General features: G+C 45.1%; 2 protein-coding genes and 4 long non-coding RNA genes across 16 annotated transcripts in view; 1 reads left to right on the forward strand and 5 right to left on the reverse strand.

The window, feature by feature from the left end:
• The window catches only part of LOC123060918 (uncharacterized), a 4,484-nt gene extending 1,707 nt beyond the window's left edge, over window positions 1-2,777 (reverse strand). For 2 of the 5 annotated variants that reach the window (XR_006428264.1, XR_006428261.1), the window contains exons 1-4: window positions 2,660-2,776; window positions 2,357-2,484; window positions 1,747-1,859; window positions 1-346 (exon numbers count right to left, since the gene is read on the reverse strand). The exon at window positions 1-346 is cut by the window's left edge. This is a non-coding gene — a long non-coding RNA (uncharacterized lncRNA). Of the gene's footprint in view, window positions 347-1,746; window positions 1,860-2,154; window positions 2,485-2,659 lie in introns of all 5 variants that reach the window. The other 3 variants (XR_006428266.1, XR_006428263.1, XR_006428265.1) reach the window with 3 other exon arrangements.
• Window positions 2,778-12,225: 9,448 nt separating this feature from the next.
• LOC123060919 (uncharacterized) lies at window positions 12,226-16,001 on the reverse strand. Of its 5 annotated transcripts, none has more exons than XR_006428270.1 (3): window positions 15,360-16,001; window positions 15,071-15,259; window positions 12,226-14,991 (listed from the first exon to the last, which is right to left on the reverse strand). It is a non-coding gene; the product is annotated as an uncharacterized lncRNA (long non-coding RNA). The 5 variants fall into 5 exon arrangements; XR_006428271.1 differs by having other exon boundaries at window positions 12,226-13,560; window positions 13,732-15,259; XR_006428269.1 differs by having other exon boundaries at window positions 12,226-13,560; window positions 13,692-15,259.
• Window positions 16,002-16,566: 565 nt separating this feature from the next.
• LOC123060921 (uncharacterized) lies at window positions 16,567-19,887 on the reverse strand. Its single transcript, XR_006428272.1, has 3 exons — window positions 18,968-19,887; window positions 18,773-18,871; window positions 16,567-18,234 (listed from the first exon to the last, which is right to left on the reverse strand). It is a non-coding gene; the product is annotated as an uncharacterized lncRNA (long non-coding RNA).
• Window positions 19,888-21,984: 2,097 nt separating this feature from the next.
• On the reverse strand, window positions 21,985-25,306 carry LOC123060922 (uncharacterized). Of its 2 annotated transcripts, XR_006428274.1 has the most exons (5): window positions 24,679-25,306; window positions 23,973-24,092; window positions 23,706-23,800; window positions 23,288-23,529; window positions 21,985-23,163 (listed from the first exon to the last, which is right to left on the reverse strand). It is a non-coding gene; the product is annotated as an uncharacterized lncRNA (long non-coding RNA). The 2 variants fall into 2 exon arrangements; XR_006428273.1 differs by lacking the exon at window positions 24,679-25,306 and having other exon boundaries at window positions 23,973-24,672.
• A 249-nt stretch (window positions 25,307-25,555) lies between these two features.
• On the forward strand, window positions 25,556-26,865 carry LOC123060924 (ERI1 exoribonuclease 2). Its single transcript, XM_044483788.1, has one exon. The coding sequence runs from the start codon at window positions 25,679-25,681 to the stop codon at window positions 26,705-26,707; it is 1,029 nt and encodes a 342-aa protein (XP_044339723.1). The 5' UTR covers window positions 25,556-25,678; the 3' UTR covers window positions 26,708-26,865.
• A 4,993-nt stretch (window positions 26,866-31,858) lies between these two features.
• Window positions 31,859-40,126, reverse strand: LOC123060923 (kinesin-like protein KIN-14A). 2 transcript variants are annotated; one of them, XM_044483785.1, is made up of 20 exons: window positions 39,914-40,126; window positions 38,843-39,129; window positions 38,504-38,759; window positions 38,199-38,281; window positions 38,066-38,119; window positions 37,028-37,099; window positions 36,369-36,431; window positions 36,081-36,162; window positions 35,880-35,975; window positions 35,641-35,811; window positions 35,427-35,533; window positions 35,148-35,326; window positions 34,892-35,053; window positions 34,559-34,809; window positions 34,124-34,287; window positions 33,529-33,822; window positions 33,139-33,446; window positions 32,857-33,035; window positions 32,632-32,727; window positions 31,859-32,199 (listed from the first exon to the last, which is right to left on the reverse strand). In XM_044483785.1, exons 1-20 carry the CDS (start codon window positions 39,978-39,980, stop codon window positions 32,129-32,131), a joined length of 3,042 nt encoding a protein of 1,013 aa, XP_044339720.1. In that variant the 5' UTR covers window positions 39,981-40,126; the 3' UTR covers window positions 31,859-32,128. The 2 variants fall into 2 exon arrangements, with proteins under 2 accessions (XP_044339720.1, XP_044339721.1); XM_044483786.1 differs by lacking the exon at window positions 32,632-32,727 and having other exon boundaries at window positions 39,914-40,125.
• Between the last annotated feature and the right edge of the window lie 31,146 nt (window positions 40,127-71,272).

Here is a 71,272-nt window from a genome sequence, read left to right on the forward strand (position 1 = left end):
ATGCACATATCCTGATATGCACCCTAAATCCTAACAAGTTTCAGAAATATCAAACTTACAAAACCAAATAACTGAATTTGCTGGCCCCGTACATCATTTTAAAGATTAAAAGAAACTCAAATCCAAGATCAATTGTTTTCATAGTTGTTGTCCCCAGATCAAATACTGTTCCAAATTTTCCAAGAGATCCACCACGAAAATTGTTTCTTATTTTTATTTCTTCCATTGTAGCAAAGCAAGATAAACAATTAAATAAAGACATGCTTGTGTTTAAGGGTTGTATACCAGGAATAGCAACTCAGCGAGCAAGATCAGATGTTGCGGATTTGAGGTTCGCCTCTCCACCCTAGGAAACCACACAAAATTATAGCAAAGAATAAGCAAATCAGTGTAAGAAATAACACAGAAAGCATAGAATTTCTATGCAACCAACATCACTATAAAAGTAATTGTAATGTTCATTCATTGTATAAGTATACAAAAATTATCTATATGAGAGCTATTAATTGTACTGTCCATTCATTTCTATACAACCTCTTATTATAATTTACAATGAAAGTATGAGAGCTATTAAAATTGACCAGTACAAAAATTAGAAGACACTACCAAGTATTGCCACATTTTTATCTCCTCATCATGTGGCCATAACGAAATTCAGCACAGGAGTGCCACATCTTTTATCTCCTCGGATGGATATAACAAACTTCAACACAGTATTGCCACATTTTCCATCTAAGTGCAGAGCACCAATGACTCACAGCTTTAACAAGCACACTATTCCTCCCAAGGACAGAGCAGAAGCTCCCCTGAACTTCCCCCAAACAGTGGAATTCTTTGCAGCACCACTACCATGCAATGTCAGAGGAACTACTACTATTTAAAACTATAATAAAAAGATATTACAAAGTTCAGTGTCTTAGAGTCAAACTACCTAACTGACCAAATGTTAGGCACTACTAATAAAGGCTGTAGGCTAATTACATGAACACCAGTGAGAAATTGCACAAGAATGAATTAACATAGTGGAAATTCAGGTAGCCAACTCAAATGAAAAAACAGAAGGACATGGATAAGCAATGTCGTGACCCTTCTAGTCACTGAATTGTTAAACTCCCAGAGCATATACTAAAGAACATACAGAACTAATAAGTACTCCCTCTGTAAAGAAATGCAAAATACTTGATCAAGACTGTTGCAACTCCTGTACCATTTTTTTATGAACCTCTTCAAGCTGTTACAATGTGAAGACTTACTATATATATTTTCAGAGCCAACCAATTATGTATACCTTAAGCCAATTAACTACAGAGATGTAGAGTGGAACCATATAGCATTGGTCTGAACCACTAATGCAAACCTTCAGCCAATTAAGTACAGAGATTTAGAGTGGAACCATGTAGCACTGATATGAAAACTTTGTCATACAACAGCTGTTCTTCCTAGATAAAAATTTCGCTAGCTTTATCACCTTTTATTGCTACTTCCAAAATAGTCAATTAAATAATTACCTCTCTGCCATCACCATGATATTACTTTACCTTTTCTTATATTTTTATGTCATACAATAGATGTTCCTCCTAGATACAAATTTAGCTAGATTTATCACATTTTATCGCTACTTCTAATTATTGTTTTTCCTCAGGACCATCTTGTAATGAGGACAGGGGGGTGTTTTAGGCATTGACTTGTTCAGAGCTTATGTAGTAGTTGATGACAGATGCAAATTGATTACACCGTAGTATGTACCTCAGGTCAGACGAAGTTCCGGCAGGCGGTGAAGTATGTGCAGACGGATTTCTGGCGAAGTCCACAGTGTACAGCGACGTCAGAAACTTGCGACACGACGATGAGCCAAATAACTGCAGATTATCGCAGAGTTAGAACACACAAGATTATTTAACCTTGCAATTAGAATACAAAGGGTTCAGTGATGTATTTTTTCCTTGATGACAGATGCAAATCATCTGGATACGAATTGGGTAGTATTTATTGTCAGGTTTATATACATTGATTGATGGGACTGTAGCAATAACGAAAACTTTCAGTAGCAAGCTAGATCTCTGTTCTCTATCTAAATGTGCATCAATCAGTAGCATCATACATCATACATCAGCATCTATGTAAATGTGAAGCAATCAACGCTTCTCTCTATACCTTCTCTATCTCTCTGCTCTCTCTCTCTCTTGTTCACCTGTCTCTTTTTTTATCCACAAGAGCAAATCAGTAGGCGTTGGACCCTATCTCTCATCTCTGTTCTCTCTCTCTTTCTAGCAGCAGCGGCCAGTAGCAGTTCCATCAATCCTTCTATCTAAATGTGCAGCAATCATCATCTCTCTCTCCTCTCTCTCATCCTCACCTGTCTCACCAACAACAGTGTCCAGCATGCCCTCTGCTCTCTCCCTAGAGCAAGAACTCCTCGTCTGCAAGGGCGTATGCCTTACCAGCTCCCAGCTCACCAGCCCCACCGCGGAAGCGACCTATCCCCTACACAGCATCGAGGGGAGGGGCGGATTGAGATCAATCACAGAGAGAGAGATGAGGGGGAGGAGATCCCATAGGGACGTGAGAAGTGCGACGGGAAACACTGAGGCGGGCTTCTGCTCCAAGTTCTGGGAGGAAGACGGAGGCGAGGGGGGCCAAGAAGGAAGGAGGAACGAACCTGGGGCCGCCGGAGACGAGCCGGCGAAGCCTTGCCCGGAACCCTAGCCACGGGGGTGGGGTTGCAAGCGGGCGATAAAAATGATAGAACCTGCTTGATGGGTCATTTTTCGCCATTTTTAATATCTAATTCTAATAAATGTTGAACATGGAAATTTCTTTTTTTAATAAATTCATTAAAATGTAAACTCTATAAAATAAATTTTTTTGAAAAGAATGTATTTTTGTAGTAAAGAAGTGATTTTTTGGGCGATTTTTTAAGTGTTTTTAAAAATTACAAACATATTTTTTTGAAATATTTTTAAACTGTTTTTTGTGTTAACTTTTTGGGTATTTTTGTTTGGTAATTTTTACAGATAGTTGGTAGCTTGGTTGGGAATTTTTTTTTTTTACTATCTGGGCTTGGCCCAAACAAAATAGTTAAGGTGCATGGAAGGACCCACGAACTTATCTTCGTACCGCTGCGACCCCTAAAAGAAGATCTTCTTACTATTGGGCCGTGAGGGCCCAACAATGTGTAATTGACCCTTTCTTTTGCTACATATCTAAAACTACCATCAGGGATGCAATTAAACTAATTGATAATTGAAGAAAGAGCAGAATATATGAAACTTCAAGAATTATTCCAGCATCATGTCCAAGAATAATAACCAAGTTCAAGCCACCATGTTCAGGTATATATGTAGCCATCAACATGAAATTCTTTGGTTCAATCCAAATGTCATGTGTACATGAGCTAAATATACTTATACCAGTCTAGCACAGAAAGAAGTACATGATCGGCAATGGCAAAACCCGATACAGTATAGACTTGTATACCAAGGGAAACTGGAACAAAATGGTTTACAAAATGTACAAGCTTTACTCTCCAGACTCTGCAGGCTATAAAAACAGAACACACTCAGGTGCCGGTTCTTCAAAATATAAAGTCGTAGCTGCATTTGTTCAGAACAAAGAATGAAGCATTCATAGCTTAGCCGCCCTCTGCTTCAGTTAAATAATACGTGCTAGCTTGCTTATGGATGTGCCCAGAAAATTCAGTGTGAACAACTCTGAACCTGACTCTGGCTAAAAGAACAAAATCATTGGCTTGATTTAACTTATTATGTGTTCTGCATTATGGACACCGTGACATCAATACACCAAAAGATAGGGAGTTTTGTGTAAAAACAAAATGTTTTCCTGGTTAACCACTTAAAATAGGACCGCGGGTTGATTTCGAAGAAACGCGGGGACGCTTTTGCAAAACTGCCACAACGGACGACCAGAAATGTGCCCGTGCGTTGCAACGGGAAAATAAGTATCCATGAACCTGTTAAAGAAATGTGCCACCAACTGAGACCTTCCCTGCTGACACTGAGAAACTGAAATTCTTTTTGTGCATACATTCAGCAAAGCAATTAAATCAAAATGTAACATTCCAAAGCTAATAAAAGGATTTTCTTTCTTACACCATGGGGAAAGTTCATAAAATCTAGCAATCAAGCAAAAAAGGAATTTACCTATAGTTACCAACAAATAAAGCATTATAACTCTTAAAAAGATTTAAATCAGTGCTGAAGATTGACTAAAAATGAGTAGATAAATTCAAGTGTCACACTTCGAGACGACTAATTTACATGTCATGAAGTTGCAGTGAAGAGATAATTTGGTCCCATTAGGAAAATGATTACAAATGAAATATTTTGATGCCAGCAAAACTTTTCAGTGAAAATAAAAATTGAATGCTGGAGGCATATCTGAATGAATGATCTGTTTGGTTGATGAAATACCACCAAAAAAGCATCAACACCTCTAAATGAATGATCCGTTAGACTGACGAGATACCATCACAAGAGGATCAGCTTCACCTTCTTGTGGACCACCTTCAGATTACAGTCTAATCTACGGATGGCTGCTATGACAGTCTTGTATAATTACCTAGCCTTATCTCTGAGTGTTCTGCACCTGAAGTTCTATGCTATCTGAAAAACGGGAGCAAGCATTCAGAGAATCCATCCAAAACATTAATTTGGTCATGTTTACATTCTGCGACTTTGTGCAACATATCATGGAAAAATTCACAAATAAAATCCATAAAGTACAGTGCACACACTTGGTGAAGAGCCCTTATACATAGTCACAAATTCTATAGCCTTACTCCATTCTCTCATGATCATACATTTCTCTATTGTTGGCATGTATTAGAATTGGCTCCCATGGTCAAGATAACAATGCAGGTAAATGTGTGTGCACACCTCATGGTCGTGTCTGCCACCCTTCGTAAATAAATCCATGCTGCCTCCCATGCTTGAGTATCTAGAAGCAAACATTTCAATCTGTAGCAATAAATAGACAATAAGTAATTATGTTAAGCTCTAAACCCATAACTCCCTCTACTTACTTACGAAGCCTTTTATCCCAAACAAGTTGGGGTAGGCTAGATATGAAACCCTTTCACGAGGACTTCCCAGGAGGTCACCCATCCTATTACTACTCTCGCCCAAATGGGTTACATACCCAAAAGACTGGCTAGTTTTTACGTTGGCTCGCCAAGCCTATCACAACCCTTAGATATGAAACCCTTTCACGAGGACTTCCTAGGAGGTCACCCATCCTAGTACTATTCTCGCTCAAATGGGTTTCATACCCATAACTCCCTCTAGCCGATAACAAATTCCACTACATACAGAAATTGCATTATGTACTTTGACCAAGTTCATTGTGAAGAGAATACCGTCCTTTTTCTGAAACCTTAAAGCCTTCTGAATGATTTTGATGCATAGCAGTAATGTCATACACTTTGCGCCATTCGAAAAATGTTACCAAAAAAAAAACCTTGCATCCACTAAACAACTGTTGTTGAATCTCAAAGTTGGATTAGGTATTGCAGAAAAGTGTAAGCAGGGTGGAGACCAAAAGGTAGAAATTGGTCCATAAATTGATATGAACGGAATTGCGACCTCTCTGTTTTGAAGGTTGCCGAAAAAATAGAACTCTAAACCAAAATGCTCAGAAACTACTATGCACGCTCCAATTGACACAGTGAGCCCAGCATCATGGCCAATTAGAAACGAAGCTCGCATCTGCAGAAAAGACAGGATTTTTTTGGCACCAGAAATTACTTCTGCCTTGCAGTGATGAAACAAACAAAAGGCTAATTTAAGTGACTAAGGTAACTGCCTCTCTGGGAACTGGAAATTGCAAGTTCCTGCTGAGTTCCAAACTGCTGTTGAGCTAGTAGAATTCAGACATGCTCTTCGCTGGTTGAAGTTTGCTTGAAAATTAAATCAAGCTAAAGCCAAGCGTATGATCAAATGCAGTTTAGGGCATAATTCTGATGGATGGCTGCATACTGATAGCGTTTATAGAACTACATTATCTCACAATTTGAATACAAAGACATCATGAACTGGGAGAAATAAATGAGTAGAGCCTGAGCTTTCTGAACACCATTTAGACAATTATAGGAGATACTATTATACCTCCTGTCTAGAGGATCCAATCAAGTGAAAAGTCCCAAGGTCCCAAAAAATAATTGTCTTATCAGCTGAACCTGGATAATTTTTTGGAAAAAACAGAAAACAAAAGTTACAACTAACCAAGTCTAGATTATATAAATAGTTTTAGAGGAAAGATGTTATTCGGGAACAAATCTCATGTTCTTGTACAGGTTTTACAATATATTATCATCCAAAATACCTATGTCTATCAAGTAAGAATATGATCTTTCAGCCTCTCAAAATATGAATCTTTCAGACTTGAATCAAACACGGAGCAAATAGGAACTTCTTCATGAACTTATTAGTTCATGGATTTGAATCAAAAGGGAGCAGCAGTAAAAAAATAGGGAGCAACAGTACCTTTCTTGTGAAGGGGGTATGGAATAGGCAGTAGTACCTTTCTTGCGAAGGGGTCATGGTCAGGAGGGTGTCGGAGATGCTGCTGCAAGTTTTCGCTCCTCTACAGCGGTTGTAGGAGACCGTATTGATATATCGACGTCCAGTAGTCCACCGGCAACAGGGCTTACTTCTTCCTATTGTGAGACAATTATTACTTCTTATATTATCATAGATATGTGTCAACTAACTTTCCAAGTGCCAGGTTCAAGAAGCGAATACTAAATACATCTCCAGCGGTGCACCATGTTAGCACACAACATTCATTTAATCCGACCCCGATAATATTCATGGTTCACTCCCAGAATTAGCTTTCCTAGAATTTCTATAGCAACCAATAATCACCTCTGAATGGGGCTTCAACTTGTAAAAGTGACAACAACAATGCACATTCCAACAATCCATCACTTTGTGAAAGTATCTGACTTTATTGCCATCTCAGAAAACAATGATTCAGTTACAACATTAGTGCAGTACACTGATCGGTTATTCAAGAAAGGAAACAGTAAGAGCAAACAAATAGTAGCAAGTAGCAACATTAATTAAAAAGAAGAAACCTGGAACTGGCTACCAAATAATGTGAACATCTAGTGAAAAAAGTGCACTATCATTTGCGTAACATGTGGTGAGAAAATACAACGCAAATTCAAAACTGTACATCTCTGTTATTATGTTCTCTCTTTCTAACATCCTGATAGCAATATGCCCATATCCAAAAGAAAAATTAATACTTTGTGATTCTAGCAGTGAGGCAGCTTCTAATCCCCTTCAAGAGCAATAAAATCATATGGAAAATTAGCCACATAATAAATTCATATTACTGAACTCCTGAGCTCTGAATGAGAAACAAAAAGGCTGACCGATGGGGAGCGGCAGCGGGGCGGGACTGTTTTCCTGGATTTAGCGCTCGATGTGGGTCGTCGAGATGTGTAAGAGCCAATACAAAGTATATTGTAAATTCCATCAGAATTTGATTCCACCCAAGAAAAAACTCACAGCTATGTTCATTTCAGAAGAAAGAAAATTAAGAATATCCAAATGTCCATTTAAATTTTGGGAAGATGACAGTTGCTGGCAACGGATCAGCCAGGAGGAGGCATGTGAGGACGTGGTCATACTGGTCGCCGAGGCACAGGACGGTGGCCAGGATCTCCTCTTGCAGGATACACTCATCTTCATGTTGGTTCAATAGTTCAGTATCGTGCTGAAGACAACATCTCCTCTTTCTCTCCATTCTCTACGCTAATATATAATGAATCAAAATGTACAGAACATGAGTAGTATATGAACGAACACTTTCACATTACTGTTGGATGGAACACCGAAGGAACAAAAAAGCAGAAAATTACCTCCTGTCTGTTGGGTCAATTGACCGAACAGTTGGCGTGCAGCCGTGTAGATGGCCGCTGGATATAGACAAGGCGATGGACTTCGCGCCTGCAAGTTGCAATGGCATGGAGGGCAGGTATTGTGTACGTCCTGCAGCACCGGCCAGAGGTCCAGGAGAGGCCGAAAGTCGGAGAGGAGGGTTCTCCATGACAGAAGTCGGAGAGGAGGGCGGGCTGTGCCGGGCGTTGGGAAGGAAATAGGAGGTCAAGCTGGTGGTGCGGGGGTTGGGTCTGGTCCGGGAGGAGCGCTGCCGGAGGTAGGGCCGCCTCGCCATCACGGCCTCCGCTCCGCGCGGCAGCGCAAGACGGCGGCGGCGGCGGCGCCGTACCCGTACGCGAGGAGGAGAGCTCGTGCTTGTGCAGGTGTGTGCGTTTTTCTCTGTTTTGCACTTAAAGTAACGTGGACGCCTCGCCCTCCTCCGGCTCAGCTCGTCGTCGTCCTCCTGTCGCTCGCCGACGAGATCGCCATGATGCCGCTCGCTCTCCTCCCAGCTCCTCCTCCTGGCCGACCTCGCGTGTGCTCTGCCCGCCGCTTCACACACCGGGGCCGCCACCTTGCCGACGTCCCAGCGAGCCTCCCGACAGCCGTCGGCGGCATCTCCACTCTCCCCCGCGCTTGGCTGCCCTCCGCCTCGCCCCGTCTCGCCCCGCCTGGAGCCCGGGCGTTTTCTCAGTTAAAAAGGAGCGCGAGTGGAATTCTAATAAATCTAAGGGTCAATTTGTAAAATCAAAACGTTTTTCCAGATACACTTAAATCGGGACCGCGGGTTGATTTCCCGGAAACTGTGGGGCTTTTCTGCAAAACGTGCAACGACGGACGACCAGAAGCAATCGGTGGTTTATTAGTACTAGTACTAGTAAATAGTAAATATGTCCGTGCGTTGCACCGGGAGAAAGAACTTAACATGTCATTCATCATGTTAGAAGCTACCGGGTCGAGCAAAGTAGGATTTTTAGGGAGGGAAGCGCAAGACGTATATGATTAACCTAAGGCTGCGAAACATGTAATCAATGGACCCTGTGCCATGTGAAGATGTATCATACGAAGGGCAACCACATTTCCTCATACAAAAACAATAAATCCACGTCGGCTCGTTGATAAAGCCGTACAGGGAGCCGACGAGAAAAATAGAGGGGGCCAAGATGTCGTCGACCTGCTCAACACGAGCCGCCGTCCTACTACACATGTGCAAATCCAATGCCAATCATTGTCATCCGCAACCGTACATTGTCACTCTTATGCGCGTCGTTCCAAAGAAAGAGATCGAGAAAGAGAGGAAAGGGTACAACCCCCCTCAAAAACGTATAAAAGAGCATAAGAGTTTCCTACACTCCTACATCCATCCCTCGTCAGAATTTCCTATTTGCTTGCATCGGCAGCAGTCAGTGAATGATATGTGTTGTCTATGCTGAGTTGCGTTATTGTGTCTATCACACCACACACAGCCGCTACCAACCACGTTGTTGGCACCAGTCATCGCGATGCAACCACACATGCTGCCATGACCGAACAACCGACAACCGAGCACACGCGCTGCCTTAGATCGAGCCTGAATGTAGTCGGTGCTAGGACACATAGCATCCAGCCAAGGTTTTGTGTTTCGTTTGTAAATTTGCCGCCCTTGAATGAAATGGGTGAACTTTGAAATTTTGGATTTTTTTTAGAAATCTCGGACAAAAAGGACAATCCAAAATTTAATTTATTTGGACGAAACATGAACAAAAAATGACTGAAATTGCACAGTTTTTTTGAATCCTCCAGCAATGGAATAAAGCAGAGTCAAACTGAACAACACCGATCCCTTGATTGATATACACCCATGAATAGCTAAGAACAATTCGATTTAGCGGACTACCATAAATCCCATAATTCAATCAGCAAGATTACCATAGTACTTAGTACTCATCTTTGTATGATTAGTACTGCATCAATCATGCTGCCAAGCACACGCATCTGCACCGGTCCCTTTCGAGTCACCCGGCACGTCTGAATCCAGCAGCTTTCAGTCGGTACAGTTGATTAAAAAAAGCAACATGCATCGCCCACTGCGTATCCCTTATCCACAACAACACATCGCCATTCCCCATCACAGACACTCCGCCTCCATCTTCCTCCTCGTCCTACCTCACCCACCCAACGCTGCTCATCCTCCTCTTCTCCATCCATCTCACCACCCAAGCGTTGCTCACCTCTTCGTGCTGTCTCCCTGTCTCCTCCACCCGCACCTAGAGTGGAGCTCCTCTCTGCCACGAGCCACCCCAGCTGCCGCCGCCCCTCTCCTCCTCTCTCTCAGCTTTTTCCTTATCCTCTCGAGGGAAGGGAGTCGCCAAAGAACAACCCGCAGCAGTCCGGCTACCTTGGAGATCGCCCCGCCGCCGGGCCGGCCACCTCTTCGTCGGCCTCGTGCTCCTCCGCGTCGATCCGAACAACCAGGCAGCACCCCCGCTGCCATGAGCTCTGACCGCCTCCGGCTAGCCACCTCTCGGTCGGCCTCGTGCTCCTCCGCCTCGATCTGTCCGCCCCGTCGCCGGATCCACGCCGGAGCAGCCGGATCTGCCGCCCCGTGCATGTCCTGCCGTCGGGAGGAGGACGCTCGAGAGGAGCGCCCATTCGTCCGGGACATGGGCCACGCAGCTTGCTCCACCCCTGCCGCAGGTCTTCAAACAACCTCGCTCTCTTTCTATCAACTCTCTCATCCTCCATGCTGTAGACAACTCAAATCCATGTCGGGCACTCCATTGCTTGGCGGCGGACAGGTCACAATCCGGCAGCGAGCTCGCGGAGGCATGGAGGTCCGACGGCCATGGCTTCCTGCGAAGGAGAGAGAGGGAGGTAACAGAAAGAACCGGAGTGAGGGGAGGGAACAAGAAGAGGAGTACGGCGGCGCTGCTCCGGTGGCCGGCCGGCGCGGGGCAGCGGGGAGGCACAAGCGTGAGGCCGCGCGTTGAGGCGCTGCGTGAGGTCGGCTGCGGTGGCACTGGACACCGGCGTGAGGAGCAGGCCGAGGTGCTTGGGACCTGCTGGTCCGGATCGAGCGAGGGGGCTCGGGGAGGAGCAGAGCACGGGGCGGCAGCGTACGGGCCAGATCGGGAGGCAGTTTTTTTTCTTTTCTCTCGCTCATATCGGTTCGGTTGACTTAAGTTGAGGACTGCGGGTTGAATACACATACATGGAGGGACTTTTTTGCAAAATCACCGACGACGTACGGGCAGAAGCATTAGCTGCTTTATTAGTAGGTAAAGACTAGGACATAAGGCCCGTGCGTTGCAACGGGAGAAAAAAAATCGTAATCTCTAAAGGCCATGACCATACTTTGCTGCTTCACCAATAATATTTTGGTGAACATTTGTTCAATTTACTTAACATTTTTAATACAGGAACTTTTTGAAAACTCGTGAACATTTTTTGATTTCTCAAACATTTTTTTTCAGAATTGGGAACATTTTTTGAATCCACAAAGATTTTATGATTTATTTAACTTAGTCTAAAAGTCATATTGTTTGGAAATTTTTAGCTCAATCAGAAAATATTTGAGGGGATATTATTCTTTTCTCTTCCTTTTTCTTTATTTGAAAAATGAGAATCTGTTCGGCAATGCTCAGTGGGCTGGCCCAGTGAGCGCAACAACAGCAATAATAGTGCAGCCGGTCCCAAGGCCTAACTGGCCAAACCGTGCCAACAACTTCAAAAATAGTATTAGCAACATAGATGTGATGCCCCAAAGGCACCGAGATATTCGCTTCGGTGCTTGCAGTGCGGTTGTTATTGGCCACCGGAAGGTAGCTTTGCAGAATGAGATTCTATAGTAGCTTTCGTGTGGTTTCAGGCTGCATGTTTAGCTTGCTGTCATTTGTTAATTAGAAAACTTGCTATTCTAAACATCGTGGCACATAGATTTCTGTGTAATTGTCAAACTAATTCATCCAAATAGATAAACTGCTTCCATGCATCAAATGAAAAATGGAAATAAAACAAAATTCATGGCATATCAGCAGACCAAATGTAGCACTGATAACAACAAATTCTTGAAGTACGGGCATATATATTGATCATTACAAAGTGGGGAGGCTTACCACAAGCAACAAAACAATATTAATTATAATTGATAAAAATATTCATACAAATAACCTGAATTAGCAGTCTTTATCAAGATAACCAGATCACTACTCATCAAGGAGAAAGTTGCATGTCACTAAAAAGAACTCTTTTGGAAGTAATAGTAAAGGGCTAAAAAGAGATAATAGTATTTTCATAAAGATAACAAAAAAAAAGTAAGGTTTTCCATTTTCCACAAACTATATGGATGTTTACAAATAGAGGTCTATATTATCTTCCGCCATATACATAGAAAAATCCATTCATAAGGAGGAACCGAAATAGCTAAATAATGACCCGTAAATCTGTAGCAGAAAATGCATTTGTACAGTAACTCTACACGTTAGCAACAAAAGAAACCTGTTATCATGTTTCTTCTACAACTATTCATATGCAAAACGTTGTGGGACTACTATAGTGTATTAATGTCGCTTACAGATAAACACTTTCTAAACACCAAATAACAACATGGAAATGTTCTAGTTTGGTGCCTGTGTCCACATGAAGCAGAGAGGCGCAAGTACCGCACATCAACGTGAGGCTGGCGACAACACCTCCTCCCTGCAAAGCCGCGATTTGGTAAACAATTGTATATCTAGAAAGAAGGTAAAGGTCACAGCGGTGCAGAATTTACTCCATATCTTTACAGGGCCTAATAATAAAGCACACTGCTACCAAAGTATACACAGGGAAAGTTATAATGGGAAGTAGTATGATATGAACAGATTGATTATCTTCTGAAATAATTAGAGATCGTATATATGAGAAGTCAAACCAGTGTTGACATCATCAGCAACATTACAGTGGAATCTAAAACTGAAAAGTAGTAACTAATGGAAATTATTATTTAGTCAGAGAGACCTCTCTTTATCATTTATAAGGCACCAAGAACTGTAGCTAGTCCACAGAATAGGTAAAATTCCCATCCTAATATTCTTCACTGGTTACACATATCTTCGTCAACTATGGGAAGGCCTCGCTTCTAAGCAACCTACATAAGCTGGTAATCAACAAAAGCATCATACAGATGAAGCACACGACCAGCTGAAAAATCAGTGGCACGGCCATGTTTTCTAGCACATCACCTATACTTCTCTACAGATATGTTTCCTGCCTTATGACACGCTTGAAGTTTCCAGGCTCAAAACCATCTTGATGTTATTCACACAAGAAATACGAATGGCAGGAAAATAAAGCAATTCACAATTGCCACAAACTTAACGTGCAAATGCAAGAATCTCTACCCAATATTGCCCTCCCCACATTAATGTGACACGACTGCCTTTTCCCGTCTTTGTATATATTCTTTGAATAATCCAGCTTGCAAAACAGGTGCAAGGAATAGACTGCTTTTGCGCAATAATATTTGCAAACTTTAACCATGGTGCACATATATAAAAATGTGATGAGCATTAAAAAGGAAAGACAAAGAAGGTAAATTTCATGGATTAGTTGGCTGGCCGAACCAGCTATATGTGGCTTCCTTTCTTCTAGTCAGTGTTGAGACATTATCCGGTTCTGCAAATTTTCCCAATAGAAACTGAAAGTGAAGCAAACAACATTATATGGTCCACAACTCATGGTCTCTGCTCCGATTGAGTTCTTAATTCAATTTTCCTTTATCTACATATATTATGCAGCAGATATCAATGTCCAAAGGAACCACTTCACCTGAGTGAAGCTTCAATTCTGAAAACCGAAGTTAACTCACTAGTATTCTGCTCCTAGTAACTCCTCCTTTCCATGGTCTTCATCTACTCCTTCCGTGATGGATCCATGTCTTCTGAATATATTGACACTAAAACAATCAAGTACATGCCCTCTATTGTATAACTTCAGTTCAAACATTGATAAGAAGAACCACGTAAGGTTGATGTTACAATGAAAACAGAAAACAAAATACAGTTCATTGATCGGAATTTGTCAAACTATGCAAATGCACATCATGTCTTTTTTTAAAGTGCATGCCTTTCAGAGCAAAAACCGTAGGGTTGTAGTCAAATCAAACACCAATTTATTCTTTCTGGAAAAGCAAAAAAAACTAAATTAGGAAGAGTGCAGATAGTATGTTAAATATGATATATGCATCTCTTGTTAGCCTTAACATCACAAATTGGAATGTTGGGCATTCTGTTTGCTCAGTAAGAAAACAGCTCATAATTTAGGAAGGATTTGTTTATTAAAACCTACTTGGCAGAACCGAAGTCACGTCCTGGTGCTTGTTGAGAATGGGGAGGTGGGTGGAGGTCAGTCACACATATGACTTGTTGAAGAAAGCACATAAAGGCATATTTGGTACTACCTCGTGAAAAAATGTCTTATATAATGAGACAGATGGAGTATTATATATGAGACAATTCTAATCTCTAGCACTGATTTTCTGTACAAAACATTTACTCATTAACACAAAACGTAGCAAAAGATCAGTGTTAGCTTTTTCAAGCAGAACAAATAAGAAAATTGCAGAAAAAGGTTCAGTACAGCAGACCATATAATTAACATGCAATGAAACTTGCTTGGCTATTTCAATTCTTTTTTATCTAGTTTATTTATCTTCAAAAGAGCTCGTATTCCTCGTCTACCATATTTGAGATAGCATATTGCCATACATCAAAAAGAGCATCTCAAATATTTTCAATCAGTGAAACCTGTCTACCCAAATATGAATCTTTCAGACTTGAATTGAACATGGAGTAAACATGAATGTCTTCATGAACAAATATAGCAGACCAGTCAGAATAACATCTGCTAAAAGTGCATTCATATGAAAGGAAGTGACTGTTTTAGAAGGATTATAAAACTCATGTGGCTGAGAACAAACCATGCTAGAAAAGATTGTAGTAGTATTCATTGTTCTTCTTGTGGAAAGAACACATATCTATACCTTCCCACTCCAATCTGAAGCCAATACCCCAAAAATGCAATTGGTTCTGCTAGACTACTTGGTCCACCTTTCCTCGCCTAGCAAAAGCTTAAAAGATACACAGATAACTCAAAGAAAAGAAATGAAGGACCATTTTTTTTAAAAAAGGCAATTTGCATTATTATACCAACAGGAGGGCTAGATGCCAAAGGACAAATTGACTGCACCTTCTGAATACTCATCCAATGTATCAACTACTCTAATGTGGCTAATTCCTCAAAAAAATGATAGATTGCAGGGAGTGTTTTTATTTGTACAGGGATTGATTTTATTTGCTCCTGATATTTGCCTTCTCCCGGATAGCATTCATGTAAACCTGCCACAAAACCAATTATCAATCCCTCAATTCAATTGATGTAAGATGCAATGCAGAGATGTCTTGCTTATCTGAATACTATAACAGAGTATCTGCGTACTATATCAAGAGGAGCTTGGCGCAGCAGCATGGTTGGCTTGTCCTAGATCCAAACTGATCCCGAACGAGAGGCCGATTCTAAAGCCATGAAGGCCCTGAAATCGCCAGATCCAGGTGCATCTCAAGATGGCAGAGGAGCGGAGGAGCTGTGGGCCGACCCGTTTGTAGGGTGCCTGTTGGCTTGGAAGGGTGAGGCGGCGTCCGTGGTGGAGGAGAAAAGGAGCTGCAGATCCATGGCGTCCTTCACATCTTCGTGAAGAAGCCCTTGACGGCGACAACCATGGTGGATGGGGAACTCCCATGGCGTCGAAGGTGAGGTGTAGGGGTGGTGGATCCCGACCAGGTAGGAAGAGGGACGAACCCGGGGCCGCCAGAGACGCGGCGGCGAAGCCCTGCCCCAAACCCAGCCACAAGGGTGGCGTTGCGACCGGGCGGTAGAGGTCGGGAGCGCAGAATCTGGCCGGAGGGGAGGGAGACGCGGACCGTGGGGAGCTCTGGGGTGTGTTGTGCGGCGACGGAGCTCGCCGGAGATTGCCACAGCGTGGGTGGTGGTGGCGGCGGCAGCGACGAGGACTTGGGCGAGAGGGAGAGGAGGCGAGCCCGTGCTCCTCCTATGGTCTTTTTTTCTCTTTACAAAATCAGCTCGGACCACGGGTTGAATAATCCAAACAATATGGTGTTTTGTGCAAAAATGAAGCGTTTTTCCAGGTCCACTTAAACAGGGACTGCGGGTTGAATTCTCAAAAGTAGAGGGGCTTTTTTGCAAAATCACCGACGACGTACGGGCAGAAGCATTAGCTGCTTTATTAGTAGGTAAAGACTAGTACAAATGCCCGTGCGTTGCACCGGGCGATAAAAATGATAGAACCTGCTTGATGGGTCATTTTTCGCCATTTTTAATATCTAATTCTAATAAATGTTGAACATGGAAATTTCTTTTTTTAATAAATTCATTAAAATGTAAACTCTATAAAATAATTTTTTTTGAAAAGAATGTATTTTTGTAGTAAAGAAGTGATTTTTTGGGCGAATTTTTAAGTGTTTTTAAAAATTACGAACATATTTTTTTGAAATATTTTTAAACTGTTTTTTGTGTTAACTTTTTGGGTATTTTTGTTTGGTAATCTTTACAGATAGTTGGTAGCTTGGTTGGGAAATTTATTTTTTTACTATCTGGGCTTGGCCCAAACAAAATAGTTAAGGTGCATGGAAGGACCCACGAACTTATCTTCGTACCGCTGCGACCCCTAAAAGAAGATCTTCTTACTATTGGGCCGTGAGGGCCCAACAATGTGTAATTGACCCTTTCTTTTGCTACATATCTAAAACTACCATCAGGGATGCAATTAAACTAATTGATAATTGAAGAAAGAGCAGAATATATGAAACTTCAAGAATTATTCCAGCATCATGTCCAAGAATAATAACCAAGTTCAAGCCACCATGTTCAGGTATATATGTAGTCATCAACATGAAATTCTTTGGTTCAATCCAAATGCCATGTGTACATGAGCTAAATATACTTATACCGGTCTAGCACAGAAAGAAGTACATGATCGGCAATGGCAAAACCCGATACAGTATAGACTTGTATACCAAGGGAAACTGGAACAAAATGGTTTACAAAATGTACAAGCTTTACTCTCCAGACTCTGCAGGCTATAAAAACAGAACACACTCAGGTGCCGGTTCTTCAAAATATAAAGTCGTAGCTGCATTTGTTCAGAACAAAGAATGAAGCATTCATAGCTTAGCCGCCCTCTGCTTCAGTTAAATAATACGTGCTAGCTTGCTTATGGATGTGCCCAGAAAATTCAGTGTGAACAACTCTGAACCTGACTCTGGCTAAAAGAACAAAATCATTGGCTTGATTTAACTTATTATGTGTTCTGCATTATGGACACCGTGACATCAGTAGCAACTTAGTGACATGTTTCAATTGGTAAATATAAGAAACTTAGTGACGACGCGTGTTATTTGAGGATGACAATTGTTCTCTCCCATACCCTTAATCAACTCATACACTCTGATATGTAAATTCAGGCCATATACATTCAGCTTCTACCACACAAAAAATGAACCTAGAAAACCTAGCAAGTACTATTACTTTTCAAGGACCAAAAACTTGAAAGAGGAATAACATAGAAGAAACGAAGAACAAACCTCTAGTGGAAGCATTACATGCATTTGTGAGTCCAAGCATAATATCTGCAAGAAATTCAGAAAATACAACATGCCTCCAAAATTCAGAGATCTCATGACAGGTGGACTGATGCCCAATATATCTTTAGATAAAGAGGGGGGGTGAGATAAAGAATGTGCATGTTTCCCTAGGTAGTCTGATGATCCGAAGCAAATTATCCACAAGGAATAGAAAAAAAAATCAGTAGAACATCCAAGGACCAAATGGGCAAACAATAATATAATCTTGAAAAGAAATACCAACATTAGTAAATTTTACCACGAAACAATGGCAGTTCTCTGGCACTTCTTTCCTTGTACCCAAAATAATTCCAAAAATAACAAACAACAAATTACAAAACCAGAGAAGGTAATCTGGTGTACTTTAGTCGTCGTATAGTGCTTCTACTTAGCCTAATAGGGGTAGCGCCACTCAAAAAACCAGCAAATCAAATCAATCTTGCAAGCTTTTTCTTCACTGTAACTATTCCGCAAGACTGCTCAAATATAAGCTATTTAGTGGAGCACAACTATAGTACTGTGCGATATTTAGAAATCAGCTTGTGCGCTCAAGTGCAACTCAATTGCATACCAGTTTGGTGATGGCAACTAAATCTGAAATCCAAAAGCTTAAGTAACGTCAAAGTTGAGATATCGCTTCCTTGCAGCTATGTTTCCACTGACAAATCGACTTCCTGCTAATGGAGCAACCCAATGATTAGTGGTAACATAATTAAAATACTGCAGTGATACTTTCTTATTGGTAAGAAACTTAATTTCAGTGCTAGAGATAAATTATTTGTTTCAGCATGCTAGAAATAAATTCTTTGTTTCGCCAAAATGACAGTATTTTTCTGTTCGGGAAACTTGATGTTTCGGCAAGATCCTAAAAACAGCAGCAACAAATATTTGCAGTAGAATTATCACATATCTCGGCCTCACCATCTCAAAGCGACACATAAGACAAACAAAAAGGAAATCCAAATCGCACTTGTTCCTACTATATATCTGCAGATCACAGACCATGGCTTCACAAGCTTCCGCCACTCTAGCACATATGCCCGTCCGAGGTTCAACTATCATTATTCTCTTGTGTACAATCAGGACAGAAGCAGCATAATTTTTCTGACACTTGAATTCAAAACAACTACTAAAACCAAATTCATGTTGCTATTTGGACGCACAAATACTCTGTATCAACTAATGCATTGTGCATGGAAAACGGGAAATTACCTCTTGTTACAACCAGGAGCTTCAGGATTTACTTTGCTTGTTAATTCCACCGACTACATTGGTGTAGCTCTCTTCCTTGCCGGGTCTATTCCTCAGCTGCTGCACAAGAATAAACAACAGTAAGCGATTTAGCCAATGTGAAGTCATCGTTTTACTTGCACCTATCTTAAATCGGAAGTGAAAAAGAAACTCAACTGTGCACATTAGCAGAAATCATCGTCAACAAAGCCATAATGTACTGCCATGGGAAACAACACCAAATAAAGCATCATCAGTTCATATATGTAAGAAAAAAAATATGCTAGCAAGCAACAGTGCTGCTCCCGAAACTGTAACCGTCGAGTCCCGCGAGATACATAACCATCGACCATTGTTTCGTCGCTTTGCTGCACATCAGACATACACGCCTTTGCCCAAACATCAGGGAAAGGTTTGGGCGCTGTCATCCTTGAATCTAGGGACAACCAAAAATAACAGATCAATCTCCATGCCCAACATAATTTGCAAAATCAAGTGAGTATTTCCTCTCTCGATCTCCTGGCTCTGCTCAACTACGGGAGCCGGCAGAGCCAGACAGGGGAACTTGTGTGCGCAAACGTCAATTCCATAGCAGGTCATGAGCCGGCGAGCAGCGCCCCGAGGAAGTGGAGATGGATGTACCAGGGAGAGGCAGCAGTATCTTTGCGCACAGCAGCATGAGGCAGTGACGGAGATCCTGGGGGAGGCACGGAGGTGGCGAGGTCAGTCCTCGGCGGGTTCACGCACAATTGGGTGTCCACCGGCGGGCAGCGCGCTCCGCGCGCCGCCGGACCTTCACCATTGACCACGCCTCCGGCCATCTCTCCTTCCTCTCCCTTCACTCTCTCTTTACTCCTGTCTCTCTCTCTTTCTCAAAATCTCCCTCCTCTTCTCCCACAGGTAGCAACCACTATGGATGGTGCTGCCCGAAGCTTTGCTAGCCTCCCATGGCGTGCCCCCACCTCCACTCCGGACTCTCCTCGCCAGATCCGCCCCGCCGCACCCATTACCGTGCCCCTCGAGCTCCGGCCTCCTCCCATGGCGTGGCCCGCCTCGACTCCGGCCTCCTCCTCGCCGGATCCGCCCCCAGCCGCTCGAGCCACCGCGTTGACCCGATCCAAAAGCTGGGCTTGAGCGGCGGCGCGACGGCGGGTCGAGTTCCGGCGGATTCCGGCGGAGCGACGACGGGGCGGAGTTCGGCGGCGCGCGGCGGCGTTGCAAGGCGTGGCGGCGCTGGAGGTGGATGAGATTGGGGTTCATGGGTCGTTCGTGTGGCTAGGTTTTTTTTTCTTTCCAGGTGGACCGCGGGTTGAATTCTCAAAACGGCAGGGTTCTTTTTGTAATAACGAAACGTTTTCTGAGATAGCAACTTAAAAAGGGACTGCGGGTTGAATTCTTGAAAATAGAGGGGCTTTTTTGCAAAAGTGACGACGATGTACGGGCAGAAGCATTAGCTGCTTTATTAGTAGGGAAAGACTAGCAAAAGGGCCCGTGCGTTGCAACGGGAGAAAAAAATTCATAATTTCAAATGGTCATGATCACATTTCGTTGCATCACCGAGATACAATATCTCTCTCAATTTCTCGAAATCATGAACATTTTGAAATTATGAACAATTTGTTAAACTCATGCACATATTTGAAATCGCAAACAACATACTATTACAAATTTCTGAACATTTTCTACAATCAAGAACATTTTTTCAATTTATGAATATTTTTTGCTATTTACAAACATTTTTTAGAAATTGTGAACATTTTTAAGCAATTTTCCTGAACTGGCAAACATTCTATAATCGATGAAAATATTTAGAAATTGGGTGGAATAGTTATTGAATTTGACGAACTTTTTTTGATTTAGCGAACATTTTTGGAAATGCCCGTGCCTTGCAACGGAAAAAAACTATCAAGTTATACATGTGTGGTAGATATAAAAAAGTATGAATCAAATTCACAAAGTATATACAGATCATGTCATGATGCGATAAGACACTTTTAAAATGTAATTTCAAAAACGAACAATATAATGCTCATCAAGACTTGATTTTTTAAGGCGTCACAACAAAATATTTTGTGGCTGAGCAAACTGCATTGACGGACCCTGCCTGAGCTATACTGATAAATAAAGTGTCTCGTCTGGACTTAGCGTAGCGGTGTTTACCATAACCACTATTGTGATATGAAAATAAGCATAACTGTGTATGGAAGCAAAATAGACATTTAGTCATTTTAATATAGCTTACAAAAACAAACCCTTAGAAAGTTATGTCAATTTTGTTGGGTTCAGCGTTGTACAAAACACGGAAACCCTTTTTTACCCAACGCGAAGGACTAAATAAAATCATAAAACAAGCTATATAGATCTCCTAATAAAACCTTTATGGAACCTACAATTAGTTTTGTTCATTATTTACGGATGTGTTTTAATTTTTGTGAACATTTTCTAAAAGTTGATGGACATGATTTTTAAATTCCTGAATATGCTTTGAATATTGGCTCATTTAAAAAAATCATGAACATTTTTTATTTCATGAAATCAGTAGAAATCGTGATTTGTTTATAATTTGTGAGCAATTTTTTAAGTCATGAACATTTTTTGATTTTTAGAATATTTTTTAAATTCACAAACAGTTTACCATTTTCCTACTTTTTTTCAGAACTCGCAATTGTTTGATATTTTGGAAATCCGAAATTAATTTTGAGATAAAAAACCAAAACAGAAATAAAAAAGTAAAAAGAAATAAAAAATAGGGGGCGCCATCAATCCGAAATTTATTTTTAGGGAAAAAACAAAATAGAAATAAAAAAAAGATATAGAAAACCGGGGGCGCCACGACCCGCACATGGGCTGGCCCATTACTGCGCTTGGTAAAAAGAAAGAGAAAAAGCGTGAGAACCAGGGATCGAACCCTGGTCTCCTGTGTGGAGCATCGTTGCCTCAGCCATCGCGCTGCTCATGCATTGGTGCTATTATATCGTATCCACCTTTAATAACAGAACCCTGGAGCGATATTAGAAATTAAAAACGAATCATTTTTGCCACTTACGGGTGGCATTGGTGGGTAATTATTGCCAACTTCAAGGGAATTTTTAATGACGGACGGGCAGAAGCACTATTTGCTTTATTAGTAGGTAAAGACTAGCACAAATGCCCGTGCGTTGCAACGGGAGAAAAAAGATAATATCACACGTCTTTTCTTATTTATTACAACTCGTATTACAGTGATAAGTAGAATTATTTTTTGCCTCCATAAGTAAACTTGCTGAAATGTCTCTTATGTTTCTCTTTCTCCTAATTTTTTGCACAAAGCTCTTCCATGAATCTGCACATTCCTGGTAGCTAGCACACTGTTTATAATAGGTTTTGTGGGAAGTAGTACCGCCGTGCCCCGTGCATGGAGCTCCTTGTTGCAGCTGATATGGTTGCACACCTAGAAAGAACACAATGAAATAATATTCAAGGGATATTGCTCGACGCCAGCTCAGGTGCTTCACACTAAGGGAAGACCTTGGGCTTGGACATGTCATGCACTGTTCCAGAATCTTCATCATGCTAATGCTACAACGGCCAATAGAACCTGACTGAGGAAGCGTCGTTTTCCTTCTCAGTCCTCTGGTGATGTTTGGTGGGGCAACCTATTGTTGTTGTAGGTACATTATGTAAAGCATGTACTCTTTTTTCTTTCATTATTGTTCAGCTGCAGTTGCAAATCATCAAATGGGTAGGATGTATTTTTTTTGCCATGCCGAAAAAGGATGTAGTTATTTACCATCCTACTATCATCGGGTTACACGGCGACAAGTAAAATATCCCCTTTGGTGAAAAACAAAACATTTAGAAGTAGTAGTCCGGCTTGGACCATATTTTCTTATTGATAATCTAATATTTCTTGAAATGTAAAGCTTCTCTACTTTCACGTCCAAATATTGGGAAGCACCAAACAATATTATGTCTGTACTGGAGAAAGAAGTAGAAAACCTAAAAGGATTAAGTTATTGATGCTTGAAGGTCGTCCAGGTAATATAAGGTAAGAATAGTAGGAACAGAATTGCATCAAGTGTTACCATCTGGAAAGTTCTGGCATGCATGCCTTAAGATATTCAATTAACTAAAGTCCTAGAACTTACAAAGAGGAAATCTAACAAGATAAGAAATGTTCAACTTTCATAAGTAAAATTGAACCTGACGATATAATTATCTATGTTGTGTGAAACTAAATCAATCAATTTTGGTTATTACAGGCAAAGCAATATGATAAAATGCTCATCTCATCTCCAACTTGTCTGGCCTTTATAGCAGCTAAAGTAGCACTAATTACCTCAACCTCTGCAGCAGATGCTTCAACCAAATAATTAGCACATTTGCACTATCTTCTGCACACACACACAAAATAAGTTCGAAACACATCTCAGTACGCGGTAGCTCACATTTAATATGAACAGAAGACCATCCATAGAAAGATGGTCTGCACAAGTCTAGGACAGAAATAATGCAAACCTCGGTGTCACTGGACCACAACATTCTCAGGGCTGATATCCGCATACACATCCCCATTAACAGGAGGAGCAACTGGGTTTCCAAGAACCACAGCTCCATCAGCTGTTGTTTCTGCAGTCATTTGCATGTTTGTTCATCATCGTAGCAAATATGCCCGGTGCTCATCCAGCTTGCATGTTAGCAGGAGCTGCAGTTACAAGCATTTGTTGTTTCAGCAGCAAGAAGGTCATCTAGCAGCACACCTGCGGTTACAACTACATATTAATTTTTGCGTCAACAAAAAGTAAACTAATGAACCTACAAAGGACGGTGGATATCATATTCAGAGTCCATGGGAGAAAGGGAGAAAGCAAACTGCATGCATTATGGATTATATTACTACAATATAGTGCAAGCAAGGCCATCCTTAGGCCCATACCTCTTAGGAACGTCCAATGGCATGGTCCCCTGCAGATAGCTTGGCCTCGTTAAGTAGGAGGTTGTCAGGTGCAACATTGTAGTTGGGAGGGTTATCTGTAGTTGACATATTTATAGTATAGTATTATTTACTCTTCATTCTCTTGAATCCATTAGACTTGTATGTAATACATATCTTAAGAAAATAAAATGAAACAACATCAGATACATGTAAACATGAAGGAAACACATTTGTCTAACTAAAATAAGACAAAGAAGAGATCCTTACTGTAATTGCATTCTCAACCAAGTGAAATACTAAGCCTTGCATGCCTATGAGCTCATCAAAAGGGACATCCTCGGCACCATCCATGTCATCCAGACCATCTAACATATGCTCAACTTGGGCCTATTAGAGTGATTTGGATGTTTGTCAGAAAGCTTCTTCACCCAGCTGGCAAGTCTTCAAACCGAGCATGCAAATGTAGATTCGCTTCCTTTAAAACGTTTCATGCATGATCAATAATCTATAGTCCGATGATTCTTGCCAAAAATCAAATATCAAAATTAATCGCAGGTTAATTAAGCAGTGTAGAAGTAAAGCAACAGACTATCAGTTACACAAATCATTTCAGGTTTTCAGCCACAACAATGTACAAAAAACATCAGATCTCCAGACAAATTGCCATTGGTAAGTAGCTCTGTCTAACATATGTTTAACACTAACTACTTCTTTTTGCGCCAAAAAAAAACAGTAAATGCAATTCTGACTTTCAAAGCAAATATACTAATCCAAAATTACAAATAGATATTTGATCTACAGGAACACAAACACTACATTATCTAACCATGTATAAGACACCACTTCAGAGTTCAGACCATCAGTTCAAGAAAGTAAATTATGCAAAACTATTAAAAAGCAGATGAGATGCGAGTTTGGCTTCAACAATCATTAAGATATATCAGGAAATTACAAAGTTTGCTTCAGTGAATACCTAAGTGCAGAACCAACAGATGGAGTTCCGACGAAGTGTGGAGCAAGGGTGAACGGCGGGTGGTGTGCCGGCAGCTCGATCCCCACCTCATTCCCTCGTGTGCCGCACCAGGAGAGGAGCCATGCGCCCCTCGCGCGCCTGCGCGTCCCGCCTGGCAGTGGCTTTGACGCCGACGAAGTCCTCGCTCCCGGACGCCTCCATTCTCGGGTCCTTCGTCTCCGTGCGCACCTCCCGCTTCGCTGTCGCCGCCTGATGCGGACCCCGAGCGTAGCCTCCCCGCCTCTCCATTTTTCTCCTCCTTCGTCTCCGCGCGCCCATCTCCGTGCTCCCCTCCCACCTCGCCACCGCCACCTGATGCGGCGCCCGAGCGCAACGCGACCCCCTCCCAGGTCAGATCAGGCTGCAGTGAAGCTTCACATCGGGATCCATGGCGCTGTCGTTCCTGACAGAGACAAGATTTGAGAGAGAGAAAAGAAAGGGAGAAGAAGAGAGATAGAGTGTGGGGGAGAGGGTAATGGACAACGACTGGAGGTCGGCGGCAGTGGCGCGGGACGCCGGCGTGAGGAGCAGGCCGAGGCGCTCGGGACCTGCTGGTCCAGATCGAGCGAGGGGCCTCGGGGAGGAGCAGAGCACGAGGCGGCGGCGTACGAGCTAGATCGGGAGGCTGTTTTTTTTCTTTCTCGTCATACCGGTTCGATTGACTTTATTATATGGACTGCGGGTTTATTATTCTAAATCACAAGGACTTTTTCGTAAAAACAGCGACGACGTACCACCAGAAGCACTAATTGCTTTATTAGTAGGTAAAGATAAAGATATATATATATATATATATATATATATATATATATATATATATATATAGGTAAAGAGGTAAAGATAAAGATAAAGATAAAGAAGGGGACGACGCACCGACAGGTTCGCAACCCTAGTTTTTCGATCTGATCTTTCCCCTATCTTCGCCGCCCAACTTCCCCCCATCTCGCGCACTCCGTCGAACATGGCGGCGCGCGGGCAGGGGCAGGTGCAAGATTTCGACTTCTTCGTGGTGGTCGACTTCGAGGCGACGTGCGTGAAAGACGGGAGGATCTTCCCGCAGGAAATCATCAAGTTCCCCGCCGTGCTCGTCGACGGCGCCACCGGCCGCATCGAGTCGGCGTTTCGCAGGTACGTTCGTCCAAAACATCACCCTGTGCTGACTCAATTTTGCAGGGAACTCACCGGCATCCGGCAGGAGGACGTCGACAGCGGCGTGGATCTCGGCGAGGCGCTCTGGCTGCACGAGGCTTGGCTGAAGGCGGCGACGGCGGGGGCAGGGAGCTTGGCCGTCGTGACCTGGGGAGATTGGGATTGCCGCACCATGCTCGAGTCAGAGTGCCGCTTCAAGGGGATCGAGAAGCCGTCCTACTTCGATCGCTGGATCAACCTGAGGGTCCCCTTCCAGGCGGCGCTCGGCGGCGGAGGGCGGGTCACCCTTCAGGAGGCGGTCCGGGCGGCGGGACTGGACTGGGAGGGCCGCCTGCACTGCGGGTTGGATGACGCGCGCAACACGGCGCGGCTTCTTGTTGAGCTCATGTTGCGTGGGGTCAAGATGACCATCACGGGCTCGCTGGCGCCATCGCCGCCGATCCAGCAGCAGCCGCAGCAGCTTCTCACAAGCCCTTGCGGTGGCTCATCTGCGCTGGCGCCGCCGCCGCCGATCCAGCAGAAGCAGCAGTCGCCGCAGCTTCGCACAAGCCCTTGCGGTGGCTCATCGGCGCTGGCGCCGCCGCTGATCCAGCAGCAGCAGCAGCCGCCGCAGCCTCACATGATAAGCCCCTGCGATGGCTTGCCTGGGACGTGCTTCTGCTACTGCAGGGTACCGACCAGAGGAGGCGTGGTGTCCGTGCCAGGGCCGATGCAGGGGAAGTGCTTCTTCGGGTGTGGCAACTGGACGCCGGCCATGGGACCCGTCTGCCCCTACTTACTTCGTATGGACCAACTGAATGAACCACCCATGGCACCAGGTTCAGTGTATCTCAGCTGTTAGTGTAAATCGTGCTAACCATCAGAATCAGAGCTTAGCTCGGCTGATTCTAGCCAGTCTAGATGTGAATTTGGTCTCTGGAACCAAACGTGGCCAATGGGGCTACTCTTGATGTAATTGGTGTCTGAATTAGTATTATCAATAGAAATTCTTTTTAGTTATGTTCCTTGTCCGCGAATTTCTTCAGCATCGATCACGAATCTCGATCATATAAACCTTATATCAAGAATGAAACAAAAAACAGCCAACCTAGATTCACTGTGAAATGATAGTTTCTTGATCTGTAACAAGATTCTCAAACTCTCTCATAGATTCAACAAGACTCTTTTTTCAATAGATTCAACAAGACTTGTCATGCGTTCTTATCTTCAGTCCATGTCACTCTCAGGGGTAGTTGTATCTGCATGTGTCGGTCTGCTGCGTCTGCGGCTGTTGTATCTGCATCCTATTTGTATTTGCATCTCTTGTCTCTATTCAAATGAATTTCCAGTCTTACATTCAGAGTACCTCCTTGGTCCTTGCTGTCCTCTGTCTTTGTTCTTCCTTGTTTTTTGTGTGTCCCCCACATCTAATATGAGGATTCTAAACTGGAACATATGCGGTCTTGGTGACACTGATAAATGCTCTTTAATCAAGGATGCGACTCACTCTAGCCGTGCTGACGTTGCGTGCTTGCAGGAAACAAAACTTCAGAGCTTGAATCTTCCCTTTCAGTCAAATTCCAATGGAAATGCCGCCACACTGACCACTGTATATGCCCCATGTGATAGTTCAGAAAGGGAAGATTTTTTTCAGCACCTCAACCAAGCTGCTGCTCTTGTGGGTAGATCGTGGATACTGCTGGGTGACTTCAACATGTACAGGTCTGCCCATGAGAAATCTAGAGGACGCATAAACTGGTCAGTCATGGAGCACTTTAACAGCTGGATTAGAGAACATGGCTTGGATGATATTCATATTGCAAATCGCAAATATACTTGGTCCAATAAGAGAAGGGAACCAATGCTTGTTAAGCTGGATAGGGTGCTCGTCAACGCCGAGTGGAATTTGGGTTTCTTCCAAACTGTGGCCACTGCCATAATGGCCGCAACTTCTGATCATGCTCTGTTCATCGTGGAATTCAGTAAAGACACCACCAGAAGCAATTTTTTCAGGTTCGAGAATTTTTGGCTGGATATTGAAGAGGTCAGGGGGATTATCTCAGAAGGTTGGACTAGAGGCACCAGGGCCTTTGCTGCGACTACATCTCTTATCAGCATTAAGATGAGAAGAATTCGAGCTGCCATCCGCAAGTGGGGTAGAAGCAGGGGAAGTGTTCAGCTGCTCATGGAAAATAACAAGCATGTTGTGGACTTTTTGAATGCGGTTGAGGAGTACAGGACACTCTCTAACTTGGAGTTTTGTCTTAGAGATCATGCCAATAAGAAAGTCCAGCAGTTAATCCTTTGGCAAACTAGCATTTGGAGGAGAAAAGGGCAAAAATCTGTCAATGCACTTTGGGGGATGAAAACACCCGTTTTTTCCATGCTGCTGCAAATAGTCATTCAAGAAGGAACAAAATCAGAGTTCTTGTCAAGGATGGTATCGAATTCTTTGATGATGAGGACAAGCTCAGGATAGCAACTGAGTATTTCAACACCTTGTTCGGACAGGCCTCTCCTTCGGTACCGGTCGTAGATATCTCAGCGCTCTATGATCCGATCGACCTAAGCTCGCTAGAAGAGCAGTTTTCATGGGCTGAAATCGTCTCTGCAATCAAACGTTCCCCGAACAACCGTAGTCCTGGGCCGGACGGTTTCACAAATGAGTTCTACAAATGCTTCAAGGAAACTCTGAAACCTGATCTGCTGATTTTTTTCAGTGACTTTCATGCAAATAATGCCGATCTCTCAGGCGTCAATTCTGCATCCATTGTCTTGCTGCCTAAAAAAGAAATTTCAATGGAGATTAAAGACTTCCGGCCTATATCCTTGGTGCATAGCCTCCCCAAGCTAGCCACAAAATTCCTAACTACCAGGCTGCAGCTGTGGATACCTAAACTAGTGCACCCACTACAATCTGGTTTCCTTGCTGGCAGATGCATTGTTGAAAAAATTTCCCTCGCTGCAGAGCTTGTACAATATGCAAAAAGGAAGAAGATACCAATTGTACTGAAGCTAGACTTCAAGAAAGCTTTTGATAGTGTTAGCTGGGACGCACTGTTTGCTGTTTTGGCCGCCAGGGGTTTTGGACAAAGGTGGATCTTCTGGATCAAGAACCTTCTCTACACAAGTTGGCAAGGGTTACTTTGAATGGAAAACTGGGGGAGCCGACCCTCGCAAAGTGTGGTCTCCGGCAGGGGGATTCATTATCACCCTACCTGTTTATTTTAGTGGCAGATGTGCTGCAGCAGATGTGTTGTGAGGAGTTCAGGAGAGGCAATCTGCTACATCCGTTGGAGATGGATTCCTTTTTCCCGGTGCTGCAGTACGCTGACGACACCCTGATGCTGATCAAAGGGACTGTGGAGCAAGACGCAATCGTCAAGAGGATGCTTAAGCGTTTCTCTGACTTCACTGATCTGCAGATCAACTCCAATAAAAGCACCTTTGTGCCCATCAACATGGAGCAATCTACTAGGCAGCAAGTTTCTGAGCTGTTAGAGTGTCCGGTCTCAACCTTTCCTTGTAACTACTTGGGCTTGCCGTTGTCAACAAACAAGATCACCCATGCGATGTTGATGCCAGTCATACACCGAGTGGACAAAAGACTCTCTGGCTGGTTGGCAACCTTCTTGTCTTGGGGAGGGAGGCTTACTATGATAAACTCTGTACTTGCAGCTATACCAAATTATTATATGGCCTGTTTTCTATGGCCGAAGGAGTCCCTGGGTAAGCTTGAGCAAATTCTCAGGGGTTTTTTGTGGCAAGGAAAGAAATCTGCCCTTGGAGGGCAATGCTTGTGGCCTGGGATGTTGTTACCCTCCCCAGGGGCACTGGGGGACTCATAATCCGGGATTTACGTGCGCATAATTTGGCTATGATCTGCTGCTTCACCATGAAGGTGTTGCAAGATAGTGAAGTGCCCTGCTTTAGTTGGTTTGCACGACGATACTGTGAACGCACCATTCCAATGGTAGCAAGCAATGGAGATACACCTATGTGGAGATGCCTCAAAAACTCGATGCCTCTGGTCATCAACGCTACAAAGTGTTCGTTAGGAGACGGCTCCAGGATTTCCTTATGGCTAGATGATTAGTCAGGCAATGGCCGGTTAAGGGACTCTTTTCCCGCGCTTTTCACTTTTGCCAGGAACAAATTATGCACTGTGGCCTCTCAGTACAGTGGGCAATGGAACATTCAATTACATCCCAACCTGTCTATGACCGCTGCACGGCAACTGGATGACCTGCTGGCGAAGCTTTGCAACATACAGCCGGATCTAACACACGGTGATAAAAGGGTTTCTTCTATTCACAAGGGCGAAGCAACCATGGCGTACTTTTATAATTTGTTAACTTTCAGAGGTATGAATTGGCCGCAGGCTGCTTTCATATGGAACAGCATCATCCCCATGTGCCACCGAGTTTTTCTCTGGCTGGCCTTGCATGGTAGGCTGAACACTCAAGATAACATGGTTAAAAAGAATTGGAAAGCTATTGCATCACATGACGGATGTGATGTTTGCCCTGCCACTGAATCAATTACTCACTTGGTGCTCAGATGCAAAGCTGCGGATGTCCTTTGGAAGAAAATTGGGGTGCTAGACCTGGCTGTGCAGGCAAACAGCCTTCTGGAGTTTGTCTCATCACCTCTGGCATCATACAGAATTGGCAAACTATGGCATGTGCTTTTTGCTGTGTGTGCGGTCACTTTATGGAGCGCTCGAAATGCCTGAGTTTTTGACAATAACAGATGGCCTGATGCTCTCTTACTAAGTGAAGCAGCCAACATGATTCACCTATGGCATCATTGGGCGAAGAACTCTGCAGACCAGCAGATCATGCTTCGGTGGATGGAGATTTTTTGATAGGCTCTCGTATTCCCCATCCTGTAGCTCCTTTTGTATCTCTTTTCCCATCCCTTTTCTTCTGTTCCTAGCTCAACATGGCTTGGCAATGGCCAGCTGCATTTTTCGTGCAGCGCTAACATTGCCTTCATGCAATTGACCTCGGTCACTCAGGTTTCATACCTGTTTTGAAATGCATAAGGCAGAAATTGTTCTGCCTTTTCTTTCAAAAAAAAAAAAGAAAACTCTGTTTCCTTATAAATGGTTGATGTGAATATGTTCTCCTTTTCTTCAGTGATGTTACATAAATATTGATTTTGTTTCTCCACCTCCTTTAGAGAGTCTACCATTTCTAAATCTGTCAAGTAACTCACTCAAATTGACCTCATTTTGACGTACTGCATGCTGCACAGCTCGCTCCAGCCTGCCCGGCAATCATACCAAACTCCTTGTTTTTTTCAGATATACTATACAGGAGTCTTGCTTGTCCACTTTGTTTGTAAGTAAATCAAGTTGATTGAGTAATAAATCCATATGACCCTTCATTGCTCCCAATTCAATCTGACATGCCTCTTTTTCCCTCACTACTTTACTGAAAGAGTCAACAGCTCGCTTCAGATTCTGACTTAGTGCCAGTGTGTTTTTTGTGTATGTGTTGATGTTGGTTGTGTGTATCCTATAACCATGCAAAGGCCGGTGTGTGCCCACTGGGTTTGTATCCCTGATGCTCAATTTTAAGCTAAGGAAATCCACCCTTTGTCAAAAACCAAATTGCATCCCGACAGGTGATTAAACTAAACTAAAAGAGTCCCTGCAAAAAAGAAACTAAACTGAAAGAGGACCAGTCATGTTGTCAAATCTAATATTTCTTGCCACCACAAAAGTGTGCCCCATGGTCTCTCAAAACAATACGAGCCTCCAAGTATCTGGTTGTCTGAAACTGATGGATCAGCATAAGTGAAGACTCTAAAGCGTAAGCATCCTGACCATGCAAAGGCTATTTAGCTCATGTGAAATAAAGAAAAAGGAAAACCGAGGCCAAACGAGCAGTTACAAAAATGTTCCAGAAGTAGCCATGAAATTACATATGCCAAATCTGACACTTGGCTGCTAGGTTAATCTGAATCATTTTTGCATTGCTTTCTCGACTCATTCAGAGATTCAGAATACAACAAACACAAAACAAGCATTCTTTACTTGCTTCCATTTCCACACTCCATCCACATGTTATGTAACCTCTCAAGAAGTTTCAGTTGTTACAAGGAATGTAACCTAGCCTGAACCTGTGGGGGGCTCTCTCAACATCGCGAACCCTCGCCTGGTGTTCCTTCTTCAGCAGTATCATGGTTTGACAGAAGCTGATGACTCTAACTCGGCAGCTATCGCGGATTCATGCTCAGCTTGAGATGGAAATCTCTGACGATTTTCACTGAGGATTCACAGCCATCTCTTTGCCTTCGCAGCTGAATTCATCGGAGGTGGCGTTTTGGCTTTTCTGTCACTTGAACCTGCCAATGGAAGTTGAAGCTCTTTCAGTAAAAAACTTAGGATCATCACAACACAACGTCCTTTAAAACTATATACAGCACCAGGATTTATAGTAAAATTATATCTGATTGGGCATTTTCTCCTGCAGAGCTCTGTTTCCCACTTGCTGCATTCTTAAAGTTGCAGTGGGGAACAAGTAAAATTCAGTTCCAAGCATCAACTAGCAGCTCACTCGGAAAATTTTAAAAACTAGGAACAATATACTGACAGGAAGGGACCTATAGGCTCAGAAAGCAATGGCAAGAATCCTTGATGATTTCTTTGATTGCATATGTATCAAAACCAATGATTACTGAAGCCATGAGGAAATAGAATGCAAGCAGCTAAAAGAGGGTTATAGTGGTTTTGGCCTGGGAAGCAAAGGATTGGTTAAGAAAGAATGGAGAATTCACATTGATGTTGTTCAGGCCATCGAACCCAGGAGAATGGCAGTGGCTTGTAATTTCTGGCGCTGGCAGCACATGCAATGATTTGGCTATTTTGTACACCTTTCATCAAACGGTACAACATTAGTAACAATTTAGTTGATTACTCCTCTGCACAAGGCAGCCTCCATCATTACATATTAAGTATATGAAGTAGGAGTAAAACAACATTTTCTTTATCCAGATACTTACTCGAATCCGACTTTCCTCCTAGAGATGATCTGCGTGACATGGTCGTCGATGGAGGTGGGAGACCTGTTAGTGACTGTCTTCTTTTTAACCTCGCGTTGGTAGTAATTGGAGATGCGCCGTCATTATTTGCATTAGTTGTGATTTTGGCAGGAGTTGCTTGGGCTGAATGTGGAGTATTCCTGCAACGTGTGTCAACGGCAGAGAAAGCTTAGTGCACATGCAGAATTACAATCTATAATCGTTTGCAAGTGCATACTAATATGCTGTTCTGAATGGACCTACCTTCTTTCAGAGCCATGAATCAACTTCCCTATGCTGCTCTGAATGGATCTTCTTAAATGTGACCCTCTCTTCGCCACGCTGCTTGTGGTTGTTTTATCCAATTTGGCATCAGAAGGTTCTTCCGTCTGACTCACTTGCACACCCATGTACCTTGATCTGCATGGTGTTCTCTGGAGAGTATCCAAACCTGACTGCTTGTATTGATTATAACCATCAGGGGGTAGTTGATAAAAGGTAACCGTATCATCTGTTGTAACTATCGTCTCACTCTCATGTCCGACTGGCACTTCAGATAATGTTGGGGACATCTTTTATCACAATGAGGAAGAAGGATAAAAGGTCAGTCGTTACATCACCAAACATTATGAAGTTATTCAGAGCAAGATATACCTGTATTACAGATCTGTGGATCTTTGTGTGGTTGAAGACATCAATACTGCACTCCTTGTCACGAGCTGTCCCGTGATCTCTGTTGAACGTCATCGCTGAAACAGGTGATTTTGGAGGCTTTCCTGGTATGCTACCCTTTTCACTACTAGTAGTCTCTAGGCTTAACCTACGCGGCCTTGGTGGGGTACGCTGCGGGAGTTGCTTTGTTCTCTCACTCGTTACTGTATTTTCCTTCAGTTTAAGTGACGATCTTTCAAATTCTTTGGTTGCCAATGCCTTTTTGAGAGTTTCTACCTGAAAATATGTTGAATCTTACATACTTATCTTCTGTTTGTAAAGCAAATGAAATACATATCAAATGTAAGCATTTGGAGCAATAAAAATTCAATGTACACTAGCAACACAGAGATAAATGCAAAATTCTGTAAGGACAAAGTCTTCCATTCTTCAGTCCAATGTTTCACACAAAGATAAAGTGATGAAATAATAAATTTAAGTGTAAATGCAACATTGTAAAGGTGGTCAAATTATATTGTTGATTTAGGAAACTAGCAACAACTCTTGAATATGCAATTGGAAGCAACAGGAAAATTACCTGTTCTTTAAGCTCTCTTATATCATTGCTTTCTTTGTTTGCATGAGCAGTTCCAAGTTCAACAGTAGAAGCCCTTTGGGCAAATTTCAGTGTGCTAAGAGTTTCTACATAAGATTCCCCCTCCGGACTTATGTGGGCTAACATCAATGTCTTTGCATTTCCCCCTGTCATCGGCAATGCAAAAACAATATTATAAGATATTACAGTGGGAATATAACGTCAATGTATAACAAGGTAGGATGGAGCCAATGAAAGCACTGCTTCATTATCAGTGATTTTGCATGCACTTAAACTATGATGCTGATTATGTAGAAGATACTTAAAGAAAAGACATATAACATCAAAAGTGACCAACCACTTGGTTGATCAGTAGTATTAATATCAATAGCTAGACCAGTGAATGTGGTGAGCATGTTCCAAGATGTAGCCATATACCTAATGAACTCTGTAGCAATTGGGTAAGTTTGCTATTTCTGTAGGGAATGTGAGAATTCTTCTGAGCTAAGGCAGTGATGACATCCCCTAGGCAAGACAGTGACTTGTTAATATGCTGAGCCTCCTTCAATCTGTCCCCCGTGGCTTCTGACCTGTCAACCCTTTCACTTCCTGCAAGATCTACCAAATGCAGGCAGCTACAGCTGACATTGCCAGAAATGTCCTTCCCATTTACATGGACAGTCAAGATACTGCAAACATAAAAAATCAGTTGCAGCAAATATTGAAAGAGCACACAAAAAGGTTACTGGGGCAGATAGTGCGAACTCAAACCTGTGAGACCTACTGCTTCTATTGTTCATTGCTGTTGGACCAGAAGCACGGTGCTTTTCCCCCAGCAGCATCAAAGTCATAACATCAGAAGGGGACTGAACTGGGCACATCTTTGCATCTGGAAGGTTGAACAGACCATTGCTTGAAGACCTTATATCTAATGTGAAATTAATGTCAGGAACCAACACAGTTATGAAAATGGATTCCACTGGGACAAAAATATAACAAGAGTGGCACATCAGATATGAAAGGATATTTCGTGCTTGAAGTATCTTCACTTAGGAGATCACGAACTTGCTCATTGTATATTTCAACCATCTGCACTCGTATATCATACTTTACATCTTCTCTAGAAGTTGATATAGTGAAGAGATCGTTCAGTGCCATGTAATTGATTCCAAGATCGTTAGACGATAACCCACCAGACGGGCCGCACTAATCACCATCATGCACAGACAAAGAACAATTACATGTGATTCAATATGGTCCAGTAAAAATAAGGAGTTACTGTAGAAAATATGATTTGTCTCTATACCATTGTATGGGTTTTGCCAGAACCTGTCTGCCCATAAGCCAATATGCACACATTATAACCATCCATGACAGATCTAATCAATGATTGCGTCTCCCTGTAAATCTCATCTGGGGATATTTGAGCATGAAGATGTAAAAATTAGATAAAGACATGGGCATACAACTTCAAGTACAGTTTAGACCAATATTTTGAGGAAAAGTTTAGACCATATTACCTTGAGTGGTTGTTGGCCCAAAAATTTGGTTGAACTGAAAGATCTTGCGTGTAGTTTGTGGCTTATATGGATCACAAACCATTATCGAACCATCATTTCCAACATGTTCAATTGAAGAAATAGACTTTGAGTTCATAAGTGGTCTTATCCGGCAGAAGACTCGGATATTCCCTATAAAAAAAACTCTTAGAAGTCATCAAAACAGTAACATCCATGACAACACTGAACTATACTGATACCTCGCACTTCTTGAAGCATGTTATACAGGTTTCTGTTTTCTTTCACAGCTTGGTTATAGCCAAGAGCAGCTTTGGATATCCCTTGAATGTTATGGCCTGTAAAGTAAGTCTCAGTGTTACACCAGACCGCTAAAGCTTGTAAATGGAGCTTACTTCGAATACCTGGAACTGTGTGCTCTGGCGAAGGTTTAAGCAACATACCTAATTCTGTGATATCATCTTGGAATTGGGTCTGCAAAGACCTGAAATCAACTTTAACCTCTTGAAACATTGTCTTGAGCTCCTGTAAAATAAGTCATGTCATTACAAAGTACAAACTGAGTGCTGAGCAAACTGTTGTTGAACCCACAAAGAGGTAAAACTTGCCATGTAAGGAACATATAAGATCATTGCAGTATCTCAAAAACACGTTTATTTTAAGAAAACCTTAAATGGATGATGCTGACTATCAAACTTCAATACACTTTAGTTAGCAGCATGAGATCTCACCAAAAGTTCAGATTCCTGTGCTTCCAAGAGACGCAGTCTATTCTCATTCTGCGAGTTTGAGCACTGAAAGAAAATAATGGTATAATGCATCACAATGATGTACAAAATTTGAGCTAAGTGTCATAATTCGTCACTGAAGTGTTGCGGAAATAAATGTCTTGGGGGAATTCCTCAGAAGCTAGAGTTATTTGACCTTATCTCTACCCTATAACAACATTTTTAAACAGAGTAAGAGTGTATTCTGGTATTGTGTTCTTCAGGCTTCAGCACCGGCATTTATTACGCATCCCAGATGTGAAGTACATAGTCAAATCAGCAAAGATATATGTAGCCTTTTACCATAACTATGAGGAAAAACTGATAGAATGTCAGGTTATGAACCTGTATCACAGCCAAATACTAAAATGGCTATTCTCTAGTTGCACATTTTAAAAGTTTATTCATGAGATTAAAGGCGATGCATGAAATCTTTAGCTGCCAATATGGCATAGCAGCTACATATTGCTTAGGTGTCTTTAGGCTTGTCAACCAATGCTTTTCATTCTATTATTCTATAAACACAAAGCTTTTGCTTCTCTCTTGAGAAAAATATTGTCCAAGTCATTTCCGCTAACTTCTGCAGATAAATGGAAAAGGACATTGCAATATTTAAACATTACCTCGATTTGTTGATTTGGTTCATTTTTCGTAGCAGCCCCTTCTGGAGAAATAAGTTGAAGGAGTGGTTTGAACTGCATAAAAGGCATTGGTGTCAGCTGTAATTAGCCTTGATAAAATATTAAGAGGCGCTAAAAAGGAAAATTTCCAATTGGAAAAATCCTGATAGATCGGCGAACAGAAATGTAGACCAACTATACCAGCCTGCAAGGCCATATAATTCATTGCACAAAATGCACAAGTCTGACAACACAAACAAAAGGAACTTGGTAAGTTGGTATAACCACAGTTTAGAATTCAGAACTGAGAAATATGAAAGATCGAAGATCTTAGTGTCTGCTTGTATCACATGGTATTTTCTAAAAGCTGTGCTTCAGAGTAATAAAACAAATACAAACTCCATCGGTTTCATTCGTTAGGAGGAACCCAACCGCCAAGAGTAGGAAATAAAGTTAAGATTCCTCATAGTTCTACATTTCTACGGTATCAGTATTCTTACTTTTATACAGAACTTGTTCTTTGTTTTACGTAGAAAGATGTAGTTCTAACATCTCTCCCAGTATTACAGTGTGGTAACAGTAATATACTTAAGTTATGATGTAATAATCACTAATATATGGAAGGAAGTTCACATTATCACACATATTGGTGTGCACTAAATTGAGCAAGAATATAAGTGTGCATGAAAAGAATAAGACAACACAATTTAGTTGAGATGATGATAAGAAACGGAAAATATTTGGTGCAACAACGCTTTGAGTAGACATCAACTTATGATATGCAAAAATATACTGAGACGTCATCTGAATAATAACAGTGCAACTAATGGCGAAGGAATCACATATTTATGTGGATTCTCAACCATTTGACACAGGCATTTTTCAGAAAAGATGTCTTATACCGAATATGGAAAGACGCAGGTACTTACTGTTGCGGCCTGCCTATAAAACAAAAGTAAGCCTGAGTGCGACTAAATTGGTGAGGCTAGCGTCAACAAATACATATGGCATTTGAGAGGAAGAATTCAATAGATAAGTCACCTGTTCTTTTTCCAGTTGATTTGATAAAATAGTGCCAACTAGTGTTACTGGATCCTGGAAAATAAGTTTAGCCATATCAGAAAACTGATACATGGTTCTGTACATTCAACCAAAAAAATTGTTGACTAAGGACCTTTTTAAGAGCGTCCTGGTTCAGATTTTCCTTGCAGCTTATCATGCAATCAAGAATAATCCTCTGAAGTTTTCCAATTGCCTCTGCAAATGCACAATACATAGATGGTCGAATTATTCATCAGATACTATGTTTAACCAAGTCGCTGAAATTAGTTAACGCATGGAGCAAAACATAAATAGCACAATTAATTGAGAAATCAACTAAAGAAGCAGCATCCATACGGCGACAGAGGTTACTTACCAGCTAGAAACATTTAAGCACTATAAGTGTAAAAAACTTGCAAAGTAAAGTGCATCACAAACCTTCCATGTTAGGACCCACGTTTTGAGAAGATTGTCCCTCGGCATCAATCTCTGTCAAGTCTAGACACTTTTGAGGGGTAGAAGATCCTAAAGTGACATTTTCAGACTGAACATGAATTGCAGAGCGTGGTGCAAGAGGTGATTTCATATACTTGACTGGCCCATAGGTTCCGCTGCATTTCTTTCGCTCCTGGTAGGACTTCAGAGAATTGACACAATCAGCTATCTTGCCCACTGACCCAGCATCAAGATTGTCCTGCACAAACAACCAAATTAGCGTCGTGGATAATGGGCATCGATCCATCATCAAGATTAACACAGTAAGGATAGCTAGCAAACCTTTTCCAAATCAGAGGCCTCAAAGCTCGGCAACTTTAGCGCCTGAACAGCAACCAAGAAATTGCGGATGTTCTCAAAATATTGAAAAGCCGTCGATGGCTGGCTATCGCAGGGGGCGTTTGCAACAACCTTTGGCACAACACCTGGCTGTATTTTGTTGATGGCCTTGCATAGGACAATGCCGTTTCTTAGAGCAGCAACAAATTCTTGTTCCGATGGGCAATGGGTAAGGCCGAAGGGCCCAACCATGCTCTCTAGCCACGCTGCAGCCTGGTGCCGTCTCCATGCTTGCACAAACCAAAGCAAGAAGTACAGTGAGCCAATGAGATTTACACAAGCACAACTCCATGTGTTGGAAATTGTGGCATGTTAAACTAAACATGGTAGTATTGGCTACATATGCAAGGAAATGCAGTAATGCGGCGTTCTAGCTGCAAGAATGGCACTCTTGCATTAAAAGTATAATTAGAACTGGCCAACTGCACAATCTGGTTTAGGATTTTCCTCCGCAACTAACATTGTTTTTCTTACAGAAATGAAAGCATGCATAATAATAATAATAACCGGAATAAAAGCTGCACTTTCACTGCTTTGCACGGGTTCTTGGAGCAAAGATAGCAGCGACAGATTCAGGAATCACCGAAACATATCGCAGAACTAGGGTTGAATGCACAGCAGCGCGTCTGAGTCTGACGAACACCGATTTCTACAACGAACTTCCGCCAACAAGCGCGTCGATTTGACCAATATAGAAGCAGGAAAAAAAGAATCGTTGCACATCAGATGGCACAATATCCGCAGGATCCCGTGATTCAATAAGGGTATATCCAGAAATGGAACCGCGCGATTCCCGCGAGCCCTCCGCCAAAGTTACTAAAACAAACGCGCCCGAAAATGGCCACGCGCTCGCTTCAGCGCAAACCCGCCCAGAACCCAACCAAAACGAGGCGCAGCAAGAAAGAAGAAGAAGACGGGCCGCAGGAATCTCGAAGGAGACACCGCGCTGCAGCCTACAGGGATGAACCGATCAAGCAAGAAGCCATGGATGGGGGCGACGAGAGATCTGCGTACCAGCCTCCTCCGTCTTCCGCGACGCGAAGCGGCCGTTGCGGAACGACACCCTCCGCGCCTCCGCCATGCGCCTCCCTCCGCCCCTCACCCCGCTCGGGTCCCGGCGCGCCTCCGCGTAGGCTTCTGGAAGCTTCGATTCGGGAGCAGCGCGCCGCGTGGGGAGGGAGGGGAGAGAGAGAGGGGGGAGGGGTTTGAATTCGAAACTGTGGGGTGCGGCGGTGGGGCCTGCCCGAGGCGGTTAAAGGTGTCCGGGATCTCGACACCGCCCACCGAAGATCGGACGGACAGGGAGCGCTCTGCTGGCTCGGGGCCTGTGCGTGTGCGGCGCCGGCCTCCTGGTACTGTGCTGTGCTGGTGGGGAAACCCGTCGTCGTGGGGGCAACTTGCCAGTCAATGGCCGTGGCCAGACAGTCGGACGCAAGTTCAGGTGGTGCTCCTCCATGGGTGCACCGACCATGCCGACGCTCCTAGTACTATCGGCGGTGTCGTGTGGATGTAAACAAGATGCGCTATATTTACTAATGCAATCTGAGCTATCATTTCGCTCGATTCCAATCTGACCATATCCCGATCGTACCAATTCAAGTGGCCAAAGGTGTTTTTATGTTCCAATCTGAGCGTATCGATATCATAATTAAAGCAACTTCATTGGGGCCGCCGCCGCCGCCGTTCATTTCGTCCGTTCGGCCCCCAGGGCGCTAAAAAATAGCGGTACAGGGGTGAACCGGCGCTAGTTTGGCCCCTGGGGCGACCTAGCTTTCAGTCATGCCCCCAGACGCCGTCCCAGGACGCGGAAAATTCGAGCTTGATCGTTCTCGCTCACAAAATACGTCACACAAATCCGGCGATCGCAAGTCACAGTTCGACGATCGGACAGGCGCACAAAAAATAGAGCGGCAGAAGTTTGCGTTCGCATCACTCGGCAGGCTCTGCCCCAGGCGTCGGCAGAGTTGGCGTGTGCGGACTTGGCGGTGTCGGAGCTGCTTCTGCGCTGGGCGGTGTCGGCGCGGCATCGATACTGCTGGGCGTCGTGGAGGCGTCATCACGCGGGCTTGGCGGCGGCGTCGCGTGGGCGTCGGCGTCGGCAGCGGTGTCGAGGAAAGCTGGTTCAGGTTGAGGCCGCGCTCCGCCAAGTACCACGTCTTGACCGCCTCGTCGGTGCTCTGGAGCATGTCCGCCCCGCCCAGCAGGAAAGTCAGGTCGGTGTTTCTCTTCTTCGCGGCGACGTTGGTCCGGAGCAGGTCGAGCTTGACGGTGCTGCTCGACATCAACGCCGACCACCGCGCGTCGGTCTTCTCTTCACGAAGGACGGCCCGGGCCTGCACGTCGGCGAGGCAGTGCTTGATGGACTCGTGCACTCGAGCGGTAGCCGCGTCGACGTGTTTCCCCTTCTTGACACCTTTGTTGCCGTCCGGCCGCCCTTCCGATGCGCCAGGAGTCGGCGCGTCCGGCTTATAGGTCTCCTTCGCCTTGTCGAGGGTGCGCCGGGCTTCCGCCCACTTCTCGCACTTGTCAATGCGCTTGTAAACATGAAGGTACTTGAATTCGGCGTTGATGTTGCTCTGCCAGTACAGGGCGAACATGCGCAGCAACTGCGCGGAGGAACAAACAATTGGCAGGCATACACGGCGAAGAGAGGCGGGAGAGACCGGCATGGCATACCTGATCTTCAACGCCGGCGCCACTCTCCGGACGAGCCGCGACCTCCTCGATGACCCCATGCCATTTGTTGCACGCCCCCTGGATACGCCCCCAATGGTTCGCCATCGCCTTCAAGCCGCGCTGCATGTAGACGCCTTTGAAGTAGGGGTCGACGAGCTTGCGCTCGTCGAACTCGGCCTTGATGCGGTCCCAGTACGTGTCGATGCTCTGGTTCGTGCCGGTGGTCGGGTCGAGGCAGGCGACTTTCCATGCTTCGGCGAGGCATTCCTCCTCCTTGGACGCCCACTTGATGCGCGGCTCGCCTGACCTAGCCGCCCGCTTCTTCTTCTTGCGCCCCTTCGCCGGAACAGGCGCCGACTCCTCCTCCTCCTCCTCCTCCTCGTCGTCCTCCTCCTCCTGCTCCTGCTCCTCCTGCTCGTCCTTGCCGTAGACATAGCCGAGCTCGCCGTCCATGCCACCACTAAGATCCACCGTCTCGTCCTGGTGACAAACCCGCGAGACACGACGGCCGCGGCCGAACCTGCGGCGATGATGTCGTCCATGTCGCCCTCGGTCTCGTCCGTGTCGCCGAGGTGCGAGAAGGGCAGCGCGCAACGGCGTAGATGGGGCGTCGGGGAGGACGCGTAGGCGGGCGGCGAGTAATTGTATGGAGGGTACTGCACGCCGGCGAAGGCGGGCGAGGGCGTGCGCTGGGCCGGGTGTCCTGGGGAAAGGTGATGTTTGGGTTGAACCCACCGTGCGTGTCCCCGTCGGCTAGCTCAGCGAGGGCGATCCCCATGGCTGCGGCGACGGAGAGCCGACGCTTTGCTGGCCCCAGGGAGCGTACTGGGCATGACTGCCGGGTCGATTCATCATCCCCGCGCGAGTCGCCTCGGCCTCGGCTTGATCCGCCGAAGCGGCAGCCGCAGCCGCGCGCGCCGCGTTGTCACAGGCCTTCTTGGCGATGGCCCTGTTGCGCCGGTCGGTGGTGACATCCTCCCATCGCTGAATTTCCGCCCTCCACTCGGCGTTTGTCATGCCCGGTGGCTTGAACGGCGGCGCCCTTGGCTTCCTCTGCTTCGGCTGGGCGACGGAGGCGGTTGCCGCCGCGCGGGGGGCGCCGTACTTCTTCGGTGGCATGATGGCCGGCTGGGAGGCGAGCGGGAGGGAGATTGGCGGGAGGAAAGGAGAAAATGAGAGGGAAGTGGGGGAAAAGCGGGAAGAAACGACAGGAATATGCGCTGGACTCACCGATAGGGCTGACCCACGCGCCCTTTTTCGCTTGTGCCGGCACCCCAGGCGCCCCCAGGGCGCCGGGTTCTACATGGGTCCGCCGACACCAGTTTCGGCCCGAGCCGGCGAAAAACGGGCTTCCGGGGGGCGACTGGGCCCGTTTTTTCGGCGCCGACGCGGCAAAAATGCCTGGGGAGGGCCTGTTGGGGGCGCGGCTGAAGATGCTCTTATGTCGGCGCGGACAGAAAAGTCGGCCCAACGCGCCGATCAAAACGAACGCGCGTCCGCGTTCGTCCGCGTGCCGATCCATTCCCGGCCCATTTTTTCACCGGATTTGCGTCGGCGCGAACACAAGACATACGCACGCGCTCATCCTCTCTCCTCTCCGGGCCCGCTGGTCGGTGGTACATTGGCCTCTCTATATCCAACAACACACCCTTGCCCGCCTGCTTCGTCGCCGACGCCGCCGACCATTTTTTCCGATAGAAAAAGGATACATATATAGCTCTAGCGTACACGGATTAAAGAAAAGATCAACTACTCGTCGCTTTCCGACTCCGACTCGGTAATGTCCTTCTCCGATGTCTGAATGTAGGCGTCAGCATACCGCTCGTCCTTGAAGTCCCACCCCGACGTTTCTCGTAGTTTCAGTTTTAATTGAGCGGCCTGCTTCCGCGCACACTTGTCCTCCCGATAGGCGGCTCGCTCCGTCCTCCTCGCCTCCCTCTTCGTCCTCCATTGCTTGTAGAACTGGCACTCGTCGATGATGTCCTGCGGGAAGCGTTCGCGCCACAGCACCATGGCTTCCACGTCCATCTCGGCGATGGCGAGGCGACGCTGCCGCCTCCGGTGGACACGATGATCCTCGTCGGTGAGAAGCCGCGGGAGAGGCGCGAGATCCTGCGCCCGCTGGCTCGACACGTCGAGGAAATTCATCTTCCGACGAGGCCTCAGGAGGCACCACGCCGCCACGTCGTGCGCACGGGCCGCCTACTCTGCGGTGTCGAAGGTGCCGAGGATGAGGCGTTTCTCACCAAACTAGATCTCGGAGGAGAAGGCGCCGGAGCGACGCTCGCGGACTCCGTGAAAATCCGAAGCGCCCAGGCGGCGCACCGACATGGTGGCGCAGAGGCGGCGAGGCTAGTGAGAGGGGGCGAGACGAGTGGGCAGCAGACAGAGTGTGGAGGGAGCGCCTTCTTATAACGAGCGTCGGTCGCGGCGTGCCAAAACCAGTGCGCGCTAGGCCGATTCCCCCCTCCTCCGACGAACCTTCCCCGCGCGCTGGAGCGCCAAAACCAGGGCGACGACATGGCCGCTGGCATGATCTAAGCGCGCGCAGTCATGAAATGGATCGACACGTTGGACGCACTACTGACCCAAATCTAAAAGAGGGCGGATGCCGGACGGGCGGCCGATCCAAACGAATAAAAAGTGAACAAAAGCGCCGTCCGTTTAGTCGGCCCGTTGGAGTTGCTCTTACAGTACTGCTTGTTCATTTTCTCTATCATAATTCCAGTACTGCTTGTTCATTTTCTCTCTTTCTATTTGCAAAAGGTCTCCTTGCATCAAATCTGATTTAAGTTATTCTTTTGCTCTTTTTTTGTAAGATCTCATTGCTGCGACTTTATTTTTGCTAATGACGCCTCCCTAATCTCATGTTATATCCACGACAACAATAGTGGTATCATCATGTGGACGAGACTAACCATCGTGTAAAGCCGAAGAAGCTAGATGACCCAACCTAATCAACGTCCCAACCAAATTTCAAAACTTTACTTGCCAAAAGCAAGACGTAACAACCTACTGCGTCAGAAATAAATGAAGAAGATAGAATATACATTAAATATGTCAAGAGCATCCAAAGAAAAAAAAACTTGCCACTACATGAAGACGACCTCTCAAGAGATCCTGGGAGCCTCAACGACATGATGTCACCCCTTTGCCAACTTGGTGATGCACGAGCCTCGAAGTTAGTGTGTTGCCCACGTCGGAGCTCGGAGCCATGACCCCACATCTTCTTTGTGTTGCAATTATCCTTTAAAGTTCTCATGCCACCCATTTGTGAGACATGGCATCACCTTGAGCTGAGAGATGTGACGTCCCGCCTTCATCAGTTTGGTATTGCACCAGTCCTCGGAATTACCACATCACCTGCTCAAAGGTCATGATATTTCTTTACGAAAAAGGATACATGAACACTCCAAAAAAATCAAAGAGTCATTTATCATTATTGCGTGAATAGTTATTCTAGTGGAGCCCCGCTTAGTATTTACGTCACAAATTATCAAAGTCAAGTCAAATCAACGCAAGTATAAGCGACTAATCACGATTAATAAGTCAAATGAGAAGAGAGGTAAAGAACAAGTCAATAGAATAAAAATGTCCCGGCATAAAGAAGTCCATTAGTTGGAAGTTAGGTGAGCTAGTCTATCATGTACTATGCACCACTCCTACCTAATCAGTCGAAGAGTACCCATCCAACCTACTACCACAAGGGTAGCCTTATTCATTTGCCAAGCAAGCCTAACCTTAATTGACCCCATGTGTATGTACCCTTATTCACTCTCACTTGAATACAACCAAGGGGAGAGCGCTAGATATCGAAGATTCACTCGAGAAGCCCGAGGAGTCTCGAATGACTTGGCTCGATGTCAAGGAATAGAAGTTTGGAGTTGGCCTCGAGGATTTGCGTATGATTGTCACTGACTAAGCCTCCCTCAATTCCTTCCTGATACAGAACCAAGTGACGTTGTGCTGAGACAACTGGGCCCATTCAAGAAAATATCAAAGTCTAATGTATGACAACCTTCGCTATAAGGCTATTGTGCACCCTACTAATCATTGTTCTGGCTACATTACTAGCGACAAATAGTGTCGCCGCCCATGGGAGAGACCAACCATCACATAAAGTCAGAGAATCTAGATGGCCCGCCTAATCAAGTGTCGACCAAATTTCGAATTTCACTTACCAAAAGCAAGATGTATCAACCAAAAACACCGGTAATAAATTGAAGAAGGTAAGATCAACATCGAACATGTCAAGAGCATCAAAGATATACACGTGTGGGTACATGAACATGACGAACTTATGATGAGATCCTGGGAGTAGTGACATCACCCTCGCTTTCACCGCCTTGTGTTGGTGTTTGATAACCCACAAGTATAGGGGATCACAATAATTTTTGAGGGTAGAGTATTCAACCCAAATTTATTGATTCGACACAAGGGGAGCCAAATAATATTCTCAAGTATTAGCAGCTGAGTTGCCAATTCAACCACACCTAAAAGACTTAATATCCGCAGCAAAGTATTTAGTAGCAAAGTAGTATGAAAGTAACGGTAACGGTGACAAAAGTAACAATAACAATTTTGTAGCAATCGTAACAGTGGTAATGGAAAAGTAACTGAGCAAGGATCAATATGTGAAAAGCTCGTAGGCAATGGATCAATGATGGATAATTATGTCGGATGACATTCATCATGCAACAGTTATAACATAGGGTGACGCAGAACTAGCTCCAGCTCATTAATATAATATAGGCATGTATTCTGAATATAGTCATACATGCTTATGGAAAAGAACTTGCATGGCATCTTTTGTCCTACCCTCCCGTGGCAGCGGGGTCCTATTGGAAACTAAGGGACATTAAGGCCTCCTTTTAATAGAGTACCAGACCAAAGCATTAGCACTTAGTGAATACATGAACTCCTCAAACTAAGGTCATCACCGGGAGTGGTCCCGACTATTGTCACTCCGGGGTTGCCGGATCATAACACGTAGTAGGTGACTATAACTTGCAATATCGGATCAAGAACACAAATATATTCATGAAAACATAAAGGGTTCAGATCTGAAATCATGGCACTCGGGCCCTAATGACAAGCATTAAGCATAGCAAAGTCATAGCAACATCAATCTTAGAACATAGTGGATACCAGGGATCAAACCCTAACAAAACTAACTCGATTACATGGTCAATATCACCCAACCCATCACCGTCCAGTAAGCCTATGATGGAATTACTCACGCATGGCGATGAGCATCATGAAATTGTTGATGGAGGATGGTTGATGATGACGATGGCGACGTATTCCCCTCTTCAGATCCCCGAACGGACTCCAGTGCCCTCCCAAGGAAGAACAGGGCTTGGCGGCAGCTCCGTATCATAAAATGCAATGAATCATTTTCTCTAAAAAATTTCTCCCCGAAAGTGAATATATGGAGTTAGAGTTGAGGCCGGTGGAGGTCCAGGGGCCCCACAAGGTCGAAGGGTGCACCCCCACCCTTGTGGCTAGGGTGTGGGCCCACTGCTTCTAATTCTTTCGCCAATATTTTTTTAATTCCAAAACTTGGCTCCGTGAAGTTTCAAGTCATTCTGAGAACTTTTTATTCTGCACAAAAATAACACCATGGCAATTCTGCTGAAAACAGCGTCTGTCCAGGTTAGTTCCATTCAAATCATGCATGTTAGAGTCCAAAACAAGGGCAAAAGAGTTTGGAAAAGTAGATACGACGGAGACGCATCAACTCTGGATGAAAGAGTCTGCTGAAAACGCTAACTGAAGCCGATCGATGCTGCCTCTGGATGAACAGTGAGCGTTGCTGGAGGGTTTGGATGAACAGTTCCCGGTGGGGGTGGATGAACAGGACCCCGTGGTGTTGCCTCTGGATGAACAGGACCCCGATCGATCGAGCCGGTTGGGGCTGGATGAACAGGACCCCGTGGAGGGCTGGATGAACAGGACCACCCCGTGGAGGGCCGGATGAACAATAGACGATGGAGGGCTGGATGAACAGTAGACCGTGGAGGGGTGGTTGAACAGGAGCCCGTGGAGAGGGATGGTTGAACAGTAGTCGGTGGAGTAGCGCGCGGTGGAGGCTGGATGAACATGAGCCCGTGGATGAACAATCGCAGGTGGAGGCTGGAGGAGGTCAACGGTGGATGAACAGTAGCCCGTGGAGGCTAGAGGGGGTCGGCGGTGGAGATGAATATTATCTCGCGGAGTCCCGTTTTGCGGTACGCCACACGCTCCCGATGAACAGGACCCCCGTTTCGACAGTAGCGCTCCAACACAAGTCCGTTTCCTTCATTTTGCGGTACGCCACACCCCTCCCGATCAACAGGACCCCGTTTCGACCGTAGGAGGTCCGTTTCCTCCGTTTTGCGGTACGCCAAACCCCTCCTGATGAACAGGATCCTGTTTCGAACATGGCCGGTCAAACACAAGGCCGTTTCCTCCGTTCTGCGGTACGCCAAGCCTCGTTTCCATCGGCTATTCCGTCCAAGCCCCCCCCGATGAACACGACGTCGCATTCCATTCTGACCCACCCGGTTGGATTCCCATGAACACAACGACGACGCAGTTTCTCCGTTCCGACCCAGCCTTGTATACGAGCCCTGGCCGTACGTATGTGCGAGTAGGCGTTCGAGACCCCGTCCGTATGTACGTACGTGGCTGTATTTTCTTTCTTGCACACTGGCCGCTGTACGTACGTGTACATGCTACGTGCGCGCCTCTACTACGACACGTGCACGCCTCTACATCGACCACTATGTACGTACACGTTCGCGACCAGAATGACAACGCTACGTACACTTCAACTAGATGGGTCCCGACTGTCAGGCACTTCCTTGCGTGCAAAGATGTAGCTGGTCGGCCCCAGCAGTCAGGGGGGCGAATCATTTTTTTTCGGATGCACTTCCTTGCGTGCGAAGATGTAACTGGTGGGTCCCAACAGTCAGGGGGAAATGTTTTTTTCGTGAAATACGATGGCCCATCCGGTGGGTCCCCGCTGTCAGGTGGAGGAATAATTATTTTGCGCGCGATAAGAAGGCACTTCCTTGCTGCGGCCGTGGACCAGCTGCCAGCCTCTCCACGTACAGTCCACGTCCGATGGAAGCCATTTCTTGACCATGTTGACCACGTCACACCGAGAGCACCAGGGCGGTGGATGATGGCGAGGCCTAGGAAGGGGACGACGTGGAGCCAGGGAAGACGCGACAGTGGATGCCCACGCGTAGAGGATTATGAGGGTTCACTGGTTCACTGCGGTGTGAGGTTGTCGTCGCCGCAGAATAACAGGGGGTGTGGGTGAGTAGAGGGATGGCCTGGCCAGCAGTGGGAGTAGTAGGGGACGGTGAGGCCTCCGCTCCATCGCAGCCGACCACGGGAGGAAGGAGCACGAGGCACGACCGGCGCTGGTTTGGGCGGCTGGAGCAAGAAGACCAGAGGTTGAAGAAGCACTATGGGCGTTGGATGGACATCGTATGGTCACTGGAGCTAGAATCGTGCATATTGACTAAGTTGACAAAGCCCTCCGCCCCCGTCAACTTAGTAGGCTCATAAGTCAGCCTGCCACTATATTGGGTCCCAGCTAGCAGGGGGAGTATTCATTTTTTTTGTGTGTAATAAGGAGGCACTTCCTTGCGTGCGAAGATGTAGCTGGTGGGTCCCAGCAGTCAGGGGGGAGTGCTTTTTTGCGAAATACGGTGGCCCGTCCGGTGGGTCCCTGCTGTTAGGCGGAGGAATAATTATTTTGCGCGTAATAAGGAGGCATTTCCTTGCGGCCGCCGTGGACCCAACTGTCAGCCTCTCCACGTACAATACTCTTTCGATGGTAGTCGTTCCTTGACCACGTTGACCACGCCGTGCCGAGAGCACCAGGGCGGTGGACGACGGGGAGGCCTAGGAAGGGGACGACACGGAGCCAGGGAAGACGCGACAGTGGAAGCCTGCACGGAGAGGAGTACGAGGGTTCACTGGTTCGGCTGTGGTATGAGGCTGCCGTCGCTGCAGAATAACAGGGGGTATGGGTGAGTGAAGGGTTGGCCTGGCCAACAGTGGGAGTAGTAGGGGGCGGTGAGGCCTCCACGGCAGCACAGCCGACCACGGGAGGCAGAAGCAGGCGGCACGCCCGGTGATGCTTTGGGCGGCTGGAGTAAGAAGACCAGAGGTTGAAGAAGCACTACGGCCGCTGGATGGACATCGTACGATCACTGCAGCTAGAATCGTTTATATTGACTAAGTTGACAAAGCCCTTGGTACGCGTAAACTTAGTAGGCCCACAGGTCAGCCTCCGAAACAGTGCGCCCCAGATGTCAGGGGGAGGAACCATTTTTTGGGCGGCCGAAGTTAGAATATCCGAGATTGAAGAAGAAGCACGACATCCGTTGGATAGATATCCAATGGCCACTGCTACTAGAACCATGTGTTGACTATAAGAAGTTGACAAAGCCTTGCATACGCGTCAACTTATTTTTTTAGGGACGCGTCAACTTAGTAGGCCCACAAGTGTGTGGCAGAGAACTTATAGTCCATTTGCGATTTGTAAGAATGTACATTCCATTTTTGAATTCTAATGGAATTTACTACAACCCATTTACAGTTTGTTAAAAGTACAGCCCATTTTCTAGCTAGGACAATGATTAATAATTTCAACCAACCGTTCAAGATTTATTAAAAAAAACCAATCGTTCAAGACAGAATTCAATAAAATTTCCCACATTTTGATGGGATCCGAAATATTTTTATCCCAAAATTTCTAGTCAGATTAAATATAAATTTGTATTACGTAAAAATCCAACAAAACATTGCGCGTGCAATAATTAAAAATTAAGATTTTCAAAATCCATAAATAATATTTTATAAACTAATTTCGTGTTTGGTGCATTTTTCTATAGTTACTGCCCAATTTTTATAATTACATCTAATTTATTATTTTTAAAGCCCATTTTCCTGTTAAGCCTAATGCATCCCTCCTAGGAAAGATTGCAGCCCAGCGGGGCGGAGAATAACAAGTTGACCTTGCCTGGGTATTCCTCAAAAAAACGTATAGCTGGGCTAGCAATTTTCATCTTGAAAAAAATTAATATCTGGGCTGGATATCTGTCCTGGGCTAGACGGCCCACAGCCCGCCCAGTTAATACCCTGCTCTCCTCTGAACAACAATGAAAACATCGCCAAGAAAAACTCTGCAGTGCTCACGCCTCAAAAACACAAATACTGCTCGAACTTCTTGGTCCCAGCTGTCGGCCGCACCTTGTGCATTTCTCTCGTTTATATTGACTATATAGGTTGACAATGATGTGGGACCGTGATGTCAGGAAACCAGGAGGAAGCAAAAAAATATAGTTGTACATAATAAGGAGGCACTTGCGTACGTACGGCTATGACCTAGTGGGTCCCTACTATCATCCAGTCAAAATAAAGTCATCTCCTGAATCCTCATGTTCATTGACCATGTTAACAATGCTTGGCGCCACGGCGAGCGCAACAACTCGAAGGACGATGGAGGGGGCCTCGCGGGCCCTACGGATGGTCTGATACAGCGCCCGCTGCTCATTCAGGAAGCCAGGATCATCAGACACCTATGAGCACCTTCGAGAGACTGAGACATCATGAAACGGTAAGGTCGCGCTTGGGAGCTCTGGTTTATTTCACACCTGTATTAAGATACAAGTGTAATTTACTCGTCATCAAAAACAACGCGTAAAATACAAGCGTAATGAAACCGAGGGCCCGAGGTCTGTAAGTAAAACCGGCGGGTTACACGTGTAATTTGAGAGACCAGTGTATATTTTACTAGTCAAAATTGACCAACCAAGCGCTTCGCCCAAGACCATCTACTTTTCTTTACGAGCGTCAGTTTTACAAGCGCTTTTGGTTAAAAACGACGATCCAATCACGGCCTAAGATGATGAGTTGGTCGAAAGATCATATGGTTTCACGTCTAACCTACCCGACTTGCCGTATAGGCTATGAATGAAACATAAGACGATGAACTTCTTAAGCACAGAAACAACAGAAGAGGATGATCTTCTTAACAAGCAAATCACTAGCATTAGATCGACATGCAAAACAATACGAAGCATTATTCTCAAGAGGCACGGTGAACAGCTCATGATGCCGCATGCCACAACATTCCAAGCTCAACTTTGCAATCAAACACAAGGCCTGGCATTACATAGACAATATTCAGAACAAACTCTTAAAATATCTTACATAAGTCAACATTCATGTGACTATGCATCTCAGCAGAGTAAATATTTACTTCTGAACTGAAGACATGAATAAGAAAAAATGATCGACGTTGCTCACAGCAAAGGGCGTCCCACCCCAAAATATCAAATGCATGTCTTTTGGCTAACATCAATGAGCAAAAATTGACAAGGTTTTCCAATTCCAATATATTAAACTAATGTCAACTTTGACAAGCTTTTCCCATTCAAAATATGTAATGCCTATGATTGTGGAACGGGCAGGGTTTGTCATCAGTTTGTCATCTGATAGTCCGGTGGCTCAAGGTGACGACGAATGATTAGAAAACCATTCGATGTATTGTGCATGATGAAGTATTATGGAGGATGTCGGTGTCAAAACTAGCGGATCTCGGGTAGGGGGTCCCGAACTATGCGTCTAAGGCGGATGGTAACAGGAGGCAGGGGACACGATGTTTACCCAGGTTCGGGCCCTCTTGATGGAGGTAATACCCTACGTCCTGCTTGATTGTTCTTGATGATATGAGTATTACAAGAGTTGATCTACCACGAGATCGTAGAGGCTAAACCCTAGAAGCTAGCCTATGGTATGATTGTATATTGTCCTACGGACTAAACCCTCCGGTTTATATAGACACCGGAGGGGGTAGGGTTACACAGAGTTGGTTACAAGGGAGGAGATCTACATATCCGTATTGCCTAGCTTGCCTTCCACGCCAAGGAGACTCCCATCCGGACATGGGACAAAGTCTTCAATCTTGTATCTTCATAGTCCAATAGTCCAGCCAAAGGATATAGTCCGGCTGTCCGGAGACCCCCTAATCCAGGACTCCCTCAGTAGCCCCCGAACCAGGCTTCAATGACGATGAGTCCAGCGCATAGATTGTTTTCGGCATTGCAAGGCGGGTTCTTCTCCAAATTCTGAATATCTGCTAAGTAGTGTCCGGCTCCCCATAAATGTTGCACTTCTTGGCTTCTGCGCCCAATAAGGGCTATCTTCCACGTGTCGAGCGAATGCGAGGAGCCAGGGCGTTTTTACATTCGCCCCCCTAGCCATGTAAATAAATCGTCTATTAAAGGGATGGGGATTCTTAGATCCAATCCACACCATCCTCCCACGACGAGAATCCATCGGAGCGCGCTCGGAAAAATCCATTCCATCATGGTCGGCTGCTACCTCTTGAGCACTACATTGGTTTTCCCCGAAGAGGAAGGGATGATGCAGCAAAGTAGCGTAAGTATTTCCCTCAGTTTTTGAGAACCAAGGTATCAATCCAGTAGGAGGCTACGCACGAGTCCCTCGTACATGCACAAAACAAATAAATCCTTGCAACCAACACAAATAGGGGTTGTCAATCCCTATAAGGCCACTTACGAGAGTGAGATCTGATAGATATGATAAAATAATATTTTTGGTATTTTTATGATAAAGATGCAAAGTAAAATAAAGGCAAAGTAAATAGCAAAGGAAATAACTAAGTAGTAGGAGATCAATATGATAAAGATAGACCCGGGGCCATAGGTTTCACTAGTGGCTTCTCTCAAGAGCATAAGTTTTCTACGGTGGGTGAACAAATTACTGTTGAGCAATTGACAGAATTGAGCATAGTTATGAGAATATATAGGTATGATCATGTATATAGGCATCACGTCCGAGACAAGTAGACCGACTCCTGCCTGCATCTACTACTATTACTCCACTCATCGACCGCTATCCAGCATGCATCTAGAGTAATAAGTTAAAAATAGAGTAACGCCTTAAGCAAGATGACATGATGTAGATGGATAGACTCATGCAATATGAAGAAAACCCCATCTTGTTATACTCGATGGCAACAATACAATACGTGCCTTGCTGCCCTTACTGTCACTGGGAAAGGACACCGCAAGATTGAACCCAAAGCTAAGCACTTCTCCCATTACAAGAAATATCAATCTAGTAGGCCAAACCAAACTGATAATTCAAAGAGACTTGCAAAGATAACCAATCATACATAAAAGAATTCAGAGAAGATTCAAATATTATTCATAGATAGACTTGATCATAAACCCACAATTCATCGTTCTCAACAAACACACCGCAAAAAGAAGATTACATCGAATAGTTCTCCACAAGAGAGGGGGAGAACATTGTATTGAGATCCAAAAAGAGAGAAGAAGCCATCTAGCTACTAACTATGGACCCGTAGGTCTGAGGTAAACTACTCACACTTCATCGGAGGGGCTATGGTGTTGATGTAGAAGCCCTCCGTGATCGATGCCCCCTTCGACGGAGCTCCGAAACAGGCCCCAAGATGGGATCTTGTGGATACAGAAAGTTGCGGCGGTGGAATTAGGGTTTTGGATCCGTATCTGATCGTTTGGGGGTACGTGGATATATATAGGAGGAAGGAGTACGTCAGTGGAGCAACAGGGGGCCCACGAGGGTGGAGGGCGCGCCTGGTGGGGGTGGGCGCACCCCCCTACCTCGTGGCCTCCTGTTTCCTTTCTTGACGTAGGGTCCAAGTCTCCCGGGTCTTGTTCGTTGAGAAAATCACGTTCCCGAAGGTTTCATTCCGCTTGGACTCCGTTTGATATTCCTTTTCTTCGAAACCCTAAAATAGGCAAAAAACAGCAATTCTGGGCTGGGCCTCTGGTTAATAGGTTAGTCCCAAAAATAATATAAAAGTGGATAATAAAGCCCAATAATGTCAAAAATAGTAGATAATATAGCATGGAGCAATCAAAAATTATAGATACATTGGAGACGTATCAAGCATCCCCAAGCTTAATTCCTGCTCGTCCTCGAGTAGGTAAATGATAAAAACAGAATTTTTGATGCGGAGTGCTACTTGGCATAATTTTAATGTAATTCTTCTTAATTGTGGTCTGAATATTCAGATCCGAAAGATTCAAGACAAAAGTTTAATATTGACATAAAAACAATAATACTTCAAGCATACTAACAAAGCAATTATGTCTTCTCAAAATAACATGGCTAAAGAAAGTTATCCCTACAAAATCATATAGTCTGGCTATGCTCTATCTTCACCACACAAAATATTTAAATCATGCACAACCCCGATGACAAGCCAAGCAATTGTTTCATACTTTTGACATTCTCAAAACCTTTTCAATTTTCACGCAATACATGAGCATGAGCCATGGACATAGCACTATAGGTGGAATAGAGTGGTGGTTGTGGAGAAGACAAAAAGGGGAAGATAGTCTCACATCAACTAGGCTTATCAATGGGCTATGGAGATGCCCATCAATAGATATCAATGTGAGTGAGTAGGGATTGCCATGCAACGGATGCACTAGAGCTATAAGTATATGAAAGCTCAAAAAGAAACTAAGTGGGTGTGCATCCAACTTGCTTGCTCATAAAGACCTAGGGCATTTTGAGGAAGCCCATCATTGGAATATACAAGCCAAATTTTATAATGAAAGATTCCCACTAGTATATGAAAGTGATAACATGAGAGACTCTCTACTATGAAGATCATGGTGCTACTTTGAAGCACAAGTGTGGTAAAAGGATAGTAACATTGTCCCTTCTCTCTTTTTCTCTCTTTTTATAATTTGGGCCTTTCCCTTTTTTATGACCTCTTTTCTTCTTCTTTTTTCGTCCGGAGTCTCATCCCGAGTTGTGGGGGAATCATAGTCTGCATCATCCTTTCCTCACTGGGACAATGCTCTAATAATGATGATCATCACACTTTTATTTTTCTTACAACTCAACAATTACAACTCGATACTTAGAACAAAATATGACTCTATATGAATGCCTCCGGAGGTGTACCGGGATATGCAATGACTCATGAGTGACATGTATGAAAGAATTATGAATGGTGGCTTTGCCACAAATACGATGTCGACTACATGATCATGCTAAGCAATATGACAATGATGGAATGTGTCATAATAAATGGAATGGTGGAAAGTTGCATGGCAATATATCTCGGAATGGCTATGGAAATGCCATAATAGGTAGGTATGGTGGCTGTTTTGAGGAAGTTATATGGTGGGTGTATGATATCGGCAAAAGGTGCGCGGTATTAGAGAGGCTAGCAAAGGTGGAAGGGTGAGAGTGCGTATAATCCATGGACTCAACATTAGTCATAAAGAACTCATATACTTATTGCAAAAATCTACAAGTTATCAAAGCAAAGTATTACGCGCATGCTCCTAGGGGGATAGATTGGTAGGAAAAGACCATTGCTCGTCCCCGACCGCCACTCATAAGGAAGGCAATCAAAAAATAAATCATGCTCCGACTCCATCACATAACGGTTCACGATACGTGCATGCTACGGGAATCACAAGCTTCAACACAACTATTTCTCAAATTCACAACTACTCAACTAGCATGACTTTAATATCACCATCTCCATATCTCAAAACAATTATCAAGTATAAAACTTATCATAGTATTCAACACACTCATAAGAGAATTTTTATTATTAATCTTGTGTACCAAGCATATTAGGATTTAAGCAAATTACCATGCTATTTAAGACTCTCAAAATAATCTAAGTGAAGCATGAGAGATGAATAGTTTCTATAAAACAAATCCACCACTGTGCTCTAAAAGATATAAGTGAAGCAACAACAACAACAACAAAGCCTTTAGTCCCAAACAAGTTGGGTAGTCTAGAGGTGAAACCCATAAGATCTTGCAACCAACTCATGGCTCTGGCACATGGATAGCAAGCTTCCACTCACCCCTGTCCATAGCTAGCTCTTTGGTGATACTCCAATCCTTCAGGTCTCTCTTAACATACTCCTCCCATGTCAAATTCGGTCTACCCCGCCCTCTCTTGACATTCTCCGCACGCTTTAGCCGTCCGCTATGCACTGGAGCTTCTGGAGGCCTGCGCTGAATATGCCCAAACCATCTCAGACGATGTTGGACAAGCTTCTCCTCAATTGGTGCTACCCCAACTCTATCTCGTATATCATCATTCCGGACTCGATCCTTCCTCGTGTGGCCACACATCCATCTCAACATACGCATCTCCGCCACACCTAACTGTTGAACATGTCGCCTTTTAGTCGGCCAACACTCCGCGCCATACAACATTGCGGGTCGAATTGCCGTCCTGTAGAACTTGCCTTTTAGCTTTTGTGGCACTCTCTTGTCACAGAGAATGCCAGAAGCTTGGCGCCACTTCATCCATCCGGCTTTGATTTGATGGTTCACATCTTCATCAATACTCCCATCCTCCTGCAACATTGACCCCAAATACCGAAAGGTGTCCTTCCGAGGTACCACCTGGCCATCAAGGCTAACCTCCTCCTCCTCACACCTAGTAGTACTGAAACTGCACATCATGTACTCGGTTTTAGTTCTACTAAGCCTAAACCCTTTCGATTCCAAGGTTTGTCTCCATAACTCTAACTTCCTATTTACCCCCGTCCGACTATCGTCAACTAGCACCACATCATCCGCAAAGAGCATACACCATGGGATATCTCCTTGTATATCCCTTGTGACCTCATCCATCACCAATGCAAAAAGATAAGGGCTCAAAGCTGACCCCTGATGCAGTCCTATCTTAATCGGGAAGTCATCGGTGTCGACATCACTTGTTCGAACACTTGTCACAACATTATCGTACATGTCCTTGATGAGGGTAATGTACTTTGCTGGGACTTTGTGTTTCTCCAAGGCCCACCACATGACATTCCGCGGTATCTTATCATAGGCCTTCTCCAAGTCAATGAACACCATATGCAAGTCCTTCTTTTGCTCCCTATATCTCTCCATAAGTTGTCGTACCAAGAAAATAGCTTCCATGGTCGACCTCCCAGGCATGAAACCAAACTGATTTTTGGTCACGCTTGTCATTCTTCTTAAGCGGTGCTCAATGACTCTCTCCCATAGCTTCATTGTATGGCTCATCAGCTTAATTCCACGGTAATTAGTACAACTCTGAACATCCCCCTTGTTCTTGAAGATTGGTACTAATATACTCCGTCTCCATTCTTCTGGCATCTTGTTTGCCCGAAAAATGAGGTTGAAAAGTTTGGTTAGCCATACTATTGCTATGTCCCCGAGACCTTTCCACACCTCAATGGGGATACAATTAGGGCCCATCGCCTTGCCTCCTTTCATCCTTTTTAAAGCCTCCTTCACCTCAGACTCCCGGATTCGCCACATAAAATGCATGCTGGTCTCATCAAAGGAGTCGTCTAGTTCAATGGTAGAACTCTCATTCTCCCCATTGAACAGCTTGTCGAAGTACTCCCGCCATCTATGCTTAATCTCCTCGTCCTTCACCAAGAGTTGGCCTGCTCCGTCCTTGATGCATTTGACTTGGCCAATGTCCCTCGTCTTCCTCTCTCGGATCTTGGCCATCTTATAGATGTCCCTTTCACCTTCCTTCGCGCCTAACCATTGGTAGAGGTCCTCATATGCCCGACCCCTTGCTTCACCAACAGCTCGCTTTGCGGCCTTCTTCGCCATCTTGTACTTCTCTATGTTGTCTGCACTCCTATCCAGGTATAGGCGTCTGAAGCAATCTTTCTTCTCTTTAATCGCCTTCTGGACGTCATCATTCCACCACTAGGTATTCTTATCTTCGCTTCTCCTTCCCCTGGACTCTCCAAACTCCTCCGAGGCCACCTTACGAATGCAAGTCGCCATCTTCATCCACACATTGTCCGCATCCCCTCCTTCCTCCCAAGGGCCCTCCTTAATGACCCTCTCCTTGAACACCTGAGCTACCTCCCCCTTGAGCTTCCACCACTTCATTCTAGCGACTTTGGCACGCTTATCCCGCTGGACACGAATCCGAAAGCGGAAGTTAGCAACCACCAGCTTATGCTGGGGTACAACACTCTCTCCAGGTATCACCTTACAGCCTAGGCACGCACGCCTATCTTCTCTTCTCGAGAGGATGAAATCAATCTGGCTAGAGTGTTGGCCACTACTAAAAGTCACCAGATGTGATTCTCTCTTTCTAAAGAGGGTGTTAGCTACAATCATGTTGTAGGCTAGAGCAAAGCTTAAGACATCTTCTCCTTCTTGATTCCTGATGCCATGGCCAAAGCCCCCATGCGCCCCTTCAAAACCTGTGTTAGATGTACCCACGTGGCCATTGAGGTCTCCTCCTATGAAGAGCTTCTCACCAATCGGTACACTCCTAACCATGTCTTCTAGGCCTTCCCAGAACTCCCTCTTGGTGTTCTCATTGTGGCCTACTTGTGGGGCATACGCGCTGATAACATTGAGAACCAAGTCCTCAACTACCAGCTTGACCAAGATAATCCGGTCCCCACGTCTCTTGACATCTACCACTCCATACTTGAGGCTCTTGTTGACCAAGATGCCTACGCCATTTCTGTTTGCAGTCGTCCCCGTGTACCACAGCTTGAAGCCGGTATCCTCCACCTCCTTCGCCTTCTGTCCTCTCCATTTGGTTTCTTGGACGCAAAGGATATCAACACCTCTCCTCACCGCTGCATCAACTAGCTCCCAAAGCTTCCCTGTCAGAGACCCTACGTTCCAGCTACTTAAGCGAATCCTCCTAGGCTCGGCTAGCTTCCTTACCCTTCACACCCGTCGAGTTAAATGCGAAGACCCTTGCTCATTTTCCACTACACCTGGGCGCCGATGTAGCGCGCCACTAAGGATGCGACGACCCGATCCTTGCTCACTTGCCACCGTATCCGAATTAAGATACGGCGCGCCACTTGGGGGGTGACGGCCCGGCCCTTGCCCACTTTCCACCACACCCGGGTTCCGATGTGGCGCGTCGCTGAGAGGGTTACGCCCCAACGAAAATCTTTTGGGTTTCATCTCCATAAGAGTGGCTGAGTTTTTACATTGGCTCGCCAAGCCTATCACAACCCTCCTCCTTTACCCGGGCTTGGGACCGGCTATGTTGAGACAACATAGGCGGAGTTATATAAGTGAAGCACTAGAGCAAAATTATATAACTCAAAAGATATAAGCGAAGCACATAGAGTATTGTAACAAATTCCAAATCATGTATGGCTCTCTCGAAAGGTGTGTACAGCAAGGATGATTGTGGTAAACTAACAAGCAAAGACTCAAATAATACAAGACGCTCCAAGCAAAACACATATCATGTGGCGAATAAAAATATAGCTCCAAGTAAAGTTACCAATAGAAGTAGACGAAAGAGGGGATGCCTTCCGGGGCATCCCCAAGCTTTGGCTTTTAGGTGTCCTTAGATTATCTTCTCTTGCCACTCCTTGTTCCATAATCCATCAAATCTTTACCCAAAACTTGAAAACTTTACAACACAAAACTTAAAGTAGAAAATCTCGTGAGCTCCATTAGCGAAAGAAAATAAAAGACCACTTCAAGGTACTGTAATGAACTCATTCTTTATTTATATTGGTGTTATACCTACTGTATTCTAACTTCTCTATGGTTTATAAACTATTTTACTAGCCATAGATTCATCAAAATAAGCAAACAACACACGAAAAACAGAATCTGTCAAAAACAGAACAGTCTGTAGTAATCTGTAGCTAGCGCAAGATCTGGAACCCCAAAAATTCTAAAATAAATTGCTGGACGTGGGTAATTTATCTATTAATAATCTGCAAAATGAATTAACTAAATATCACTCTCCAAATAAAAATGGCAGTAGTTCTCGTGAGCGCTAAAGTTTTTGTTTTTTACAGCAAGTTCAACAAGACTTTCCCCAAGTCTTCCCAACGGTTCTACTTGGCACAAACACTAATTAAACACAAAAAAACACAACCAAAACAGAGGCTAGATAAATTATTTATTGAATAACAGCAAGGAAAAATATTGGGTTGTCTCCCAACAAGCGTTGTTCTTTTAAAGCCTTATAGCTAGGCATTGATAATTTTAATGATGCTCACATGAAAGACAAGAATTGAAGCACAAAGAGAGCATCATAAAACATGTGAAAAACACATCTAAGTCTGACATACTTCCTATGCATAGGCATCTTATAGGCAAACAAATTATCAAGGCAAGCAAAAACTAGCATATGCAAGGAAGCGGAATGAAACAATAGCAATCTCAACATAACGAGAGGTAATTTAGTAACATGAAAATTTCTACCACTATATTTTACTATCTCATAATAATTACATGTAGGATCATAAGAAAATTCAACAAAATAGCTATCACATAAAATATTTTCAACACGATCCACATGCATGCAAAGTTGATACTCTTCCAAAATAGTGGGATTAACATTAACTAAGGTCATGACTTCTCCAAACCCACTTTTATCAATATTGCAAACATTATTATCAATCTCATATTCATCATGGGGCTTAAATAAATTTTCAAGATCAAAAGAAGAATCACCCCAATCATGATCGTTGCAACAAGTAGTAGACATAGCAAAACTAGCATCCCCAAGCTTAGGGTTTTGCATATTATGAGCACAATTGACATTAATAGAATTTATACTATCATCATTGCAATCATGCTTTTTATTCAAAGATCTACCGTGAATTGCTTCATAAAGTAATTCATCACACTTTTCAGATTCACGAATTTCAAGCAAAACCTCATAAATATAATCTAGTGCACAAAACTCACTAGCAATTGGTTCATCACAATTGGATCTCTTAAAAAGATTAGCAAGTGGACGAGGATCCATAGATCTTAGGTTCTCTGTTTAGAAATAAATAAACAACTATTCCAACCATACGAGCAAACAAGAAACGGGCAAAAAGAGGCAAATAGAGAAAGAGAGGGAGGATAGAGAGAGAGGGCGAATAAAACGGCAAGGGTGAAGTGGGGGAGAGGAAAATAAGAGGCAAATGGCAAATAATGTAATGCGGGAGATAAGGGTATGTGATGGGTACTTGGTATGTTGACTTTTGCGTAGGCCTCCCCGACAACGGTGCCAGAAATCCTTCTTGCTACCTCTTGAGCACTGCGTTGGTTTTCCCCGAAGAGGAAGGGATGATGCAGCAAAGTAGCGTAAGTATTTCCCTCAGTTTTTGAGAACCAAGGTATCAATCCAGTAGGAGGCTACGCGTGAGTCCCTCGTACCTGCACAAAACAAATAAATCCTCGCAACCAACGCAAATAGGGGTTGTCAATCCCTATAAGGCCACTTACGAGAGTGAGATCTGATAGATATGATAAAATAATATTTTTGGTATTTTTATGATAAAGATGCAAAGTAAAATAAAGGCAAAGTAAATAGCAAAGGAAATAACTAAGTAGTAGGAGATCAATATGATAAAGATAGACCCAAGGGCCATAGGTTTCACTAGTGGCTTCTCTCAAGAGCATAAGTTTTCTACGATGGTTGAACAAATTACTGTTGAGCAATTGACAGAATTGAGCATAGTTATGAGAATATCTAGGTATGATCATGTATATAGGCATCATGTCCGAGACAAGTAGACTGACTCCTGCCTGCATCTAGTACTATTACTCCACTCATCGACCGCTATCCAGCATGCATCTAGAGTATTAAGTTAAAAACAGAGTAACGCCTTAAGCAAGATGACATGATGTAGAGGGATAGACTCATGCAATATGAAGAAAACCCCATCTTGTTATCCTCAATGGCAACAATACAATACGTGCCTTGCTGCCCTTACTGTCATCAGGAAAGGACACCGCAAGATTGAACCCAAAGCTAAGCACTTCTCCCATTGCAAGAAAGATCAATCTAATAGGCCAAACCAAATATATAGGAGGAAGGAGTACGTCAGTGGAGCAACAGGGGGTCCACGAGGGGCGAGGGCACGCCTGGTGGGGGTGGGCGCGCCCCCCTACCTCGTGGCCTCATGTTTCCTTTCTTGACGTAGGGTCCAAGTCGCCCGGGTCTTGTTAGTTGAGAAAATCATGTTCTCGAAGGTTTCATTCCGTTTGTTCTTCGAAACCCTAAAACAGGCAAAAACAGCAATTCTGGGCTGGGCCTCTCGTTAATAGGTTAGTCCCAAAAATAATATAAAAGTGGATAATAAAGCCCAATAATGTCCAAAACAGTAGATAATATAGCATGGAGCAATCAAAAATTATAGATACATTGGAGACATATCAAGCATCCCCAAGCTTAATTCCTGCTCGTCCTTGAGTAGGTGAATGATAAAAACAGAATTTTTGATGCGGAGTGCTACTTGGCATGATTTTAATGCAATTCTTCTTAATTGTGGTATGAATATTCAGATCCGAAAGATTCAAGACAAAAGTTTAATATTGACATAAAAACAATAATACTTCAAGCATACTAACAAAGCAATTATGTCTTCTCAAAATAACATGGCTAAAGAAAGTTATCCCTACAAAATCATATAGTCTGGCTATGCTCTATCTTCACCACACAAAATATTTAAATCATGCACAACCCCGATAACAAGCCAAGCAATTGTTTCATACTTTTGACCTTCTCAAAACTTTTTCAATTTTCACGCAATACATGAGCATGAGCCATGGACATAACACTATAGGTGGAATAGAGTGGTGGTTGTGGAGAAGACAAAAAGGGGAAGATAGTCTCACATCAACTAGGCGTATCAACGGGCTATGGAGATGCCCATCAATAGATATCAATGTGAGTGAGTAGGGATTGCCATGCAACGGATGCACTAGAGCTATATGTATATGAAAGCTCAAAAAGAAACTAAGTGGGTGTGCATCCAACTTGCTTGCTCATGAAGACCTAGTGCATTTTGAGGAATCCCATCATTGGAATATACAAGCCATCGCAACTCCTCCTCCCGCTCCTGTAGCCCTAAGCCCGGTAATTGGGAAAAGTGTTCCGTCCCGCACAGCCAATTAGTAGAGTTGCAGACCCAGGGATTTCTCCCTCTAGCTTATATGGTCCCCGTCCGAGCCGGGCTCGCCACCTATAATGGCGGGGAGCAAGCGGAGAGCTTCCCCAATCCCTCCAAGGGGGAGCGGGTATGCCTTGTCCCTTACTTACTAAGGGGACTTGGATTTCCAATCCATCAATTCCTCCGCGGGCTCCTGGAGTTTTACAGCCTCCAGTTGCATAATTTCACCCCTGCTTCCATATTACACATCACCGGTTATGTTGCCCTTTGTGAGATGTTTCTGGGCTGCGAGGCTCATGTCGAGCTGTGGAAGAGGCTATTCTGCCTTGTGCCCCGTACACAGGAGGGGTCACTTTATCAAGTGGGCGGAACCGAAATATGGTGCATCGCCGAGACCGGATACCTGTCCGGCACCCCGAAGAAGACGTCCGAAGACTGGCCTTCGGAGTGGTTTTACATGGAGGACGTCCCCCTTCTAGACCCTGTTCGGAGGGGTCTTCCCGAGTTCAACAATGCTCCTCTGAAGAAACGCCGAAGTTGGCGCACACGGAGCCCCCAGGAGGAAGACAACGGAGAAGTCCTTTACCTGATGGACCGGATTAAAGTGTCGGCTCAATCAGGATTGACAGTAATCGAGGTTATGTCAATATGCATAATGCGGGGGGTGCAACCGCTTCAATATCGAGGGCACCCCCTATGGCGTTTTAACGGGGAAGATGATGCCACCCGCTGCGGGTGTAAGGGACCGGACTCCGCTGCTGCTCTAGCAAAAATTCTGTCCGAGTTGTTCAAGGGAGAGGAAGAGGAGTTCATCCGTATGAAGCCGCGGGATGGAGTCTTCATGTACAACCCTCCAAGCTGGGTGAGCTATCACTCTTTACTCCCAACCTTCCCGCATTCTTCATCGTAAATACTCACCTTGCCGTTTCACGGCAGGAACTATGAAAAGCTGTAAGGGAGGTCAACAACCCACCTCCACAACCGGAGGACCCTGACCGGGCCCTCGATCCCGGACTCGAAGAGGATCTGGACATATTTATGGAGCTGATAAATAGGAAATTCTATCAATTGAGCTGCGATGACTCCATGGTGGCCATAACGGCCGACTATCCTGGACTACTCCCTGCATCGCATGTAAGAAAAAACCGGAGTCCCAACTTCCAAGAAATATTCCCTTTTATGCACTTCACCTACTGTACACATATGAAGTTTTACAGGGAAGGCCTTCGGGATGCCGTGCCGAACCCATAGTGACTCGCCAACAAGGGGCACCGAAGCCGGGTAGGCCAAAAAGGAAGGCGGTTAGGACGGAGACGCCGGCGCAGAGGTATGACACAAAACCTCGCTCCGTGGTTGTCGTCTTTCTTAAAATATAATGACGTCCACATTTCCTAGTAGAAAAAACGCTCGCCGGACTATATCCGGAGAGGCTGCCGATCACGCTTCCACTAGTCGGACTCCAGGGCCGGACATAGAGGCAGAAGCTAACACGGGGCGGACGCCGGATGCTCCTCCTACAGAGGATGCAGGCAGACTATCCGCTACAAATTTCGAAGTGGAGAGCGCCATGAATCACAGGCGTCGCCGGGCCGTACTCCGTGACGCTTGTTTCTCCCAAGAGGCGTTCGATGCCTTCAACTCAGGAGACGCGTACATCCGTGCTGCTCAAAATGGTCTTGCCAGAGCCACAGACCAGTATGTAAAGGATATATGGGTAGGAAAATCTGACGATTATACATATCAGAAGCCCCTGAGACTTGAAACAGTTGACACAACTGATTTAAGGATCATTATTTGTGCAGGTTCTTATAGAGAAGAATTCCCAATTGTCTCAAGAGCTGGAAGAGTGCAAGGCCCAGATAGGGGCCGCTGTTGCCGCGTTGAAGGAGTCCGAGAAGGGCCCCTCTGGTAACACTTGTTTCCATTGCAAATAATACAGGTACCAGGTAGTATACGACATGCATGCAAATCTAACAATAGATGTTGCAGATGACTCCGGAGTGAATCCGGAGGCCGTGGCAGTGAATGTGGCGCGTGCTGATCGACAACTAAATGCTGGCGAGCGCGTGCTTACATGAGTCAGGCAGGAGAAAAATAATCTTCAAGACGCCAATATCCGGCTGGGCATGGAACTGAAAGATGTCCAAGCCCAGCTTGCAGACTCCGCGAAGGAGAATAAGCGGCTTCGGCAAAACATTTTTAGTAAGTTCTTGAACGAACTTTTAAAGGAGTTCGGCGAAGAAGCCGGCTAATAGAGTTATGTCTGCAGGTATGCTGATGGGTCGTCCCATGGAGGAGATGCCCGGGTCTTCGGGTGATCTTCAACCAGAGCTCTCACAACTGCACGAGCAAGTTCCACAGGTGATGCAGGGTATTGCCCAAGCCTTGTGGCCATCCACGTCCCTGCCAAGAGGCATGGGTGAGCTTATAGAGAATCTCAAGGGAGCGCGGCGACGCTTCTGATTATGGAATATATCAGCCTGCCGACAAGGTGCAAGGGAAGCCTGGGCCATGGTGAAGACGCGATATACCAAAGCTGACCCAAACCACATGGCCGAGGTCGGACCTGTGGGGCCCGATGGGAAAGAGATCCCCGTCAGTTTAGTGTATGACCAAGTAGAATTAGCCGCAAAGTATTCCCAACAGGATTTTAGGCTAGACAGCCTGTTGGATGGTATAGAAGAAGAATTTAATCAGTCTTAGAGACTGTGTACTTCAAGTGACATATGTAATGTCCCTAGCCGGATTGTAAATCATTTGTCATGGCAGACCTTTTCGCTTCGACCTCTGGACCCGATAGTCCGGAGTGTATCTGAATACCCGCTCGGTTATGTAAAAACCGGGGTATGCATGGAAACCAGGCATAGGGGTCATAAGTGCTTGAACAGACAAGTACCCAACTAGCTATGTTATATTACATGGGTAGTAAGAAACATCTTCTAGGGAGAATAGTTCCGTTAAGGGTTCCTTTCCCTGGGTACGCATGCCCTAATGTGCATGTCCGAACTGCGAAAAGAGACGCAGGCTATAAACATCTAGGGGCATGTGTTAAATTAAATAAAAGTCATATTTTATTCACCGACCAAATATTCCCTTAAGAACGCTAGCTTTCGGCTTCACCCAGTCTGAGGTACACATCCGGCTGACCCGGCAGTAACAATCGCAGAGGTGCTCCCCTTATGCCCTAGCCGAATTAACGGGAACATAGGGCGTAAATACAAGAGCCAGGCAACCCAACTTGGCCAAAACTTAAGTCATATCGATGCATATAATGGCGAAAAAGGTACATGTGGAAGAATAACACATGTGTGGGACATAAAGCCCAGAAAAATAGTTAGATTTAGCTTCTGTATAAGAAGCCCCCAGGTATAATGAGCGCGGTTAGCGCGTCAAGATTGTGTAACCAAGCACAAGTCTAGCCTTTTAGGGCCTTGAGTAGAATAAAAGGAGAGAAAGAGAGAAAAGACAGATATGCAAAAGATTGACGGAGGTAAGGATACGAACATAGAGTCCGACACTAGGCATAGAATCTTCGGAGTCTGGCTGCGTTCCATGGGTTTGGCTCGAGTCGATTGTCTGATGCCCGCAGACGGTACGCTCCACCGGTCAGAACCTGGTCAATAATGAAGGGACCTTCCCATTTGGGCTTGACCTTGTTCTTTTTATTCTCCGACAGGCGTAGAACTAATTCGCCAACATTATAGGTTTTGGCCCGCACTTCTCTGCTTTGATACCTTCGAGCCTGTTGCTGATAGAATGTGGAACGGGCTTTTGCCACGGCGCGCTCCTCCTCCAGGGCGTCCAAACTGTCCTGCCGATCGATCTCGGCCTCTTTTTCTTCGTACATGCGCACTCGAGGTGAGTCATGAATTATGTCGCAAGGTAGAACCGCCTCTGCGCCGTACACCATAAAAAACGGTGTGTATCCGATAGTGCGATTCGGCGTGGTCCGCAGCCCCCATAGTACGGAGTCGAGCTCCTCTACCCAGTGCATGTTTGATTCCTTTAAGGACCGCACTAAGCTGGGTTTAATGCCGCTCATGATAAGACCATTTGCTTGCTCGACTTGACCGTTAGTTTGCGAGTGATAGACAGAAGCGTAATCGAGCTTGATGCCCATGTTGCTGCACCAAAGTTTCACCTCGTTGGCTGTAAAGTTCGTTCCGTTGTCAGTGATGATGCTGTGGGGGATGCCATAACGGTGTACAACCCTGGATATGAAGTCTATCACCGGTCTGGATTCAACCGTTTTGACAGGTTTGGCTTCTATCCATTTGGTGAATTTATCCACCATGACCAGTAAGTATTTTTTCTTATGGGTTCCCCCTTTAAGGGGTCCGACCATATCAAGCCCCCCAGACCGCAAAGGGCCAAGTAATGGGGATTGTTTGGAGAGCGGTAGGCGGCATATGGCTTTGGTTTGCAAAAAGCTGGCAACCGACACAATGTTGGACCAGATGCTGCGCATCTGCTTGGGCCGTCGGCCAATAGAAACCTGTATGGAAGGCCTTACTTACAAGGGCCCGGGCTGCGGCGTGATGGCCGCCGAGTCCAGCGTGGATTTCTGCCAAAAGCTTTTGCCCTTCCTCTTCGGAGATGCACCTTTGAAGGACTCCGGTAGTGCTCTTCTTATAAAGTTCTCCCTCGTGGACCTTGTAGGCTTTAGATCGCCGCACTATGCAGCGTGCCTCATTTTGGTCCTCGGGTAGTTCCTGCCTGGTTAGGTAGGCCAGGAATGGTTCTATCCACAGGGCGATGACGGCCATTATCACGTGGGCTAAAGGTGTTATTTCGATGGCAGAGCCTCTGATTGTGTCAGAGTGTTCGGTATCTGGTGTTGTGGCCGGGTCCGGATTATTGTTACCGGTGTCCCCCTCCCATACCACGGATGGCTTAAACAGTTTTTCCAGGAAGATGTTGGGTGGAATAGGGTCACGTTTAGCGCCGATACGAGCGAGGATATCCGCCGCCTGATTGTTTTCCCGAGCCACATGGTGGAATTCAAGCCCCTCGAACCGAGTTGACATTTTGAGGACGGCGTTGCGATATGCCGCCATGTTCGGATCCTTGGCATCGAAGTCTCCATTTATTTGAGATATTGCGAGGTTTGAATCCCCACGCACGTCCAGGCGTTGAATGCCCATGGAAACTGCCATCCGGAGACCGTGTAATAGGGCCTGGTATTCGGCTGCGTTATTGGAGTCTGTGTATAGTATTTGGAGTACGTATTGCATTGTATCTCAAGTGGGGGACGTCAGGACGACGCCAGCCCCCAGACCAGCTAGCATTTTAGAGTCGTCGAAGTGCATGATCCAATTAGAGTACACGTCGTACTCTTTAGGGAGTTCGGCTTCTGTCCATTTGGCGATGAAATTGGCCAGTACTTGCGACTTAATGGCTCGCCGTGGTTTATATGTTATGTCGAACGGGAGGAGCTCGATAGCCCATTTGGCAATCCGGCCCGTGGCATCGCGGTTGTTTATTATGTCGTTGAGTGGTACTTCAGAGGCCACCGTAATTGAACACTCTTGAAAGTAGTGTCATAATTTCTGGGCTACCATGAATACCGTGTATGCTATCTTTTGATAATGTGGGTATCGTGATTTGCATGGAGTGAGGACAGTGGACACATAATATACCGGCTTTTGAAGTGGGAATTTATGTCCGTCCGTCTCTCGTTCGACGACGAGCACTGCGCTTACAACTTGGTGAGTTGTCGCTATATATAACAACATTGGTTCGCCGACATTTGGCGCGGCCAAGATTGGGTTGGTGGCCAGGATGGCTTTTATTTCTTCCAATCCGGCTGTGGCTGCGTCCGTCCACTCGAAGTGTCCGGTGCGCCGAAGAAGGCGATAAAGGGGGAGTGCCTTTTCTCCTAATCGAGAGATAAAGCGGCTTAAGGCCGCCACACATCCAGTTACTTCTGGATTTGCTTGAGGTCAGTTGGGATAGCCAACTGCGATAGAGCCCGGATCTTAGCTGGATTTGCTTCAATTCCTCTACTGGAGACGATAAAGCCCGGGAGCTTTCCGGCGGGTACACCGAAAACACATTTTTCCGGATTGAGCTTAATGTCGTATGTTCGGAGATTGTCAAACGTGAGCCTCAAGTCATCTATTAAGGAGTCGACGTGCCTGCTTTTAACGACCACGTCGTCGATGTATGCCTCCACTGTTTTGCCAATCTGCTTTTCCAGACATGTCTGAATCATGCGCTGATACGTTGCGCCGACGTTTTTGAGCCCGAAGGGCATTGTGTTAAAACAGAAGGGGCCGTATGGAGTGATGAATTCCGTTGCGGCTTGATCGGACTCCACCATCTTAATTTGGTGGTAACCGGAGTATGCGTCGAGGAAGCATAATGAGTCGTGTCCTGTGGTAGCGTCGATAATTTGATCGATGCGAGGGAGGGGGAAGGGATCCTTTGGGCACGCCTTATTAAGGTCCTTGAAGTCGACGCATAGGCGCCAGGATTTGTCCTTCTTTGGCACCATCACCAGGTTTGCTAGCCAGTCTGAATGCTTTATTTCTCTAATGAATCCGGCCTCCAGTAACTTGGCTAGCTCCTCTCCCATGGCTTGTTGCTTAGGTTCGGAGAAACGCCGAAGAGTCTGCTTAACCGGCTTGAATCCTTTTAGAATATTAAGGCTATGCTCGGCTAGCCTGCGTGGGATTCCTGTCATGTCTGAAGGATGCCAGGAGAATATGTCCCAATTCTCGCGCAGGAACTCCCATAGTGCGGCGTCTACGATGGGGTTTAACTGTGCCCCGATGGATGCTGTTTTTGTGGGGTCCGTTGGATGGACTTGGAATTTGACTATTTCATCCGCTGGTTTAAAGGAGGTGGACTTGGATCTTTTGTCTAGTATCACGTCGTCCCTGTCCACTATGGAGTGCAGCGCGGTTAACTCCTCCGCCACAAGGGCTTCGGATAATGCCTCGAGGCCAGTGCGGCTATTTTGTTCTCGGCGTGGAGTGCTATGTTCGGATCACTAGCTAGAGTGATGATTCCATTGGGTCCAGGCATTTTGAGCTTCATGTACCCGTAATGGGGTATGGCTTGAAAAATTGTGAATGCCGCCCGCCCTAGAAGGGCGTGGTATCCGCTACTGAACAGGGCCACTTGGAATGTGATTTCTTCGGACCTGTAATTCTCCGGAGTGCTGAATACCACATCTAGTGTGATTTTCCCAGCGCAACGTGCCTCCCGACTAGGGATGATTCCTCGAAAGGTCGTGCTGCTTTGCTCAATACGGTTGCTGTCTATTTCCATTTTTTGAAGAGTTTCCTCATAAATGAGGTTTAATCCGCTGCCGCCGTCCATGAGCACTTTAGTGAGCCGAAAGCCATCCACAATTGGACTGAGGACTAAAGCGGCTGGTGCTCGGGCTGTTCGGAATTTAGGTTCGTCACTGGCATTGAAGGTGATAGCCTTGTCGCTCCATGGATTTATTGCTGCCACGTGGTAGACTTCGGCAAGGCTGCGGAGTGCTCGCTTACACCTATTATTTGAGGCGAATGTCTCAAAGACTGTCAATACTGTATTGTTATCCACGGGAAGGTGCTCTGAGGTATTTTGGATGAGGAGATCCTCACCGCTCTTGGCCACCTGCCGGAGTACCCAACATGCTCTAAGGCCGTGTGTTGATATGGTATCCGCTATACTATGAATTTTGCAGGGCCCGTTAAGCCATCCCTCCAATACGGTTCCATGCCCTGTAGTGGGCTTTTGCTTCTTTGTAATT

The sequence above is a fragment of the Triticum aestivum genome, chromosome 3A, assembly GCF_018294505.1.
Source record: "Triticum aestivum cultivar Chinese Spring chromosome 3A, IWGSC CS RefSeq v2.1, whole genome shotgun sequence".
NCBI classification, from domain to species: domain Eukaryota; kingdom Viridiplantae; phylum Streptophyta; class Magnoliopsida; order Poales; family Poaceae; genus Triticum; species Triticum aestivum.

What these genes read in the sequence shown, in the direction of transcription:
- LOC123060923 (XM_044483785.1), bottom strand. Translation starts at nt 39,980, where the DNA reads ATGGCGGAGGCGCGGAGGGTGTCGTTCCGCAACGGCCGCTTCGCGTCG. An exon ending in GCGGAAGACGGAGGAGGCTG is followed by an intron (nt 39,130 to 39,913) that starts GTACGCAGATCT and finishes GGTTTGTGCAAG; the next exon opens with CATGGAGACGGCACCAGGCT. An exon ending in AACCAAATCAACAAATCGAG is followed by an intron (nt 36,432 to 37,027) that starts GTAATGTTTAAA and finishes ATTTTCTTTCAG; the next exon opens with TGCTCAAACTCGCAGAATGA.
- LOC123060924 (XM_044483788.1), top strand. Translation starts at nt 25,679, where the DNA reads ATGGCGGCGCGCGGGCAGGGGCAGGTGCAAGATTTCGACTTCTTCGTG.